A 72,089-nucleotide genomic window follows, 5' to 3' on the forward strand; every position below is an offset into this window, starting at 1 on the left:
TTCGGTTCGTACCCGGAAAAACCGGTTCCGACGGGTTTTTTTGGAAGGGTCAAACAAAAGTCAAACTAGCCGTTTTAATTTAAAAACTAACTATTACAAACATTATTAAAACATAAACGATACTAAACATAACAACTAAAACATAAAAAACAAAGTCCGTCGTTTTAATCCGGGAATACTTATTTTTGGGTTGTAGAGCCGGACGACTCTCCCACTTCCGTTTTTTTAGCTTCCAATCTTCTTTTCTCTCGACAATACTTATTCGTATGGTTTCGTAATGTCGAGTTGGACCCTGCTTTAAGAAACTTCGAGCAATATTTGCAACGTGCCAACTCATGTGGGTCGGTCATGAGACACAAATCGTAATGAACCCAAACATCGGGGCATCTTGTTGTTTCGATCATCATAACAACGTCATCATTGGTTGCCATTTGTTGTCGGTTTAAGGTTAATTGTGGTTTGGAGTGTGTTTTATAGTTTTGGAAGTGGTTTAACAAGTAAACAAACAAACCTTGCTATTCATAGTAAGAAAATAACCTATTTATAGTTAAAAAAACCGGTTCCAACGGTCAAAAACGGCTATATAGCCGTTGGAACCGGTTCCTAACGGCTCTAATTTTTAAATTTCAATAAAAACCGGTGGAACCGGTTTTTACGTAAAAACCGGTTCCGGTTCATACCCTACCCGGTTCTTAAAAGTTCGCATATCTGGGCATCGGTTTGGGTCGGGAACCGAACCGGTTCTTGATTGGAACCGGTGCCATTTTACAACCCGGTGTAAAAAAACCGGTTTGGAACCGGTTCGGGTTTTCCATTTGAACCCGATTTGTGCACCTCTACATGCAAATAGTGAGGTTAGCGCGACTAACCCTGAGTGGGGAAGTCAGTACCAATAGTACTATTCCATAATCTTAGGCTTAGTTCATAGTTAATGGTTATAGTATGAGTGTGGTCCAAGACCACCTGAGGGTTGTGTTCAGTCATGTTCACATAAAGATGTCAGGACCTGTTTTGGTGCACATAATTAGAAATATTCAGACAAGAATACACAAAATGAAATTTTGAAAACACCTAGAATGTGGCCGGTAGAATAAACCACAACCAGTAAACCATTTCCCATAAAACCATTGAAAATGCATACGTGGTCATGAAATCGTTTCCCATAAATATAGCCAAAATGTATGAAATCGTACCTAGGGGTGAGCAGAAAACCGAAAAAACTGAACCGAAACCGAAATAATCGAACTGAAAAAACCAAACCGAATTATTAACCGAAGGTTTTTTTTTGTTTTTTTGTAAAACTGAAATTTCAGTTTCGGTTCGGTTGCTCATTTCTAAAATACCGAAAAAACCGAACCGAACCGATATATTAACCGAACCGAACCTATTAACTGAACCAATTTATAACCAAACCGAACCGTATTGCTTTAGGACCCACTATAATATTTTAATTGTTTAGCCAACTTTGTGGTCCATAAGTCTTTGTTTTATATTACCAAGTGGGCCCATTTAACATACAATATTATTTGACTTAATCATTTTGAACTTAATAGTATTCAGTCGTCACTCTCAATTCTCACTCATACTTAAACATTAATACAATAATATGTGTTTATGTTATGATCGAAAACAAAACACCAAAAGGATCTATCGTTGTTGGTGATGAAGATTATGAAGATTAGGAAGATGATGAAGATTGGGAGTAAACGTTGAATATGAAGAAGATGAAAAATGAAGATTGGAACTAAACTTTTAGTGTTTTTTTATTAAGAACTTTGTTGAATTTATATTTTAGTACTCTTTCAAGTTTGTATTAGTTTGGTTACATGTAACAAATGATTTTCTTTGTGTTTTGAATCTAATATGCATTTTCATTTTTTTGAAACTTTTTTGCAATGTCCACACACACACACACACACACACACACACCCCCACACAAACCGAATATAACTTAAATGAAACCGAACCAAAATTGAAAAACTGAGAAACCGAAACTGTTAGTGCACGGTTTTGCATCTCAAGTATTTGTATTTATTGTTTTGTTTTGTCTTTATTATTATTATTATAATAGAAAAGTTATTATTATAGACTAGTTCGTTAAGGATGTTTAACGAAGTAGACATGTAAGTTAATGTTCCTCCCATTCGTTAAGGATGTTTAACGAATGGGATGTAGTTCGTTATGTTTCTTATTTATTCTGTAATGTAACGAAGTTGAGGCTAGTTCGTTACGGCATGTGTAACGAACTAGCTCCATCTTCTATATACAGGGGTGTTCTTTCCCCTTTTTACTAAAGTTTTGGAATTAACGTATTGAAACTCTGTCCGTTTTCTCTCTTGATCCAAACTTCATTTAAGTTATTACATAATACACGTAATACTAATAATAACATCTCATATATATATATATAAATATATATATATATATATATATAAATATATATATATATATATATATATATATATATATATATATATATATATACTCAATTAATATCTATTAAGGGTAATCAGTATGAACTAGATCCGTGTAATTGTATTAAGATCTTAGATTTTGAGATCTGCGGTCCTCTCAAGTGGTATTAGAGCTTTCGGTGTTCGAATTGCTCTTAATCTGGTGTTATAGACTGTTAATTAGAGTATTATAAATATCATTTTGTGTTTATTTATCTTAATTGTGAATTCGGTTGGATTAACACTTGAATTAGGTGTTAATGGATTGAATTGAGGTGGATCTGTGTTGAGTAAGGTATAAGGTGTGACATCTGCCCCGATCCGACCCGACCCAGGTACCCGTTTCTCCGATCCGATCTCTTTCTTTTATGATTTAATATTTATTTATACTTATATTTTACTTTTAATAATAATAATATATTTTCCTTCCCGCCTCTTCCTCTCTTTCTTTCCGCCGTCCCGTCCCTCTCCTTCTCTCTTTCCGCCTTCTTTTCCCTCTTGTCGCCGTCCCGCCCTTAAGCCTTGTTTCCCTCTTTTTCTTCTAACTCTTTGCTTGTCCTTTATTCCTTCCCGCCTAAGGTTGTCTGCGCAGCTCCACGCGCCAGACCCCTTACAAGGAATCCTGCGTGAAGACCACCTGTTTCAGCGATTCGCGAGACGAACTCTTCTCGCAGCGCGCTAAGAATTGTAATTCTTCTCGCAGCGCGCTAAGAACGGTAGTTCTTCCCGCGACGCGCTAAGGATTTGTAGCTCTTCTCGCAGCGCGCTAAGAATCGTAGTTCATCCCTCGACGCGCGAAGAATTATAGTTCTTCCCGCGGCGCGCTAGGAATTTTAGTTCCTCCCGCGGCGCGCTAAGAAATGTGATTCTTCCCGCGGCGCGCTTAGAAATGTAGTTCTTTCCGCGACGCGTTAAGGTTGGTTTCTGTCTGCCTTCGCGCTCGCGCTCTCTTGACCTTCTGTGTCTGCCTTCGCGCCTTAGCCTTCTCGCGCTAAACCCCTTTGAGTTTTCTTCTGTTTAATCTAGCCGTTGCTTTTGAGTTGTCTTATCTTTTGAGCTGTTGACCTAATCTGCTTTATGTCTGAAAAGTTACTTTCGGCGCAGCATGCGCACCAACCCCATTGGTTGGCAGATAAAGTGACTGACATTATCTTTTGAGATCTGTTTTTGCCATGCTTGACCAGTACCTTTATCTGACCCGCCCATACCTTTTTACTGTTAACCTGTCAGCTTTATCTTGCCTCTGCAGCTGCCATATCTTTCCATATCTTTTGCTTTTGGAATCTTTTGCTTTTTGAGATCTTTTCCCCTTTTTCTAGGGATTGTGTTCCCTAGGGTTTCTCTATAAATAATAGTATTATTTTCCTAACACTACACACACAAAACACTTAATCTCTCCTGTCCTCCTCCTTGCTCTCTCTGCCGCCTCCCTCTCTGCCTCCGTCTTCCTCCCTGTTCTGCCCTGTTTTCCGGTAATATATTATATATAATAACTTACTTATTAATTATGCTAACTTGTAATCAAGACTTAAAACCAATCATTAAAACAATAATCTTATTTATAGGTTAACTTGTGCTTGTTTAAAGTTGGTTCTTGCTTTATCTTACACCGCATCGTTTATCAAGTGAGTAATCTCGTACCTAATCCCTTTTTGCTTTTAATGTTTTGGGATGTTCATGTGTTCATACAAACTTAGAGTCTTAAACTTGTTTATGAACTTTAGTCGCGCAGTATCCCATGTGTTGAGGACGTAGAATTGGCTGTTTATTTGTATGTGTGGATCATTAACCGTCTTGTCGGTCTATTCCGCAGTTTTCATGGTACCATTAGATGAACACGGGAGAACTATCGTTTATGATTTTCTCTTTTGTTACACTTGCACAGTTAGTCTTGTTTGTGAGCTCAATTGTGAGCACTGGCAGTCTTGTCTCTTAGAGTTGGTCCCGATCTGATTACACCCTTGTTGAAACCCAGACATACACATGTTGCGCGCAGATTTATTGTTATCTATTATTATCTATTAAACTTGATTTCTCACCAACACGCAAGTGTTTGACGTTTATTTTAACACATGTTCAGGTTTGCAGTAGCTGTTTTGGAGCTTGTGGACACATAGGAAGTTTTCTTTATTTTGGACCTAGATTAAAATGTATCAAGACAAGTTATTGCTGTTCGAATATTATGATTTATAATATATATTAATTTATGTTGGTTTATTTATATCTTGTGTTTACCCTGCGCCTGCGCGAATGAATGTATTTATTAAATATTGACACCCAATAGTGTCACGAGTAATGAAACAATATGTGGCGCCCCGATGTATAATCCGCCTTTGGTCGGGGTGTTACAGATTGGTATCAGAGCTCGTTGACTTTAGGATAGGTGGTTAGACGTAACGGCCTAGAATACCTAAGAGTCCCCTCTCGCGCATGAGAGAAATCTCATGTTTGCGCGCTTATTGTTAATTACTCGTTATTTATGAGTATGCTCGCGCTTGCGCAGTATATGATTTTATGTTTTATTCCGCGATATTTCGATTTTTGTGAATTTCGATTTTTATTGATTTTACTTACATATTCGTTTGTTGGGATTGAAAATCCGAAAAGTCATGGTGATACATGAATAGTTGATTTTCAATTTCCATTTACGATTATGTTCTGAGGTTGGAGACTTGAAAAGTCATGGTGATACATGAATTGTCAACCTCCAATACTCATTTTCTTGTATGTTTTATATTGAGGATTGAAAAGTCATGGTGATACATGAATCGTCAATCTCCAATACTCGTTTGCTCGTATATTTTAAATTGGGAATTCGGAAAGTCATGGTGATACATGAATTGTCGATTCTTGATTCGAATTTGTTACCTTTATTAAGTCTGCATTTAGGGTCATTTATTTTACTTTAACTTTTGACAGTAACTGACTCCGTGAAACCAAGCTTTTCGAGGTTATACTTTGCGCTAAAACCAAGATATTAACTAAAATTAAAACTTTTATAGAATGCCTCCGCTATCAGCTCGCCATCTCAAGAAGAAAGAAGCCGCGCGCAGACGTTCGCTGCAACGTTCCCAGGAAATGGCCGCCGCAATAGCCCAAGCTTTGAGCCAAAACAATACCAACACCTCCAGCTATAACATTAAGTCCTTTAACGCGGGTAACCCTCCGAAGTTCACAGGTCTTGAAGGAGCCACCGTGATGCTCCAATGGCTCGAGAAGATTGAAAACACTTTCCTCCACACCCAATGCCCCTCAGACAGACGAACCCTGTATGCTTCCAGTGTCCTGGAATCTAGAGCGCTTACTTGGTGGAATGGAGTAGCTCATGCGCGTGGCGCAGAAGCTGCTTCTAGCATGCTCTGGGAGGAATTCAAGGAAATTCTGACGCGAGAATTCTGCCCTCCCAACGAAGTCAAGCGCCTGGAGGAGGAATTTTGGAATCTTAAGCAGTACAGTGGTGAAGCGCGCGAGTACGCGACGCGCTTCCACGAGCTAAGCTTACTGGTCCCTCACCTTGTTACCCCTTCCCGCCGAGCCATAGAGAAATTCCTTGGGGGTCTCCCCATGGAAATTCAAGATTCTGTATGGGCCAGAAACCCAGTAACCCTCTCTGACGCCATTGAGTTGGCCGCTGTGCTCAGCGACAACCATGTCAGAGCAGGAACCCTGTTCCTGCGGGGAGCTGAGAAAAACAAACCCACCAAGACTGCCCCTGAACCAACAGAAACCAAACCAGAACCCTCAAACCGTAACAACCTCAAGCGCAGGCGCAAGGCCTATGCGCTTACCAACCCGCCCATTGTCCAGCAACCCGCATACCAACCTCCAGTTTACACGCCTAACCCACTATCAGCCTACCCAACTCCCCCTGTAGTTCACAACTATGCCCTAACCAATCCAGCACTCCCTGCCCCACCAACTAAGAAACCTTACACAGGAAACCACCCCTTTTGCCCAACCTGTAGATTTCACCACCCAACCCAAACCCCGTGTCGACTTTGTAACCGATGTGGCCGTACTGGTCACACTGCTGAGAATTGTAGAGTCCTTCCCGCCAATCCAATTACGCCAACACCACCAGTCTACCCGCAGAACCCACAACCAACCTACCAAAACCCACGACCCAGATCATGCTTTAACTGCGGTGATCCCAGTCATTTCCGGAACGCGTGCCCGAGACTACAAGTGCAAATCACACAAGCGAATCCGGTGAACCAGATTTCGAACCAAGTAACGCGTGGACGAGCTTTTAACATAACCGCGCACCAAGCGCAAGCGAATAATGACGTAGTTAATGGTACATTTTTGCTTAACGGATTTTATGCTTCTGTACTTTTTGATACTGGCGCCGATCGAAGTTTTATCTCTCGCGCCTTCGAGCAGAAGCTTGCGCGACCGCGCAACGATTTAAAAGAAAATTTTTCAGTTGAATTGGCTAATGGTGAAACTGTTTTAATAAACTCAGTGATTAAAGATTGCACGCTTAACCTTAACGAAAACGATTTTCTAATCGACCTCATCCCTATGCCTCTTGGAAGCTTTGATGTTATCATTGGTATGGACTGGCTCACGCATAATCGCGCCGAAGTTATTTGCGCCAAGAAGATGATTCGCATACCTCGAGAAAATGGTGATCTTCATATCTACGGCGAGAAACCCTCCCGCGGTCTTAAGCTTATGTCTTGCGCCGAAGCCCAAAGACTCATGCGGAAGAAGTGTATTGCATTCTTAGCCCATGTGGTTAAACCCGATGAAGGAAAGAAGAAGCTTCGCGATATCCCTGTTGTGCGTGATTTTCCTGAAGTTTTTCCTGATGATCTTCCTGGTATCCCTCCCGCTCGTGAAGTCGAGTTCCGTATTGATCTTGTCCCTGGTGCTTCCCCCGTAGCTAAATCTCCTTATCGTCTTGCACCCGCTGAGATGCAAGAATTGGCAAGCCAACTTCAAGAGTTGACTGCTAAAGGATTCATTCGCCCTAGCTCTTCGCCCTGGGGTGCTCCGGTGTTGTTCGTTAAAAAGAAAGATGGATCGTTTCGCATGTGTATTGATTACCGCGAGTTGAACAAACTCACCATTAAAAACCGGTATCCTTTACCGCGTATTGACGACCTCTTTGATCAACTCCAAGGTGCCTCTTGTTTCTCGAAGATTGATCTCCGCTCTGGTTATCACTAGTTGCGCATCCGCGATGAAGATGTTCCGAAGACTGCTTTTCGAACTCGTTATGGCCATTTTGAATTCTTGGTCATGTCCTTCGGTTTAACCAACGCACCCGCCGTTTTCATGGATCTAATGAATCGGGTGTGTAGGCCTTTCTTGGATAAATTCGTGATTATGTTTATCGATGATGTTCTGGTGTATTCTAAGACCAAGGCCGAGCATGAGCAACATCTCCGATTGGTATTGCAAAAGCTTAGAGCTGAACAACTCTATGCTAAGCTTTCCAAGTGTGAATTTTGGTCTGATGAAGTACAGTTTCTTGGTCATGTTGTAAACAAGATGGGTATTCATGTCGACCCATCCAAGATTGAAGCAATCAAGAACTGGATTACGCCATCCTCTCCTTCTGAGATCCGTTCCTTTCTGGGCTTAGCTGGTTATTACCGGCGCTTCATTTCGAACTTCTCGAAGATCGCTTTGCCTTTAACAGCTCTAACGCACAAAGGTAAACAGTATATTTGGGGCTCGAAGCAAGAAGAAGCCTTTCTAACGCTCAAGCGTTTGTTGTGTGAAGCTCCTGTTCTTGCGCTACCTGAGGGTAATGATGATTTTGTCGTGTATTGCGATGCATCCAACCAAGGTCTCGGTTGTGTTCTTATGCAACGAGGCAAGGTTATCGCTTACGCATCAAGGCAACTTAAGGTTCATGAAAAGAATTATACAACTCACGACCTCGAACTTGGTGCAGTTGTTTTTGCCTTGAAGATCTGGAGACACTACCTTTATGGTACTAAGTGTATCCTCTACACTGACCATAAAAGCCTTCAGCATATCTTTGATCAGAAGGAACTTAACATGAGACAACGCCGATGGAACGAACTCATCAGCGATTACGATTGTGAGATCCGGTATCATCCTGGTAAGGCTAATGTGGTAGCCGATGCGCTCAGCCGAAAACCCTGCCAGCTTAACTGTATTTTGCCGCGCACGCAGCTTCACTTCGCGCCGATTCAAAGCAACCTCGAATCGCGTATTCGTGACGCGCAGCTCGCATCCATCAGTAATGGTAACCTTCGCGCCGAGTTAGCGTGTGGCGCGGAAGCACTCTTTGTCCCTAATCTGAGTGGAATTCTCTGCTATCTTAATCGCATCTGGATTCCCTTTGATGAGAATCTTCGCGCTGATATCCTGAGTGAAGCGCACAAATCTCGGTATTCTATTCATCCTGGCGCTGATAAGATGTACAAGGATTTGCGCATAACTTATTGGTGGCCCGGTATGAAGAAGGATATTGCTGTGTTCGTAGCTAAATGTCTGACTTGTTCTAAAGTGAAAGCTGAACACCAACGCCCATCTGGTTTGCTCGAACAACCAGAAATTCCTACGTGGAAATGGGAATGTGTAGCAATGGACTTTATTACCAAGTTACCTTTGACAGCAAGCAAACATGATAGCATTTGGGTAATAGTGGATCGATTGACTAAGTCTGCTCACTTCCTGCCCATTCGTGAAAACTACCGTGTTGAGCAACTCGCGCAGCTTTATGTCAAGGAAATTGTCTGCCGCCATGGTACTCCTTTGAGCATCATATCCGATCGCGATGGCCGTTTTATATCTCGCTTTTGGAAATCTCTCCAATCTGCGCTAGGAACTCGCTTGGACATGAGTACGGCATATCATCCTCAGACTGACGGACAGTCTGAGCGAACTATTCAAACTCTTGAGGATATGCTCCGATCTTGTGTTCTTGATTTTGGAGGTAATTGGGATTCGCACCTGCCTTTGATCGAGTTCTCTTATAATAACAGCTATCATTCCAGTATCGGTATGGCCCCATTTGAAGCACTTTACGGTCGTAAGTGCCGCTCCCCGATTTGTTGGAGCGAAGTGGGTGAAACTCAAATCACAGGACCCGAACTTGTTCAAGAGACAACCGATAAAATCGCCAAGATCCGTGATCATCTGCTGACTGCCAGAAGCCGACAGAAAAGTTACGCAGATCGTAGGCGAAAGCCTCTCGAATTTCAAGTTGGTGATCTTGTTCTCCTCAAAGTGTCGCCTTGGAAAGGTGTTGTCCGCTTTGGGAAGAAGGGTAAGCTTGCTCCTCGTTATGTTGGTCCATTCAAGATTCTCGCGCGAGTGGGAAAAGTTGCCTACAGACTAGACCTGCCGCCCGCGCTCAGTAATGTGCATCCAACGTTCCATGTATCCAATCTCAAGAAGTGTTTAGCTGACGAGAACCTTCACATTCCACTTGATGAAGTTCAAGTTGATGAATCTATGCATTTCGTTGAGAAGCCTGTTGAGATTATGGATCGCGAGGTAAAGCAAACCAAGCGCAGTCGTATCCCTATCGTGAAAGTTCGCTGGGAGTCCAAGCGCGGAGCCGAGTTTACATGGGAAAGGGAAGATCAAATGAAGATCAAGTACCCGCACCTGTTCTCTGCGCAACCTACTTCGAGATAAATTTCGGGACGAAATTTCTTAAAGTAGGGGAGACTGTGACATCTGCCCCGATCCGACCCGACCCAGGTACCCGTTTCTCCGATCCGATCTCTTTCTTTTATGATTTAATATTTATTTATACTTATATTTTACTTTTAATAATAATAATATATTTTCCTTCCCGCCTCTTCCTCTCTTTCTTTCCGCCGTCCCGTCCCTCTCCTTCTCTCTTTCCGCCTTCTTTTCCCTCTTGTCGCCGTCCCGCCCTTAAGCCTTGTTTCCCTCTTTTTCTTCTAACTCTTTGCTTGTCCTTTGTTCCTTCCCGCCTAAGGTTGTCTGCGCAGCTCCACGCGCCAGACCCCTTACAAGGAATCCTGCGTGAAGACCACCTGTTTCAGCGATTCGCGAGACGAACTCTTCTCGCAGCGCGCTAAGAATTGTAATTCTTCTCGCAGCGCGCTAAGAACGGTAGTTCTTCCCGCGACGCGCTAAGGATTTGTAGCTCTTCTCGCAGCGCGCTAAGAATCGTAGTTCATCCCTCGACGCGCGAAGAATTATAGTTCTTCCCGCGGCGCGCTAGGAATTTTAGTTCCTCCCGCGGCGCGCTAAGAAATGTGATTCTTCCCGCGGCGCGCTTAGAAATGTAGTTCTTTCCGCGACGCGTTAAGGTTGGTTTCTGTCTGCCTTCGCGCTCGCGCTCTCTTGACCTTCTGTGTCTGCCTTCGCGCCTTAGCCTTCTCGCGCTAAACCCCTTTGAGTTTTCTTCTGTTTAATCTAGCCGTTGCTTTTGAGTTGTCTTATCTTTTGAGCTGTTGACCTAATCTGCTTTATGTCTGAAAAGTTACTTTCGGCGCAGCATGCGCACCAACCCCATTGGTTGGCAGATAAAGTGACTGACATTATCTTTTGAGATCTGTTTTTGCCATGCTTGACCAGTACCTTTATCTGACCCGCCCATACCTTTTTACTGTTAACCTGTCAGCTTTATCTTGCCTCTGCAGCTGCCATATCTTTCCATATCTTTTGCTTTTGGAATCTTTTGCTTTTTGAGATCTTTTCCCCTTTTTCTAGGGATTGTGTTCCCTAGGGTTTCTCTATAAATAATAGTATTATTTTCCTAACACTACACACACAAAACACTTAATCTCTCCTGTCCTCCTCCTTGCTCTCTCTGCCGCCTCCCTCTCTGCCTCCGTCTTCCTCCCTGTTCTGCCCTGTTTTCCGGTAATATATTATATATAATAACTTACTTATTAATTATGCTAACTTGTAATCAAGACTTAAAACCAATCATTAAAACAATAATCTTATTTATAGGTTAACTTGTGCTTGTTTAAAGTTGGTTCTTGCTTTATCTTACACCGCATCGTTTATCAAGTGAGTAATCTCGTACCTAATCCCTTTTTGCTTTTAATGTTTTGGGATGTTCATGTGTTCATACAAACTTAGAGTCTTAAACTTGTTTATGAACTTTAGTCGCGCAGTATCCCATGTGTTGAGGACGTAGACTTGGCTGTTTATTTGTATGTGTGGATCATTAACCGTCTTGTCGGTCTATTCCGCAGTTTTCATGGTACCATTAGATGAACACGGGAGAACTATCGTTTATGATTTTCTCTTTTGTTACACTTGCACAGTTAGTCTTGTTTGTGAGCTCAATTGTGAGCACTGGCAGTCTTGTCTCTTAGAGTTGGTCCCGATCTGATTACACCCTTGTTGAAACCCAGACATACACATGTTGCGCGCAGATTTATTGTTATCTATTATTATCTATTAAACTTGATTTCTCACCAACACGCAAGTGTTTGACGTTTATTTTAACACATGTTCAGGTTTGCAGTAGCTGTTTTGGAGCTTGTGGACACATAGGAAGTTTTCTTTATTTTGGACCTAGATTAAAATGTATCAAGACAAGTTATTGCTGTTCGAATATTATGATTTATAATATATATTAATTTATGTTGGTTTATTTATATCTTGTGTTTACCCTGCGCCTGCGCGAATGAATGTATTTATTAAATATTGACACCCAATAGTGTCACGAGTAATGAAACAATATGTGGCGCCCCGATGTATAATCCGCCTTTGGTCGGGGTGTTACATAAGGAGTGTTTGATTGATTGGAATTGGGAATTGGATTGGATTGGATTGGATTGGCTTTGATTTTGGTTTGGATCTAAAAATTGTTCGAAATAGGGAATTGTATTTGGTTCAATTGGGTTTCGAATTTGTTGAATTAGTACACGAAATGTTAGGATTTGGTTTCTCGATGAGTTTACGAGTAGTTTGATTTATTATTTGAACGATTTGGTGGTATATCGAGTAAGTATTACGGATTTGTGTTGGTTTTTGTTCATCAAATTTCCAGATTTCTGGAAATTGAAGATGAAGATTTGAAAATATTCATACTTCGCTTGAAGATTCGTTAAAGTTTACAATTCGTTATTCAGTTCGTTATCGAATCTAATTCGTTTGATTTGATTTGTCAGACACGTGGTCTGATTCGTTAGCCTTGTATCTAATAAACTTGTGCCATGTGGAAAAGTTTGTCAGAGTTTGTTACAACCGTTTTTAACAACCTGATTCGCTAACTATAATTGATTCGTTATCAACTGTAGCTACTTCGTGCTCTTTGATTCGTCACCTTGAGTCATTGATTCGTTACTTCGATTCGTTAAACTGAATCATTTATTCGTTAATATTATTCGTGAGATTGATTCGTCAATTCGACCTGATTCATTTTGACCTGATTCATTAGTGATTCGTTCCCAATTCGTCACAAGCTAATTCGTGTGATACTGTTTCTTGTTCGTTACTCAGATAACATTCAATTCGTAAAATTGATTCGTTATTTTTAGTTTGTTAAAAGTATTGTTCTCAGTTCGTTATAAACATTGTTCATAGTTCGTTATACTTATTGTTCACAGTTCGTTAATCATGTTATCAAGATGGTTGGTTTCTATGCGTTAGCTTCTCAAAATGCACTCATGCAACAAATGTTACAATTAGATACTGAAATTGGATCTCATTCCAAGTGTCCTCGATTGATGAAATTTAGTGACTTTGCTATATGGGAACCTCGTTTTCGTGCTCATCTTGTTCTGTTCATCCTGATTGTTCCTATTGTCTTGATGAAGTTTATACTGTACCGATGATTGGAGATGAGACCATTGGTTTTACTCCTATAGCTATTTCACAATATTCTCAAGAGGAGAAAAAGGCATTGGAGATTGAAACAAAAACTTATTCAACTCTTACTATGGTTGTACCAGATAATATATTTCATCATGTGGGAAGTATCAAGATTTCTGCATCTTTGTTTCAACATATCATAATGAGAAGTATGGGTGACACTGAGGAAAGTAAAAAGATGATGTTAAAGTTTCAATTCAGAAACTTTAATCTACTCAAAGGTGAAACTGTTGAGGAAATGACTACTCGTTTCAATCATTTAATTGCTGAAATGGGCAAGTTAAAGATTGAACCATCTGAATCTAATAAGATTGATACAGTCAAAAATGTTTTTCCTAGTTCTTACTCAACATTTCTAATGGTGTTGAAAGAGAATAACTAAAAACAAGAATGAGGATTTGACTGAGTTTATGCAAAAAGTTGAAGCTCTAGAATATTATTTAAAGTGTCAAAAATAATCAAAAGATAATCCATCCTTTTATGGTGGTAGCATGCCTTTAAGCTCGACAGTTGCTCCAATCACTGCATTCCTTAGTCAAAATGCACATGAAATTCAACTACGACTTATAATGATCCACGTGCATGTTTCTTTACTTCTGGAGTTTCTGGATCTATTGGTAGTTCTGGAACCTCGGCTACTACAAATTCATTTACTCCACCACCGAATGTGAACATCAAAGAAGCCGAACAAAAATTTTTGTTTGTTTGTGCCTTTATGACTTCATATGAGAATTTGGTTGGTAGTAAAATTGCATCAAGGGGAATTGACTGATGAAGATTATGATCAAGTAGACCCTGATGATTTGGAACTTATGGATCTTAAGTGGAGCATGGCAATGATCGTGAGAAAAGTGAAGAAATTTATGCAAAGAACTGGTAAAGATTTACCTGCGTTAAACAAGAAGATTGGGTTTGATAAGCTGAAAGTCAAGTGTTATAAATGTCAAGAATTTGGTCATTTTGCGAAAGAGTGTGATAAACCGAAGAAATAATATAATGGACCTCGAAAGAGTGATAATGCTGATAAACCATTTGGTGGTAAACCATCTGCTTCGGGATCACAAGCCTTACTTTCCGCTGTTGATGGAACTGATTGGTCTCAACGTTTGTTATGCAATGAGAATCAAGCAAATTTGGCTATGTTTGAGACAAATGAAAGATTTCAAGATGCAAGTGGGAATGAACTATCATATGACATTGACACTGATTCAGGCTCTGATGATTCTTGTCGTATGCAGCCAACTACATTTGCATGCATGGCTAAGATCGATGAGGTTAGTCCTTCTTCTTCTAACTTTGTTAAATTGTCTGCTAATGTGCCTTGTGCTACTTGTGTGACAAACAAGCCTAAGTTTGAAACATTGAAAGCCCATAATGACAGTTTGGTAAAAATATTGCTTCACTTAATGTAACACCCCGCAACCGCAGCGGAAACGTAAACGGGATGCGACAGACACCTCTGATATCAACCACATTGTTTATAAAGAAAACCGAATGCATTAATATACTTCAAAATTACATTATCTCATCTTTCATTACCGTCTAGGTGATACATACATAATACAATACGGTTCATAATTCTATCTGTTATAATGTATCCTAACGTCCAGCACGCAAACCTTACACACATCAAGCACTTAGCACGTAATCAATCACTTTATCTTAGTTGTACCTGAAAAGCATGTGAGAAAACGGGTCAACTACGAATAGTTGGTGAGTTTCACAATTTTAGTAAACCATGATAAATCCATATCATAATATAATATTATCTGGGGACACTGTTAACCCATAAATACATTTAATAACCTCTGGGGACACTGTTAACCCAGAACTTCCAATAACCTCTGGGGACACTGTTAACCCAGAACACTTCCACTAACCTCTGGGGACACTGTTAACCCAGAAACTTCCAATAACCTCTGGGGACACTGTTAACCCAGAACACTGTTGCGGGGCCTTACAATATTAACAACTCAAACAATTACCATTTTAATACGTTACCGTACGATTCCCGTACAATAAACATTATATAAATACATTCATTTCCATGCGTTCAGCATGTACTTAATCATTTTGATAGAAACATGCTTTCCGCCCCGGGAAAATATTTAAAACAGTTCAATAAAAAGGGGCTCGTGAAACTCACCTTAGCACATGCAAGCAGGTAACAACAATCATTATCAATTAACACGTCCAATCTGTAATATGATCCCTACGATCGTTATTATACAATTATTGTTTATATAATCTTTAACCTTATCAGTCGGTACATCTGGGGACACTGTTAACCCAGTACTGTACCTGTTCCGGGGGCAATGTTAACCCAGAAATACTTCTCCGGACTCAGATTGTGATGTCGTTTAGAGTTCCATGGTCACAATTTCTATTAGTCGTTTTCTCGTTTTGCGTGCCTAGCACGAATATCCGTTTTATGTTTCAAAAATGAGTTTGGTCACACACGACCCGAAAATAGTGGTTGTCTGATAATTTGATTTAAAATGTGAAATTATAGCTCGGTTTAGACGTCCCGATTGGCCGCGAGACTCGTTTCCGTCTTTGGCGTACTGGAATCCGTTAAAATCGGTTAAAAATACCCAAATCATCCGACTTATTTTCGGATGATTCATTTTTACTTGTTTAACTCAATTATATGAAAATAGTCCATTTTTAAGGTTTTTATACACCAGTCAGCTCGCTTAAGCGAACTTCACCGGTTTACGCGTTTTAACTTTAAAAGTTTGATAATCAGCACGATTAATTATCCGTTTACTCTCGGATCTTGAAATTTTGCACAAATCACTTTTTAATAGTGGGGAATTTTATAAAAATATTTCCAGAATTAATTCTTATATTTAAAATTTATTTATCTATTTTTAAACACCATTTAAACACTAAATATGTCGTAAATACCAAACGACCTTAGAAAAATCCCAAATTTTTCCTGGATGTCCCCTGCCATCCACATAGTCCCCTGTAATTTTTCCAGAACCAAAAACTTCTTTTACATGCCCTTTTTCCAAAACCGAGCTAGAAATCCCTAGAACTCGTTTAACCGAAAAGCCTACTTAGACTTCTCCAACAAACCTCAAATTTTGTGTGTGATTTATACATGATATGAAAAGCTTATCTGCAATTTTTCAGAATTTTTCATGATATTTAACTATTTTTCACCATTTTTGGCCAAAACCGAGCATTAAACTCACCAAATATTCATCCTTTATCCAAAAATTACCAAAAATTCACAGAACTCATCTTTTCATGTGTTTAACACCTCTGTAAAATTTCATGACCTAACTCTAAAGCATCAACAATCTGTCCAAATTTCCCAAAACCGAACATAACCGAATATACCTTTCGTTTTCCGCCACTACAAGCTACAAACTCATCTTTCCGCCTTATCTACCACTAAATACAGAGCCTACAAACAACATACCACAATACCAAGCAAGTTACACTCACGATCAAGCCATTTCTTTCATGGTTACGGTTATGATACTAAAACAAAGATTTTAACCGTAAAAATTCGTTCTTGGCTCGTTTAACTCCTTTCTTGGACCAAGATCCCTTGTATAACTTGTATACATCACTTGATCATGCAAGAATCGGTTTTCATCTTTGATACCTCATTTTCTTGCAAATAAACTCAAGAAACGAAGACGAAAACGTACATAATTCGACTTTTTACCTCGGTTCTCTTGCTAAAATCTCGGTTTTTGAATCATCTTGTGGAGAGGAAGGATGGATAATATGGAATACTTGTGAAAAAAAGAATGAAAGAATGAAATGGGGATAGGGAATTCCGATCGGAATTGTTATTGGGGTGGGGTGGGACCCACAAGTTCATTTTTAGCCACTCATTAGGATATCCGCAATCCGGATAATGTTTTGGATAATCTGGTTCAGTTCGTTTCTCGGTTAAATGTTTAAGTCGGCTTAAAACGAGGCTAAAACGGTCTTTTTCGTCTTAAAAATGAAATTTATATTAAACCGATTTAAAAACTTAAACCATGACATTTATTAACTTAAAACGTCATATTAATAGTTATTACGCATCTTTTTCGGCTTGATCGATCGTCTCTTGCTCGGTTTGGTATTAAAGGTTTCGTTTAACGTACCGACATACTATTAAATCGAAATCCTTTATATGTGCTTTAATCCACTTATCCCGAAGCTTTAATACTTCGTAACATTATTAAATATCATATATCTCGTCTATAATTGAACCCTCGATTCATTCGGGTTTCAATAACTATCGATCGTTTGATCGCATATTCAATACGGTGAATTATATATTCACGTACAATCAATACAATGAACCATGTATTCTCGTATAATTACCATGGTAACTCTTGTACCCGACATTACATATGACGTAACTAAAGTCTACCGGTTAGGGTATGCCTGGTTTCGTCGGAATCGTTACACTTAAGGACACTTATAGACAATCATTAGAATCTCAAATGAGATCTAGGGAGAAAATCGATGCATTGTCTGTTAGTAAGCATGATCTTAAGGCTGAATTGTATGTAAAAACGACAATTAATGAGCAAAAATTTCAAGAAATATTGAAACATCATTCCAAGATAACTGAAGTTGATATTGAGGTTCTTGAGTTGGAAAAGAAACTGAGCAAATTTAGAAACTCATCATTTTTATTGAATGAAATTATTAAGGTGTCTGGTAAGTGTTAGTGCACGGTTTTGCGTTTCGAGTCTTTGTATTTATCGTTTCATTATTATAATGCAAACGTTATTTATATTATTGTCTAGTTCATTATTATATATCTAGTTCGTTAAGGTTGTTTAACGAACTAGACGTTTAAGTTATCAGTCTTCCTAATTCGTTAAGGATGTTTAACGAACTGGAGACTTAGTTCGTTATGTTTATTATTCTTTGTAATATAATGAAGTTGAAGCCTAGTTTGTTACGAAATGTGTAACGAACTAGACCCCTCTTCTATATATAGAGGTGTTCATCTTCTGTTTAATGTAAGTATTGATTTAACGTATTGAACCTCTGCCAAATTGTTCTCTCGATCAATCCTTCATATATTTAACATATTACAACTAATACTAATACACATAACATATCTATACATATAATCTATAACCTAAAAGAGTAATCTATCAACTAGATCCGTATTACTCATATATGGATCTTAGATCTGAGATCCTAGGCCTTCTCAAAAAGATTCAAATAAAGGTATTGATTTTGTTGAAATACCACCACCGTTTTAAAACGATTACACAGCAAATCCTTTTGCTGGAAAAGAAGAGAATGTGGTGACTGAACCGATTGTTGACATAAAATCTGAAATTGCTAAAAATGACAATGTGACTGTTCAATCATCAACACAAAAACCTCTTATTCAAAGCACAAAGGTCTTCATTGAAGATAATGTTGAGAAAGTAGTTGTTGAGGACGTATCTGAACCAGAAATTGTACACAAAAATCAGGACATTCCACGTTCGAACCACATTTTATATGAGCCTCATGAATTTGAGGAAGCTGTGTATGGTTCAAATACAACTCAAGTGAAAAAGGAAACACATGTTAAGGTTAAAGCAAAGAAATCTGAAAAACCAAAGATTTCGGATGAGGATTTGTTTCGTTCCATCAATCCTGTTGCAAGTAAACCTTTTACAGGCCGTGTGTTTAAGTTGAAAGGTTTGGACACCATGTTCACTGAGAAAGACATTTCGATTAGTATTATCAAACCAGAATTGATCGAAAGTGTCTTTCACAATGAAACTTCCAAGATACAAGATCTTGATCGTCAGTTTAATTGTGCCAAAACATCGAACACATCAGACCCATTGATTAAAGCTAAGCAACTGTTAAAAACTGCTAAGAAAGTTCATTTTGTGAAATCAAATGGAACTGACACATTGCAAAGTTTTTCAAACTGCTCTAATCTTGATATCTACATGAAAAAGATATCTGTGTTGTCTGATGATTTGGCAAAAAGTTTTACTAAAAATGTGAGTCATCAACCTTCCGTGTCATCAGTTTTTACTAAATCTCAACATGATCGTGTGGACATGAGAAGTCTCTTTCTTTGTGGTCAACAAGGTCATGTGGTAAGAAATTGTGGACAGAAGAAGTCTCAGAATCTTCATCCATTTATCAAGGACCAATCAAAACTGATTCCTGTGATAAAGGAGATTTTGAAACGACCTTTGTCGTGTGATGATGAAACTCACATAATGTTTTTTAATGTGAATCCATGGAAAGTAATTCATGTGAATGAAACATCTGTTCATGTAAAACCAAAGTATGTTCCAACCGAACCAATTTGTAAGAACGTGAATTCTAATGTCGTCCAAGCTGCCCATCTAAGATGAAAGTCTAAAAGACCTGTAACTTATTCCCAAGTTGCTGAACAACAATTGAATTCTGTTAAGTTTGATTCTTCTCATGAAACTCAAAAAGTGCCCAAGACTGAGGCAAGGGCTGCCTTTTTGAACTAATCACTTTCAATTTGTGTGTAGGGTACATCCAAGACCAAGTCTGGTGAAAACTGGATAATGGACAGTGGATGTTCTCTTTATATTACTGGAAATCTTGACCTCTAAACAAATGTTAGAAATATTCAAGGAGGGTATGTTGCTTTTGCTGGAAATTCTAGGGGTATGATAACACAAGAGGGTGAAGTTTCAAATGGGCATATCACGTTTGAGAAGGTCAACTACTGTGACAAAGTTGATCATAATTTATTAAGCGTGTCGCAAATTTGTGACAAGAAGTACACGAATGTATTCACTAATAAAGAATGCATTATCCTAAAACCGGGATATGTCATTCCTGAAGATATGGTTTTCATGCGATTACCTCGATCGAATGATATATATGTCTTAAATATGAGTTCTAAGGTATCTACATCAATTGAAACATTTTTTGTCTCTAAAGCAACTGAGAAGGATTCAATTCTATGGCATCGTAGGATGGGTCATATTCATTTTCGAAAGATGAATTATTTAATGGCTAATGACTTGGCCGAAGGTGTATCTTTGAAACATTTTAAATTATCTGACCACTGTGTTGCTTGCAAGAAAGGCAAACAAAAGAAAAAGTCACACCCTTCTAAGTTATTCAATTGCATTGATACACCATTAGAACGACTTCATATGGACCTGTTTGGTCCAGTGAATCGTGCTAGTATCGCTGGGAATTGGTATTGTCTTGTAGTTACTGATGACTATTCAAGATATTCATGGGTTTTATTTATGAGTTCGAAAGACCAAACACCTGTTCTAGTTCAAAATTTAATCACTAAGATCGAATTACTAAACAAGCCAAAAGTGAGGAGAATTCGAAGTGATAATGGTACTGAATTCAAAAACACTGTATTGGATTTCTTTAGTATTCAAAAAGGAATTCATCGAGAATACAGTGCCCCATATGTACCACAACAGAATGGTATTGCTGAGAGGAAAAATAGAACTTTGATTGAAGCAGCTAGAACAATGCTTGCAGATTCTAAGCTTCCCGTTCAATTCTGGAACGAGGTTGTGAATACTGCTTGTTATACACTTAATCGAGTTTTGACTTTTAAGATGCTTAAGTAAACAAGTTATGAAATCTTAAACAACAGAAAACCTAATTTAAAGTACTTGGAACCATTTGGGTGTCCATGTACAATGTTGAAAAGAGACTCGGGTAAATTTGAAGAAAAAGCTATTGAAGGCTAATTTTTAGGTTATGCATCTCCTAAGAAAAGAGTTTTTAATTTTACTTAAGGTTGTGTGGAGGAATGGTATCATGTTGACTGTAAAAATTATACCACTCCGCCTCAAGATAAGGACCTGACTGGATGTTTGACTATGAGAGTCTATTAAACTCTTTTACTCCAATAGTTGATCAACCAGATGAAGACTTGGTGCGTGCATATTTTGAAGATCAGTTTTTACCACCAAGAGCTTCTAGTCCTATTTATCAAGATGCCACACAAGATGATCTACTGGTTGTTTCTAATATAATCTCCATATCATCTGATGATGGTAATTTTGATGATTCTTCTTCAGCTCCTCTTCCCGAAACATATGAGATTGGTGAATCATCTCATGATGCTGAAGAAAATCTCACTAATTTATCTGAAACAGTTGTTGTGCCTGAAAATCCGACTCTTCTGATTAATTCTTATCGTCCACAAGAAAACATCATTGGTGATCTTGATGTAGGTGTGCAAACACGTCATGAGATTGCTTCTTCTGGTGATGATCATATTTTATGTGTTTATGCTTCTATGCACACTTCGGGAGTGATAAATTTGGCTAAGTACACTTTTTTTCTTTCTTAAGTTGAACCGTCTAGTGTTCGTATTGTTTAATTGATGTATCGACGCGGCTAGATCCTTGGTAGGTCTTCACAGAAACCAATCGGTTTGTAAATTTGAAAAACCGAATTTTCGGTTTCGGTAACGGTTTCACCCAAAAACCGAACCATACTGAACCGTGCTCAGCCCTAAATGTACTCTTGAAAATGATATAGACATAGCCATAATGTATGAAAATGTTCATTTGAAAACAATAGAAATATGACCATAATGTATGAAAATGTACTCTTTAAAACGATATAGACATGACCATAATATATATATATATATATATATATATATATATATATATATATCACTGAAAACCATTATTTATCAATTTATTTTTGTGTTAAAACCATTATTTTCATTCGGAGCTCATGGTCACAAGTGAAAGTTTTCATTATGAAAACCATTATTTATCAATTTATTTTTTGTGTTAAACCCTCATTAATGAAAATGATGATGATAAGCACGATAACCAAAACGAGTAGCGATGATCCTTCGTAGACTAGCTAAATCTACGAATTAATATGCCAACCCATGAGTCTATAACCAAGCCTAAAACTGTCAACAATTTTCCCAACACCATGCCATCATGGTAAAACGTTAGATTATACTACACCCACACGACCATGCAGATAGTGTGGTTAGTGCTACTAACCCTGAGTGGGGAGGTTGGTCCCGATAGTACCATTCAATAATCCTCAGCTAAGTCGTTAGTTAATGGTTATAGTATGAGAGTGGCCCAACACCACCTGAGGGTTGCGTTCATTCATGTTCACATGAAGAACGGATGTCATATCACCTTACTTGTGTTCGGGCATGTTACAAAAATACGTTCGTGTATGTTTTCAGTTGAGTTTTGGTATGTTTCTCCCCCATGTTTATAAAACATTAAAAGCGTAAAAGGAGCCATGAAACTCACCTTTGAGTTTCCAAGTGTAATAGCTAGCGAATAACAAAAATAAGCATGGTACTTCTCCTAACTGTGACCTAATCAATTACGGTTACTTATAATCCCATAATGAAATATCAACTTTTAAGTTGATCTTGTATGAAGTCCACCCCAAAAGTTAGACATGTTGGTGTATGGGTTATATATTAATGTCAATCCTAATGAACCATTGGTGATATGTTATGTGATTTATCGTTCATTCAAGTTCCGGATCAATACGTATATAATAGTACTTTATTTAACATATCACTACAAGTATATAAGTTCACGTGAAAGCTTTACGTAAGGGTTTTGTAAATTAGGGTTCGCGTATGTCATTTTATGCGAACATAGGCTCTTAGCCGATTTAGTGATGTTTAGGGTCTAAAGTGACATTTTTTTCAATACAAAAAAATATTGTTTGTACTTTAATTTTTTATCACAAGTGCACATGCGTCTATATTTTGTAACAATATTTTTGTAAAGCCATTTTGGGGTATCAAATTAAGTCCATATCCGTGAGACTAATTGGTTTTGAAAACTTATTGAATGAAATTAATTCTAGAATCAAGAATCACCTAAGTTTGTTGAGTAGTGGTCGAGTTATAGCCTTGTCAGGGTTATAAAATCTAACAACCATAGTTCATTGAGTCTGTGCTTATCAACACACCTTTATATGTTATCCTAGGTGTATACAAGCTTTACCCTTTGGTCAATAGTCATGAACATGATTATTCTTTTTTTTTTAACATATTTTAAGCCTTGTGTTATAGAATCTAACATATTTATTTGTTGATTACAAGTCATAGATTCATCGTTTTGCACATGTTATGTTTATATCATGGGTAATATGTTATAGTTTACAAAACTAAGTCACTATTTTATGAATAAATTTCATGATAGGATTATGTTTTACAAGATTATATTTTTTTAAAGATTATTAACATGATTAGGGTTTTAGTTACATGATTTGTTTAAATAAAACAAATATTTAGTGGCTAGTTTATGTTCATACATCTTTTAACCAACAATTTGAGGTAGTTCTTTATACAAGCTTAACTTATATTTTTAAGCTAGGAATAAGGAAGTTTTGTGTGTAGAACTCACCTAGAAAAAGGTTAGAGAAGGTAATAATAAGGAGAAAAGAGAATATCCTTGAGCTTCTATCACCAACTTAGCTCCCTTGAACTTGAATCACCATATCTAGCATGTATAGGCTTGTTGTTCTTGAGGTTTTGAGCTTGTATCTTGAACAATACTTGAAACATGGAGGATGCATGAAGTGAGGATGAAGATGGACGGTTATGGGATGTGTGGAGAGAGTTTTTGGTGACTTGGAACTTTAAGAGTGGAGTAATAAGTTTGTCGGGGCGTTAGTATGTAAGGAACACACTTGTTGGGAGTGGTTGGATTGGAGACAGCACACAAAGTGGGCCCTTGTGGGTTTTCATGGCTAAATGGGTGGGAAAGGGGGAGGTTTGGTTTTAGTTTAGTTAAGGTTATGTTAATTTAGTTGGTGTGTTATAACTTATGTAGGATGAGATAAATATCTTGTGTAATAATATATAAGTAGTTAACTAGTATATGTTTTATGTGTACCACATAGATTATAAACACTCATTATATAAGCTTGTCCATGTATAGATAGCATTTCAACATATGTTCATGCACTTACGATCGTATGAGCCATTTGTTATGTGTTTTGACGTTATTATGAGTGTTTCTTATTGTTGTTTTTGTATCTCTTGAACTATGTTTTGGATTCCCATACTTGATCACCAACTCTCGTATTAATCGAGTAGTTTGCGTATATAAACCGGTAATTCCCTAAATTACCTAACATATAATAGTGATATAAATGGGCTTGTTAGACATTATATGGTCAAACACACATAATATTACATAGTATGACATCATAAATAAAAACATGTTGAAGGCGTGTATGGATATTAATCGGACAATGTCTTTTGTCACATTCACCTCATTTTAAGAGAATTTCGACCCAAAATTCAGCTGACATTAGTTGTTTTATTAAGTCATTAATATGACTCTATTGGAGAGCGTTGTTTAAGGTATCTATGGAGATTGATATGCGGATAGGATGTCTCGTGATAAACCATCGCATTCTCGGATTTGAGGCAAAGGTTTCCTTACCTTGAAATTTTGCGGGTACATTATAGTGAATGTATATTACAGATCATGGTGAAAAGTTTGAGATTCCGTATTAGTACAAGGAAGATGTGCTTTCTTGTATCCTTTTTAACCCAAGAAGGAAGACACCAATAAAGGTAGCCGAACAAGTAAGACAGCTGATCCATCCGTCATCCAAGGTGAGTTTTTATGCTCATGAATACTATGACTTGTGAGGTTGACACGTATAAGATAGGGAACTAGCTGGATCGAACCATGATAGAATATGATATAGGCCCTAGCCCTTCTCTATGTATAGATCAGAGATTATGCGATGAGAGTATGTTCATAGGGTCCGATCTAATGAGGTGTGGACAAACGGATTTGTTAGGGTATTTGTGCCATCTATTATATGGATTGAAGAGTATGATTAAGCGATTGTTGTTGACTTCTTTTATCACTCTCAATAGTCCAATCATTCCATCGAAGGGGATATGCCATAACTGGATTGAGTGGAGTTTTACCAAGGTTCCAAGAGACTTAGAGTTGGTATAATGAGAAAAACGTAAAAAAAAATGATTGGTTAGATGAAGACTCATATATCTTAGTCATATATTGGCACGCAAAATATTCATTACATGAAATAGGAAAGCTTGCTGATTACGACTCACGGTAATTGTTTAATCTCTGATTTTTAGGATTCTCAAATTTGGGGGTGCTCTATATTTTTGGTGACGGGTATTTTTTGATGAAATATATTTGTAATCGTGGAAGGATGGGATGCATCTAACCCTGGCAAGGATGAAATGCGAAGAACATGAGTTCCATTGCTACTAGTCCTTTTCCCGTCGTCTTAGCAAATTAACCCGACTTTCAGGCAGACTAGTCTGAAGGTCTACGTACCATTCTTCAAGTGTATACGGATTAATAGTCAAGACATAGTTAAGGATTTCTCAAGAGTAATTTGTTAGGTGCCTACTTTCAGAGGTCTTACTAACGGCTCTCGGTGTTTAGAGTACAGATCTAGTCAACATGTGATGGAAGTATGAAATGGTTGAAAGTATGTTATGCTGTAAATGAATATTAGGCTTAATGCTATGCTATGCCTTAACTATCGAACAAAAATGTCACAATATTAGTGAGAACCTTTGGGAAACATAGTACTTATGCACACATGTGACTACAACGAACTTTATTGATGTCGGAGTACGAAAAGGTCCTGCGTTTTTGTATTGAATATAGATTCATGTCTAGTTATTAGGTAATGATCGAGAAGTTTGGCTTTAGTCTCGCATTAGAATCTGAATTGTAGGATTTATATCCTGAAAATCTTGAGTTAATTAACTATCTAATGCTAAACTAGAAATGGAGGGTAATCCCCACATATGATGTGGTTTCCTTTTAGTACGGTTGAGTTTGTCTATAATGAAAAGATAACATTTATCGTTTGCATGTTAGGTCAAGAAAATTGGTAAGGAAATATTGGAATATTCTCAATCTCCTAAAAAAAATCTAAGTATAGAACTCTAGAAAACTCAAGCACTCTGAGCAGGATATCTTATGCGAGTAAAATTAGCTTCTTGAAGTTTTGTAAGTGTTAAGCTTCGAGCAAGCTGCACTTCGTTGAGCAAAGTTGTTCTTATATCAAGTAGGATTTGCATCCGAGCAAACACTTGATCATTCAAGCTTAAACCAAGTTCACGAGTAATCTGGTGGGTCGAGTAAGGATATAATAAGGAAGGATCTCAAGTATGCTTGAAGGGAGTTATTGGAAAATATACTAAGCGTTACTCCGAGCATAGTTCAATCTCGAGCAAGCAATATTACCTGAGTATACTTAGTTTGTTCAAATAAGACTAAGTCAAAGATTGAAGAGATCCGAACAAGAACTAGTTTGCTTGTGGGATATGTCCGAGCAAAGATTGAGTATATTAAGAAGATTGAACTCCGAGCACACTCAAGTATTACCATACATGCTCGAAACACGAATATGTTTAATCGAAGCCCTATTTTGACACTTGTAAGTATTTTTAGTATGTTATGTAATGATTAGGGTTTCTAAAAGGAATTCCAGGGTGCGTATAAAATGAATTATACGTCTCATTGATGGGACACGCCTCTTATACACATTTTGATAACTTTACTGGTTATTCTCCGACCTAGCAGCCGCCCCTGACATTCCAAATCCGAAACTCTAAGTTTCCGTTGTATCTTTATGATCATTAATATAACGGAGATCTTTTGAGCTATCATGTGTCTGTCATATGTGTTATTACTACTATTAACAACCTTATACTTATGGCTGATTCCGCCGGCCATTCTTAGAGGTCTTCAACATTATTATGTTTCGTGATTCTTGTCCGATTATCCTATTTGTGTCTTAAAATTCGGTCATGAAAAGTGGTATCAGAGTTGGTTAGTGATGTAGATGTCGTGCTCTAATAAAAAACAAGTATTTATGGAACTTAAGTACCTATAATTAGTACGGGTAAGTAGGGAAGTCTCCACAGGAAATCAGTGGAAAGTGCATGTTTGACTAATGACTTTAAAAGATTAATTAAGTAAGCGGACAAACAATGTCAAGCAGTTTAGAAAGATGTTTTGAATATTGCACGACTATTTTTATGATTTGTAAACAATTTTAGAAACGAGTGACCACTTCAAGTTCAGGTAACGTGATAACAAACTAGTTATGGATTATTTTATTTTTATTGCAGAGCAATTGCTAGACCTAGTAGTTTGGTTGTGATGACAAACGAAACGCTATCCAAATTTTTGACACAACTGAACGCGATCGACCCAATTACCAGTTTTATTCTATGAAACCAATTATTATGCAATGACTAACTTTTATCGGATCATTGACACAAGAACCTAGTTCTAAATGTTTATGAACACAACCAAATAGTTGATGCAAGAATTGATAAACAAAAACACAAACTGTTTAAACTATCAACCAATAAAGCAAAGCAAGATAAAATTATAAAGTTAATCAAGATCTGAAACAATTAAGAACATAGAAACCGATCAGAACAAGTTTACACAAAACCCTACACATGAAGTAGTCATGAGAGGGTTAGAATTGCATCTTCATGAACACCATAATCATCCAAGAATTATCGAGAGAAAGGCTTTTTGTGTGCGTCCCAAAAAAACCTATCATCCGTCCCTTCCAAACCTCCTTCTAATTCCCTCTTATTCGAATCCTCTTGTTTAATTGGCAACCGAAATCCCTGAATCCTCTAGTGGGCTGCCCTCCAATTAATAACAAGCCCAAGTATAGTTAATTATTTAAAACTAAACCAAGTTAGACATAATTATGTTGTCATGGCCACTCTAATTTTATTTTCGTTTATTAATTCGATACACCACACCACGATCCACTTTTAATTCTTTCTTGGCTTCTAAAAAACTAAGCACTTATAACTCTTCTTCTTCCAGTTGACCGAGCTGACTTCCCATTAATACTAGAACGTCGTATGCATTTTAGTTGAATTGATGAGAACCTATTATGCCACTCCCACAATTAAAATCACAACATATTACTCATTCTTTTATTCTTATGTATAACTTTAAACAAACTTGAACTATTAATTCTTTTATTATATTATTATTTTTTAGTTTCAAGTTGGATTAAGCTCCGAACACTAACAATCATAAAAGATCTTAAAGTAATCGTGTCCGAAATATATAAATAACTAAAACACACAACAAAAGACACTAAAAATGTATCCGTTTACCCGCTATTCACATTCCCACACTTATCGTTTGCTTGCGCTCAAGAGAACTATCATGAAACACATACACCTAGATCGATGGTTCATCAATATCATCATTAATACTAGTAAGGTCTAAGGTGATGTGTTGTAAAACACACTTAATTTTTCGTACCTTTTTATCATCTTTTAATGGCTTAATCATATAATAAATAATGTTTTTAACTCGTTTTAACTTGATCTTACAAAGTTTATTAATTTTTGTAGGTGACGAGTTTTAAAAGAGAAAAGGATCAGGTTTTTTTAAGACATAAGAGGCATTTATGATCAAGTTAACAAGACCAAAGCTCAAGGCTCAACCCTAGCCCACAAGAAGAAAACCTATCATGTATAATATTTAATATATTATAAACAAAAAAAAATTAGCAAGCACCCACCATACTATTCCGATCGGCAATCGGTTTTAAAGAGAAAACAATTTCCAACAATCTTGGAAGCTTTGTCAAGAGGTGGACGACTAGTAAGGGTTATATATTTTTGTTTGTGTTTGCTTTAAGGAGACAAGGGAGTTTGTTGTTTGTGTGGCTGGAAACAATTCACACGACAGCTACAATAAACAAGTATTATATACAGATTAAACCAAAACTTCCCTTGTGAAGTCCGATCCGAAATTTCAGCAGCAAGAAAAAAAAGGAAAACAAGGTTGTTATAAGCTATTGGCAGCCAAGGAGAAGAAGAGGATCGTTAAGGACAACTTGGGACAACAGCTAGGGTCGTTTATTAATCTCTAACCTCAGCCCCAAACAATAGTAAACATTCATAAACTTTGTGTCCTCGTTAGTGTTTATAACTCTTTTGTTTTTGAATTTTAAACTTGAATTCTTTTGCAATTGAGTTAGGGTTTGAGTTGTTATTGATTATCATTTATGGTTGAATGATTTTAATGATGTTTGTGATGATTAATATGGTGTTTAATTGAGTTATACCTGCTGTCCAAAAGTTATGATAGGCTAAACTTGTTAGTTCTACCTAGGTTAGATGATTATTGTTAGGTTTTAGTGAGTTTTATGGATTGTTTGATCATCATGACATGAATTTCTATTGATAGTTTGGTTTAATATTGAATTAAGTTGTGTTTAGTGGCTGTGAGTTTTCTAATTATACTCATAAACCTATTTCTTCGATTGGTTGAATTAGTTTTGATTGATTGTAGCTTGTTTGATTCTTTAATATGTGTTTAGAGTTTGATTGCGGTAGATATCACCGTAGGGTTTTTTTGTGTGTGTATTGTTATAATTAAGCGGGTGAACACCTTCTTAGAGACCGAGAGGCGATAGGAAGTAAAGTCGTCTAACTGCTTTTGCTTGTTAGGATTAGGATCGCGCGAGAGTGGGTTCGGTTCTTGTCGGGTTTGGGTTTGGGTTTGTGAGCGATTAGTTGGTCTAGTTTAAGTGAAACCAAATTGTTCCACTATCCTTTGTTGCGTAGTATTCGTTTCCATTAGGGTCGTGTCTCGGTGAGTCCGAGAGGAGAGTCGGCATTAGAACACCTTAGCATTCATTTCCCGGTTTATTCTTAAAATCAATTAAGTGTAAGTTAGAGTTTGTTGGTGACACCAAGAGGTGATCAAGCTTTCTTGAGCGAATCTTAGTTGTGTCATCCTTAGATACCGGTGTCATGAGATCATTCAATCCATTAGCTTGTTAGACCTTCAATATGATTCTTACCTAGGTAGACGTTTTCTCCATTGTTATAGTCGTTAAGTTTCGTCAAGCGTTTTCAATAAGTTAAGTTTATTAATTTAGTTAAAGTAAATTAGGTCAAGTAGTTTAATTATTTAAAATCAATTTAAAAAAAATAATATTCTTAAGAAGGTCTTGTCTAGGGTTTAGTAATCATAAGCGTTTCACGTGTCCTTGTGTTCGATACTCGGACTTCTTAGGTCTATACTACTTTTGATCGGTACACTTTCCGGTTATGTGTGAAGTCATTAGGAGTTTGCGTTTCATTAGGTTTTAGTTGTGAGTTCCTTAGAAAGAGCATTCATTAGACAAACATCAAGTTTTTGGCGCCGTTGCCAGGGACACGGTTTGAGGCATATTGAGAACGACTCGAGTTAGGACCTACCTTGTTTGCTACTTGTTTATCTTTTGCTTTGTTTAAATACTTTAGCTAATTTTAGTTTCTTTTGTTTATGTTAATAGTTTTATGCGACGTACTCGATCTCTAGGACCGCCTGAATCTGAGGGATTTTACGAACCATAGAGAGAGTTTCGTGAGAGAAGTCGTACCAGACCGTCTTCCAGTTCTTCTACGTCTGTTGGTAATACATCCTATTCTTCTACATTTTCTAAATCCGTCATTAAGGATATGATTATGGGCGACGCACCACAGAGGAGGATAGTTGTAGACCGGGCCCGCCAGGTTGATGCGGGCGCGAGATCCAGCATTGCTCCACCAGCGATCGCAGTTACGACGAATTGGCAGATTCCATCTAACATTCTAAACACCATCTCTCATTCTGCTCAATTTCACGGATTCCTCCATGAAAACCCGCGTTCTCATCTCACTCGCATTGCACGTATTTGCGACATTTTCATATTGCCGGCATATTCGAAGACGGCATCCGCGTCTTTTCATTCTCACCGTTGTTCATCCGATTTTGTGGCTTGAGTCCCTCCCACAGGGATCCATTGCTACTCGGGTCGCCATGCAGACCCAATTTCTTGAGAAATACGATCCTCTGGCTAAGGCTGCTCGTTTGCGTAACCAGATTCATTCTTTCCAGATGGAGGACACTGAGAGTTTCTACGAGGCATGAGAGAGGTTCAAAAATCTGCTTGCTTTATGTCCGAACCATGGCCTATAAGACTGGGCAGTTGTTAAGAAGTTCTATAACGGAGTGACATACGCGACACCGAGTATGCTAGATGAGTGCATTGCTTCATTTAACGGGTTCGCCATGAGTGAATACCAGCGACCACTAGCTAAGAGCACCAATACCTTCGACTCCTTATCGCGCGGTATACATTCGGTTGACACGAACACCGCACTCGCGGCACAGGTTGAGGCATTGGCGAAGGATATGAAGGACCTGCGGGTGAAGAGTAAGTTGTGCGAGATCTGTAGAGTTGGGCATGACACTGTTCAGTGCCCCATAGGTTTCCAGGAGGAGGTGGTAGACTTTGTTAATAATCCGAACCGAAATAAAAATTCTTTCAGTTCTTACAATTCGGGGGGAGAGGTAATCATAATTCCAACTGGGGGAACGGATCAATCCGGTTTCCAGCAGCGTCAGAGTCTATTTCAGGATTTCGATGAGGGAGCGAGTAGCGGGAAGAAGAAGCCCACGTTAGAGGAGATGATAGCGCAACAGACACAGATGATGTCACAGCTTATGACTCGAGAGACTCCCGTCACCAAGAGACTCAAGAGAAATTTCGGGAGCATGAGTCATTCATGAGGAATCAGGGGGCATCCATTTAGAATCTCGAGCGTCAGATGGGGGAGATTGCGAGTCGATTAAATGAGAGGTCGCCAGGTACACTTCCGAGTAACATTGAGCAAAATTCGAAGATATTCGCGAAGGCTGTGACGACGAGGAGCGGTGCAGGGGCACATAGTGAGCCCGTGAATTAGGAGCCTGTAGTCGATGGAGAGGAGCATGTGGATGAGGAGATTTAGTTGGAGTCTCCACGGGCAAGGTGCATCAGAAGCGAAGCCTAGGAAGTACAACATAGGCCAAGGACCAACAGTTACCCGGCACACCAGCGAGAGTCTAGAAAACTAGACTTCCATATCCCAGGAGACTCCCCAGGGATATAGACGAGGATCAGAAAACCAAATTTCTTGATCTTTTGAAGAAACTTCAACTTAACATCCCATTCCGTGAGGATATGCAGAGTTCCTTAAGGATATTCTTTCAAATAAGGAGAAGTTAGCTGAGGTATCTTCCATCCCTTTGAGTGCTAGTTGCTCTGTAGTCTTGCAGAGAAAGTTACCAGGGAAGATGTCCGATCCTAGGAGTTTCACGATTCCCTGCATCTTGAGTGATGATACGGTAGTTTATGCATTGGCGGATCTTGATGCCAGTATTAATCTCATGCCATATTCCGTGTATCACAAGTTGGGTTTAGGCGAACCGAGACCTACCCGGATGAGTATCCATCTTGCTGATCGTTCTTTGAAATACCCCCGAGGGGTGGTCGAGAACATGCTTATTCGTGTTGACAAGTTCATCTTCCCGGTGGACTTTGTCATCTTGTTCATGAACGATGATGATAGAGTCCCACTTATCTTAGGCCGACCATTCCTTGCCACTGCACAGGCGTTGATCGATGTCTGCAAAGGTAAGTTGATTTTGAGAGTTGGGGATGACAACGTCGCCTTTGACGTTTGACAGTCACTGAAACACCCCAAGTCTGCTGATGACTCCTTATACTTCATCTATACCATCATGGAAAATTTTGGGGAGTTTTTCAGCGAGATCTATGGAGGATCTACCTCCGACACCCAGATTCTCGATAGAGAGATTTAGGAAATTAAGATGGTAGCCATGACCGATCAGTTCTTGGATAACGACACTGAGTCACATGGCCCTGAATCTGGCGTGTCTGCTGAGATCGTACGAGACGATCCGATGGACCAACCATCCGTCAAGAGTCCTCCTTCTTCCTTAGATCTTAAGGATTTGCATCCCCATCTTGAGTATGCGTTTTTAGATGAAGAGAGGAAGCTGCAGGTTATTATTGCATCTGCTATGACGGAGATCGAGAAGGAGAAGTTGTTGAGGGTGCTACGAGAGCACAAAGAGGCGATTGCATGGAAGATTATCGACATTAAGGGTATCAACCCTTCGTTTTGTACTCATAAAATCCTCATGAAGGATAATTTCAAAACTGTCATTCAGCCACAAAGGCAGCTTAATCCGAAAATGCAAGAGGTTGTGAAGAAGGAGATCATTAAACTCCTTGATGCGGGGATCATTTTCCCCATTTCTGATAGTGCTTGGGTTAGTCCAGTTCAAGTGGTTCCTAAAAAGCGTGGCATGACTGTCGTCACCAATGAGAGGAACGAGCTCATTCCCACTAGGACTGTGAGTGGATGGAGAGTCTACATCGACTACCGTAGACTAAATGATGCCACCAGGAAAGACCATCTTCCCTTACCCTTCATTGATCAGATGCTGAAGCGTTTGGCTGGTCAGCGGTACTACTTTTTCTTAGATGGTTTCTCCGGGTACTTCTAGGTACCCATAGCTCCCGATGACCAGGAGAAAACCACTTTTACCTGTCCTTACGGAACGTTTTCCTACAAACGTATGCCGTTCAGACCGTGTAACGCTCCAGCCACATTCCAGAGATGTATGGTGGCCATTTTCCATGATATGATAGAGGACTCCATGGAGGTGTTCATAGACGATTTTTCTGTATTTGGGAGTTCCTTCGATCATTGTTTGTCTAATATGGAGAGGATGATGCCCCGATGCGTTGACACCAACCTAGTTCTTAACTGGGAGAAGTGTAATTTCATGGTTCGCGAGTGCATTGTTCTGAGGCATCGGATTTGGAGTGCGGGGATAGAGGTTGACCGAGCAAAGGTCGAGACAATTTCTAATTTTCCCCAGCCCACTTCTTTGAGATCCATCCAGAGTTTTCTAGGTCATGCCGGGTTCTACCGCCAGTTCATTAAATATTTTCCTAAAATCGTGAGACCCATGACCAAAATTCTAGAGAAGGATGCTCCATTCGTTTTCTAAGCAATTTATCAAGGCGTTTGATCTTTTGAAAGACAAACTTGTTAACGCCCCGATCATGATTGCTCCCGACTGGTCTTTACCATTTGAGTTGATGGTAAAGACCAAAATTCTAGAGAAGGATGCTCCATTCGTTTTTCTGAGCAATTTATCAAGGCGTTTGATCTTTTGAAAGACAAACTTGTTAACGCCCCGATCATGATTGCTCCCGACTGGTCTTTACCATTTCTTGACTGGTCTTTACCATGATTGCTCCCGACTGGTCTTTCCCCAGCCCACTTCTTTGAGATCCATCCAGAGTTTTCCAGGTCATGCTGGGTTCTACCGCCAGTTCATTAAAGATTTTCCTAAAATCGTGAGACCCATGACCAAAATTCTAGAGAAGGATGCTCCATTCGTTTTTCGGAGCAATTTATCAAGGCATTTGATCTTTTGAAAGACAAACTTGTTAACGCCCCGATCATGATTGCTCCCGACTGGTCTTTACCATTTGAGTTGATGTGTGACGCAAGCGACTTCGCAGTCAGAGCGGTTCTTGGACAAAGGAAGGATAAACACCTCCATCCGATTTACTACGCTAGCCGCACCTTAAATGGCGCACAAGAGAGTTATTCCCCCACCGAGAAAGTGATTTTATCTGTAGTGTTTGCTTTCTATAAATTTAGGTCCAATCTAGTTATGTCCAACACGATTGTGTACACGGACCATACTGCTATACGATATCTCTTCAGCAAGCAGGATGCTAAGCCTCGTCTTATCCGATGGAGGCTATTGCTTCAAGAGTTTGATATTGAGAACCACGATAAAAAGGGGGCCTAGAATGTGGCGACCGATCATCTTTCGCGTCTTGAGAGAGCAGGTTAGGAGATTCGAGGGTCAGGATCGATGACCATATTCCGACAGAGATTCTCATGTTTGTTTTGGCACAAGAGGAGGGTTTTCCATGGTTCGCTGGCTTCACGAACTATCTAGCTGACGGGTACCTCCCGAAGATGCCTTACCAGCAAAAGAAGAAATTCTTTACAAATGTTAAGTTTTACCTATGGGACGGCCCATATCTTTTCCGTATCGGTGTTGATCAGCTTATTAAGAGGTGTGTAGATGCTAAGAAGAGATGGAAGATTCTGAGCCATTGTTATGTAGGACCGACATGAGGTCATCACGGTACGAGTTCGACGGCAAAGAAGGTGTTTGATTCTGGATTCTATTGGCATTCGATTTTCAAAGATGCCCATGCGTTCGTTAAAAGCTGTGATCGATGCCAACGTGTCGGGAATATCTCATCCAGGAATGAGATGCCCCAAAATGCGATTCAGGTTTGCGAGGTTTTTGATATTTGGGGTATTGATTTTATGGGCCCGTTACCGTCGTTTAGAAGGAACAAGTACATACTTGTGGCACTTGATTACGCCTCAAAGTGGGTCGAGGCCAGAGCCTTACCCACTAATGACGCCCGAGTCGTAGTGAGATTTCTGAAAAATCTTTTCTCTCGTATTGGAGTCCCGAAGGCCTTAATCAGTGATCAAGATACTCATTTCTGCAAGGACCATATGGAGAAGGCATTGAAGCGCTATGGGGTCACCCACGGCTTGCCACCGCCTACAACCCACACACTAGTGGCCAGGTGGAAGTGAGTAACCGGGTAATCAAACGTATTCTTGAGAAAACGATTGATTCGAATCGTCGGGATTGGTCCTACAAATTGGATGACGCTTTGTGGGCCTTCCGTACAGCCTACAAGACTCCGACCGGTTCCACGCCCGTTTCTGATGATTTATGGGAAAGCCTGCCATCTTCTTGTTGAGTTGGAGCACCGTGCTTCATGGGCCCTTCAGAGGGTTACTCTTGATTTCTCTGCCGCAGAGGACACTCGTTTCCACCAGTTGCACGATTTAGAGGAGCTCCGAGATCACGCGTATGCACAGTCATTTAGGTTTAAGGAGCGGACGAATGAACTGCATGATAGAAAGCTGAAGGGTAATAAGCATTTCCAGTGTGGGGATATGGTTTTATTGTATAACTCCCGGTTGAGGTTATTCCCAGGAAAGTTGACATCTCGATAGTCGGGACCGTTTACGGTCACTGAGGTATTCGCGTATGGCACTATTTAAATACAAGATCAGAGCGGGAAGTTTAAGGTGAATGGTCATAGTTTGAAGCATTACATTGGCGAGCCGATAGCTGATCAGACAGTCGAGGTGTTATACCTTGGCTCATTCACCGAGGAAAGGACGTGTTGGATGCATCACTCGGGAGACAGCTCGAGTTGTATAGTGTGTATTTTGATTTTCTTTATTATCTGTCTTATTTATTTTATTTTTTGTTAAATAAAGAAAAAAAAATAAAAAAATTAAAAAAATAAAAAAAAAACACAAAAAATATGTTTATTTCTTATGTTTTTGTTTTCTGTTTTGTACGCCGCTACATGCGAGCGAGTTTGATTTATTGCATGTATTATTATGCGCATGGTAGCTCTGATGACGTCGTGAAACTGGTTCTCCCGAGGTTGCGGCCGCGAATGAAATGCTATACGGTCGCTCGATTCATACACAGCTGGGGAAGATTCTGCATATAAACCAAGGGAGTAACCAATTCTCTGTTTTACTTTTATATATTTTAAGTTTTATTTTTATTTTATTTATTTTCCTTGTTCTCATTGAGGACTATTTCGTTCTAAGTGTGGGGATGAGAATTTATTTCACTTAGTTGTATTAAAAAAATATTTATAACATTTTTGCACTCTTTCACTGAGAATTATGTCGGTTACTCAGTTTTGACGAACATATTCTTGTATATGTTTGGTCCTGTTATCTACTTGCAGACATACAGGATAGCCATTTACCTGAAAATTGAAAGTGACTGGGGCGACTGTTGTGTGTTTGTTCTTTCGCTGAAAATTATGTCGGCTACTTAAGTTCGAGGGACATATACTAGTATATGTTTGGTCCTGTTATCTACATGTAGGCATACGAGATAGCCATTGACCCGAGAACTGAAAGTGGCTGGGGCGACTGAATTTGATGAAAATAAATAAATAAAAATTGAAAAAAAATTAAGAAAAATGTCCCTTGAAAATTGTCTTTCTTCTACGTTAAGCAGGAAATGATATTATTACCATTGTGTTAACAAACTCTCGAAACTTTTGACATATAATATAATAATAAAAGAAGAGATGGTTTGCATATCTGATTTGGGATGTGTCGGTAGGCCCAACTAGCTTTGATAGTCCTCTTTAGTAGATTATATATATATATAGTAATTTGAAAAACGGTGAAATTGAATTTCGATGCTTAGGCAGAAATACCATAATCTAAAAACTTTGAGATGGTAAGACTTAGATGCATTCAAACTAGCACACCACCACATGTCCATCTTTTTATGAGCTTAGAAATAGTTATATACTTTAGGGTGATATAAAAAAAAGATGAAAAAGAAAAAAAAACGAAAAAAAAGTATGTCTTGAAAGTGTATTATGAATAGTTGTTCCAGAAAGCAAATGATCGTGAGAAAGTTATGTATTGTAAAATTTCGAAGAAGCATTCTCAAAGGTAGTAAAAGAGGCTAAAGATGCACATACTAGACGAGACTTAGATTTTACGTGTTACCAAGGGGATAGTGACTCTGAGGATACACTATTGGGGCTCGAAGGTTCTTAGTCAATAAATATCAAATTAGGAATCTATAGAACAAAGTCCAATAATATTTAGGAATAGCTCGTACGACCTCCATAGGACCATTCATCAATCAAATTTCACCGAGTGCATCTAATTAGTACCATCAACGAGTCTTTGGCTAATGGTGATTTGTCGAACCGGTTTGCTTCAACTCTAGTTTTTCTAGCTCTCTTTGTCTGGGATGGGGTAGGTGTAGCCTTGATTTTTGGACTTAAAATGCTTAATGCAATTGGGGGCTTGATTGGTTAGTGGCTACGTTTAAGTGGACAATAATACCGGCAATCGCGGTCAATATGTCGAGCTTTTTCATATGCTTTAGTAATGTTAAATAATCTGGGAGTTTGTTGTTTTTCACTTGGCTATGATCCTGTGTAGATTTCATTTTTAGGGACGAAAAAGTCTTAAGTGTGGGGATGTTTGATGTGTTGTAAAACACACTTATTTTTCTGTACCTTTTTATCATCCTTTAATGGCTTAATTATATAATAAATAATGTTTTTAACTTGATCTTACAAAGTTTATTATTTTGTGTTGGTGACGAGTTTTAAAAGAGAAAAGGATCGGGTTTTTGAAGAAATAAGAGGCATTTATGATAAAGTTAATAAGACCAAAGTTCAAGGCCCGACCCCAATCCCACAAGAAGAAAGCCTATCATGTATAATATATAACATATTATAAACTAAAAAAACCCTAAGCAAGTACCCACCATACTATTCCGATCAACAGTAGGTTTTAAAGAGGAAACAATTTCCAACAACCTTGGAAGCTTGGTCAAGAGGTGGACGGCTAGTAAGGGTTATATATTTTTGTTTGTGTTTGCTTTAAGGAGACAAGGGAGTTTGTTGTTTGTGTGGCTGGATACAATTCACACGGCATTTCAACAAACAAGTATTATATAAAACTTAAACGAAAACTTCCCTTGTGAAGTCCGATCGGGAATTTCAGCAGCAAGAAAAAAAAAGGAAAACAAGGTTGTTCTAAGCTATTGGCAGCCAAGGAGAAGAAGAGGATCGTTAAGGACAACTTGGGACAACAGCTAGGGTCTTTTATTAATCATTAATCTCATCCCCAAACAATAGTAAACATTCATAAACTTTGTGTCCTCGTTAGTTTTTATAACTCTTTTGTTTTTGAACTTTAAACTTGAATTCTTTTGCAATTGAGTTAGGGTTTGAGTTGTTATTGATTATCATTGATTGTTGAATGATTTTAATGTTGTTTGTGATGATTAATATGGTGTTTACATTGAGTTATACCCGCTGTCCAAAAGTCACGATACTCGGACTTCTTAGGTCTATACTACTTTTGATCGATACACTTGCCGGTTGTGTGTGGAGTCAATAGGAGTTTCCGTTTTATTTTATTAAAGCTTAGTTGTGAGTTCCTTAAAAAGAGAATTCATTAGACACACATCATAAGGTTATACCCAATTACCAAGAATGGTACTTTCGAGATTGATAGCCCACCAAATAGTTTAGTAATGCATGCAAAAACTATGGAACCACCCAAAAAGTTTACACTGTTTCCGGTTAAGGCACACATGTTCACCCCCCCCCCCCCATAATATAATATCTCTCCTCTCGGCTTAATATTTGGACCAACAAAAAGTGTGCTAGTATCTCTCATCCCTCTATACCGAGTATGAACACAAAGTAATAAGCTTGCGAGCCGGCCATATTTCCACCCATTAACCACCGGTTGCATAAAGAGTAGGACTAAGGGTTTTGTTGTGGCTTAGGTTCGGGTATGAATAGGATTTATTTAGTGACTTATGGTGGATGAAACCCAATTTATTCAAATGACTAAACAAATAAACCAACTTATTGACTTTTATTTACAACCAATACTTACTTGGCATTGACTGTTTTTGAGATTTTCTTTGATTTTTCACTTTTTTTAATTCATTCTTTGATCTCATTTTTTTTTATTTCCTCAATTTTTTCAAATACTAACATCAATATATGCAAAAAGTAACCCGAGACATGCGTACATTGTGTACTATGCTCGACAAACAACTTAAATACAACTCTAACATACCAGGTTTCATCTACAGGGTTAAAATAATAAAAGACCAAGGCTAACACGGCTTGTAATATAGTATTACAAATAAAAGGGAAAAGGCACAAACTTGGCTCCTAGGGGATAATGTAGGGTAGGGAGTATTATTTTATTTTTTATGTAAAGACCATTATATGTGGGTTTCTACAATCATATTTCTCCATACATGTGGTGGTATTAAGATCTCGACATGCATGTGACAAACAAGTTCTAGATATTACGAAATACTTGTTGCACTCTTTGTAGAACTCATATGACATGTGTATATATCTATATGTTAGTATGTGTATTATAAACAAGGTAAATCTCACACACGCACGAAAGGAAATGGGTAGACGATATGAAACATGTGTACCTGTCCCCATGACTCGTTATCCCCATCTAAACCGTCCATTTTAATTTCCCTTTTTGAAAAACATTTGATAAGAAGACTTTTGAGAAGCTTAAAAACTGACCATGACTAAAGACCTCTACTTGGCATTAATAATAGTAATTAACAAGTAACAATTCCGGCTTTTGCAAACAATCAAGGTATTCTAATGTAACGCCCTGGAATTTGACTGGTAGACAAAAATCAAGGAATCATCGGAAACTATACACTTTGGGGTTCCGGACGATAAGTTCGGAACCCATATCATTGGAGAAATCTGCTTTTATCATTTGAAATGTTTATTTTATAAAACGACATTTACGCCTGGAAAATATTAATTTTTATGCTTTTGAAAAATAAAATGTTCTTATTTAAAAAAAAAAAAAAAAAAAAAAAAAAAAAAAAAGATTTTAAATAATTATTCGGAAAATGGTTTATAAAAGTTTTGCTGAAAAAGTTTTAGTTTGTTTAAAAACTTATGAACTCGACTAGTCTTGACCCGTCGGTAGCCTAAACCCGAACCCGAGTCACCCGAGTATTTAAGCGGAAAATCAAGTATTCTTACACCATCTCTTTCATTTCCACCAACACTTCCCACCCAAACACTCCCATTTCTAGAGAGAGAGTAGTGAGAGAAAGTCATCCAATCTAAGATTCGAGTCCACCAATCTGTTTATCGTTGTTGTCGGTAAGATCTTCTTGAAAATCATACGTTTTTACAACCAAAACCCGCCCCGAATCGAGCAAAAACTCCGACCTTTGTGTCAAGTGTGTTCTTGGTCAAAAACCGTCATTTTTGGTGTCAAAATGCAAGCTTTTGTGTTTAAAAGTACTAGGAATCGATACCCCTTTCAATCCCGAGCATTTCCATGTCAAAAACTTCGATTTTGGGTCAAAAATCTGGAAAATCTGGAAAACCCGTGGGTATCTCCGTCGCCCAGCTTGAAGGAGTCGGATCAGACTCATTCGATCGAACCAGTCGATCGAATCAGTCCAGTCGATCGAACCAGTCGATCGAATCAGTTCATTCGATCGAATGTGTCGATCGAACCAGTCCAGTCGACCGAATAGGAAAGCAACCGAATGGTCTCCAACTCATTCGACCGAATGAGTGTCTATTCGATCGAATGTGTTTCTATTCGATCGAATGTGTGTCTATTCGATCGAATGTGTTTCTATTCGATCGAATGTGTTCCTATTCGATCGAATCAGGTCAGAACCAAGCTGTTTCGTCTTTAAAACCTAGTTTTTGCTCGAGATCGTGTAAGGCTTACACTCTTAGACTTAAACTGCGTTGTTAACTTATTATGTCCTTGTCTAGACTTAGAGGATCGACGTTTGACAGCACCCGACCGCCCTAGCAACCACACCTAGTCAACAAGGTGAGTTCATAGCCCCCATTTTTCTTTTAAAGCCTTTCAAATCATTGGGGGTGAAAACATGGTAAATGTACACGTTTTGACAAAACACATTTATTCAAACATTACTTATCATAAACACTTGACAAATCTTTTGCAAACAATGAACATTGGGAAAACAAGTAATCATGGCAGGTTACGCGTACCTTAACTTTCTCGGAAGTTGTGTATGCATAATCAAATATTCAGGAGTAAATATGGGAATCACTCAGCGTTTAGGGAACATTGGACGTTTGGAAATCAAAGTCATGTACCCGCTATACTTTATCATGAAAACACATTATTCATTGGTCAGTCTTGTGATCGTGTGAACAGTGGCAATATAGGTCACAATAGTGCATAGGTTTGATCTCCAAGTGGTCGATTGGTAGACAGGCCGTCACTAGATGTGGGATTCTAAAGTGATCGATTTAGAATACACGTGACCTATGGGGTTCTTAAGTGTTCGATTAAGAATCCGAAGGATCTCTTAAGTGTTCGATTAAGGATCCGAAGGATCTCCTAAGTGATCGATTAGGAATCCAAGAGATACTAAAGTACGCTTTAGAATTCTCTCATGGTACCCAAAGTGATCGATTTGGGTTACCATCAAGGAAATCAAGTAGCATAGTGTGGTCTTGTGTGGGGTCGATGTCAGGTCTTGTGTGATCATTATGCATCATTATCATTTTTCATCATGGCATGGTTACATATGATTCTTGGGTATCTTATACATATATCCTTGATACCGTTCCTCCTGCATGCATGGAAACAATAATTGGAATCTTTATACGAAACTCTTGCAGATTCAGTTGAGATGATAAGCATACCAAGCATAGTAGGATAAGTTGTAGGAGTGGTGGGTTAGCCGATGGTACACCCTATATATAAACCCCTACAACTTAGCCTAGTATGCTTGTGTAGGGCTTATCACTACAGTATTAGTTAACCTATGAATTCACTCATCTACTTTTTTGTAGTTGACGTTTTATTACATGTTTTCAGGAAATGAAGCAGGAAGTAGCTAATAGCTGATAGAGGCCTTAGAGAGATGAAGGCTAGGCTAGGAGTTGTTTGGAAACTTGATATTTTGTATTAAAACAATTTGTTTCATGTTACCTGGATGATGTAATATTTGACAGTTTGGTTATGTTTATGCATTTAGACTTTTATACTATTGTGCTCAATCAATCACGACCTAGTCGCCACGCCTCGGTTTTCCGCCATTACGACCGGGGTGTGACAGATTGGTATCAGAGCCAATGGTTATAGGGAATTAGGAAACCGACCTAGACTATAACCTAGGACCCTTAACTCTAGATAATTCATGCATCACTATCACACGCCCACACTTATGTGCTTGCTATGTGCTTATGTGCTGCATCTTTAATTGTGTCTATCGTAGCGATGTATTCTTTGGCTATTCCTTATCCTGTTATTCTTATTCCCGGTATCATTCTTGCGCGTTCTTTTTCTTTTTCTGAATGCCTCCTCGTCGCTCGTCCGTTAATGCTGACCCTGCTGACCTCGCTGCCATCATAGCGCAGCAAATTGCAGCAGTTCTTCCGGGTCTGGTTAACAACCTAAGGCAAGGAGGAACCTCGGGTGCGCCACAAGCCCCAGAACCGAATCCTACTCTTCAGGCCGACAGGCTCTATAAGGCTTTTACTAACACTGGGCCTACGAGCTTTAATGGATCCGAGGGAGCTGCTGGTCTTCTCCAGTGGTTCGAGAAAGTCGAAGCTTCATTCAGCATGTGCTCTTGCCCGGATGAACTCAGGGTCAAATTCGCGGCGAGTATGTTCCACAAACGGGCTCTCACGTGGTGGAATATCGAGATTAGAACCAGGGGGCGAGACGCGGTCTTAGCCTTGCCCTGGGCCGAGTTTGTTGAGCTAGTCACGCAGGAGTTCGTTCCGAGAACCGAACTCCAGAAATTGGAGGCTGAGTTTAGGGCGCACACGATGAAGGGCGCCGATCACATGAAGTACACGGAGAGATTTCATGAACTCTCCCTATTGGTGCCCCACATGGTTACCCCAGCTTCACGCGCTGTCGAGCAATACATCAGCGGTCTTCCGGACTCTATGAGGGGCATTGCGGTTGCAGTTGACCCCACTACACTTAAGGCAGTGATCGATCTCACTGCCCGTTTGACCAGGGAACAGCTCAGGTCCGGTGTTTTGCATCAGGATAAGGGCAAATCTTCCGATGGGAAAGCGAAAAAGGGGAACAATAGGAAGCGGAAAGCGACCTACTTAACTGCGATCACTGGTGCTACGCCTATCAACTCCATGGCCCCCGTTTCAGCCGCAACAGTTCAGGGAAGACCGAGAAAGGAATATACTGGGCCGCATCCCAAGTGCAACTTATGTTCTTATCATCACCCAACAAGTGAGTTGTGCCGCAAGTGCACAAATTGTGGACGATTCGGACACCTGGTGGAGCGCTGCAGGAGTCCTGGCAACCAATTGGCTGTGGGGAATGCTAACCCTCAGCCTAACCCTGCTCGAGGCTGCTTCGAGTGTGGCGCGATGGACCATTACAGAAATCGATGCCCTCGCGTCACCAACGTTCCTCCGGCTCGCGGGAGGGCCTTCACCATTGGAGCTGCCGAAGCACGCCAAAACCCCGATGTTATTACTGGTACGTTTACTCTTAACAACAATTGGGTGTCTGTCCTATTTGATACAGGAGCTGATAGGAGTTTTGTCTCTTGCGAATTGGTTCCTTTGCTGAAATTAAAAATTTCCGAGTTGGAACCTGCCTTGGTTGTTGAACTTGCTAGTGGAGAGTCCACACAAGTGAGGTCTGTCATTCGATATTGCACCCTTACTCTTGTCACCACATCGTTCAGTATTGACTTTATACCTTTTCGTCTTGGAAGCTTCGATCTAGTTGTGGGAATGGACTGGCTGTCTAGCAATCGCGCGGAAGTAATCTGCGCCGAGAAACTTATTCGTATCCCTCTGTCTTCTGGTGAAATTCTAACCATTCAAGGGGATAGGTCGGGTGGATGCCTAAGAATCGTTTCTTGCTTAAAAGCCAGTCGGTACCTTCAAAAGAAGTATCCCGCATTTCTAGCCCGTGTTACTCTCAAGGAATCCAAAGTCAAGAGACTGCAGGACTTCCCTGTCGTGCGTGAATTTTCTGATGTTTTTCCCTATGAGCTGCCTGGACTTCCTCCTAGCAGGCAGGTGGAATTTCGTATCGATCTTATTCCTGGTGCTCTCCCTGTTGCTAAGTCTCCTTATCGTCTAGCTCCGCTGGAACTTCAAGAATTATCGAATCAGCTTCAAGAACTTCTTGGCAAGGGATTCATTCGCCCTAGCTCGTCTCCATGGGGAGCCCCAGTACTCTTCGTCAAAAAGAAGGATGGGACTTTCCGTATGTGCATTGACTATCGGGAGCTTAATAAACTGACCATCAAAAAAACCGGTACCCGTTACCGAGAATTGATGATCTCTTAGATCAGCTTCAGGGTGCTACGTTTTTCTCTAAGATCGATCTGCGTTCTGGTTACCATCAATTGCGTGTTCTGGAAGAGGATATCCCGAAAACTGCGTTCCGAACTCGTTACGGTCATTACGAGTTCATGGTTATGCCTTTTGGAATGACCAATGCCCCCGCCATTTTCATGGATCTGATGAATCGCGTTTGCCGTCCATATCTCGACCAGTTTGTCATTGTTTTCATAGACGATATTCTCATTTATTCTCGTTCGAGGACCGATCATGAGCTTCATCTCAGGCTTATTTTGGAGCTTCTCAGGAAGGAACAACTATATGCCAAGTTCTCCAAGTGCGAATTTTGGCTAAAGGAAATTCAATTCTTGGGACATGTTATCAATGTCGACGGCATACACGTCGACCCTGCCAAGGTAGAAGCCATCAGAAATTGGGTAGCGCCTAAAACACCTACCGAAATCCGTTCATTTCTTGGATTGGCTGGTTACTACCGCCGATTTATCTCAAACTTCTCCAGGATTGCCTTGCCTTTGACCACTCTGACTCAGAAGGGAGAACCCTTCGTGTGGGGACGAGATCAAGAGGAAGCCTTCCAAACTCTGAAGAATAAACTTTGCCGTGCACCGATTCTATCGCTTCCGGAAGGTGACGATGACTTTACCGTTTATTGCGATGCTTCAAATCAAGGCCTCGGTTGCGTTTTAATGCAACGAGGGAAGGTCATCGCTTACGCTTCTCGACAACTCAAGGTGCACGAAATGAACTACGCCACGCATGACCTCGAGTTGGGTGCTGTGGTGTTTGCCTTAAAAATCTGGAGACACTACCTGTACGGCACGAAGTGTGTCATCTATACCGACCACAAGAGCTTACAGCACATCCTCCATCAGAAAGAGTTGAACATGAGGCAGCGACGCTGGGTCGAACTTCTCAGCGATTACGATTGTGAAATCCGCTACCACCCGGGAAAGGCTAATGTGGTGGCTGACGCATTGAGTCGTAAAGAAAGGACCCAACTGCACTCTATTCGAATTCAATCCAATCTTCCCTCCTTAATTCGCGAAGCTCAGAATCAGGCGCTTGTGAATGGAGATCTCAAGGGCGTTTTGTCGTGTGGAGCCGAACAGAAATTCGAAACCAAGTTGGACGGCATCCTCTATTTTTCTTGATCGAGCATGGATCCCAAACTCTGAGCCTCTTCGAACGCTTATTCTAAGTGAAGCCCACAAGTCCAGATACTCGATTCATCCCGGCAGCAGCAAAATGTATCAAGATCTTAAACCTCATTATTGGTGGCCCGGGATGAAGAAAGACATCGCTTTATACGTGATGAGATGTTTGACTTGTTCGCGAGTCAAGACAGAGCATCGAAGGCCGTCTGGGCTGCTTCAGCAACCTATTATTCCTCAGTGGAAGTGGGAAGAGTTAGCTATGGATTTCATCACCAAGCTACCGCGGACGCCTAGCGGTCATGACTCAATTTGGGTTATTGTGGACATTCTAACTAAATCCGCTCACTTTATCCCGGTTCGTGAGGACTACACTACGGAAAAGTTGGCGCGGATATACATTCGTGAGATCGTTTCCCGTCATGGTGTGCCTAAGGGCATTACGTCTGATCGCGACAGCAGTTTTTCTTCCAGGTTCTGGAAATCTTTGCAAAAGGCCTTTGGGACAAGTGTGAAGCTTAGCTCTTCCTATCATCCAGAAACTGATGGGCAGAGCGAGAGGACCATACAAACCCTAGAGGACATGTTGAGAGCTTGTATCCTTGAATTCGGTAATAGTTGGGAAGCTCATCTGCCGCTGGCAGAATTTTCTTACAACAATAGTTACCACTCTTCTATTAAATGCGCGCCGTTTGAAGCTCTTTACGGTCGCAAGTGTCGCTCACCCTTGTGTTGGTCCGAGACCGGGGATTCACAGATCATCGGCCCGGAACTAATACAGGAAACAACCGATCTAATCGCTATCATTCAACAGCGACTCAAAGACGCCCGTTGTCGGCATAAGTACTACGCAGACAAACGACGCAAGCCACTCGAGTTTCAAGTTGGTGACCGTGTTCTGCTGAAAGTTTCCCCCTGGAAGGGCGTAGTCCGTTTCGGGAAGAAGGGAAAGTTCACTCCTAGGTATGTTGGACCATTCAAAATCCTTGAAAGGATCGGACCAGTTGCCTATCGTCTTGAGCTGCCGCCGGAACTCGGTAGAGTTCACAATGTTTTTCATGTTTCGCAGTTAAAGAAGTGTCTTGTTGACGAGGCCCTTCTCATTCCCGTCGACGAGGTTCGAATTAACGACAATCTGCTTTTTGTTGAAGAACCCGTCGAAATCTTGGATCGCGAGGTCAAGAAGACCAAGCGTAGCCGCATACCGCTTGTGAATGTTCGATGGAATAACAAACGCGGACCCGAGTTTACATGGGAACGCGAAGATCAAATGAAGGAGAAATACCCTCATCTGTTCTCTTAGTCTCTATTCTTGTAATCTATTGTCTAGAAGTCAATATAACATTTGCAGCATGTATCAAATAATTGTGTTATTCAATGAATATCGTGTAGCCTTATTATGCTTATAAGTATTCTTTTATTTGCATCCACAAATTTGGCTACTCAGGGCTCATGCTGGGAGCACAAGTCATATCTACTCAATCATATGAATTTTGGGGAAATTTATACATTATTTAAGCCAAAAATTTGTCATTCATTCTTGCATTCATGGAGCATGGTTGTGTGTATGTGTGTGGTGTCGTGTCAAATTTTCTAGCCGCACACAATAGAGCTTATACATTGATACAAGGTGAGCTCGTAATTATAGTCCGGAATATAATTACATCAAGGTCACAGGTGTATACGTGTATAAGCAATATGCTATTGTGTAACTAGAAGTCGTGAACTCAAGGTTCGTGTAGAGAAATATTCGACAAAGGTTGAAGAAGTGGTGGGTTAGCCGCTGGTACACCCTATATATAAACCTCTTCGGCACGAGTTGAATATGTCTGAAGCGAAACCTGGAATTAGGGACTTATAGTTAGCGTGGCAGCTGTGAGACATTGAATTCAAGAATTACCGAGGGTAATATTCGCGGAAGATTGAAGGAGTGGTGGGTTAGCCGCTGGTACACCCTATATATAAACCCCTTCAATCCGAAATGAATATGTCTGATGTAAAGCTTGAGGATGATGCCTTGTAGTGGAAAATAGTGTGTCGTCCTGTGTGTCATTGATCTAATAGGAGTCGAAGGAAACACCCAAGTAAGGTTGAAGGAGTGGTGGGTTAGCCGCTGGTACACCCTATATATAAGCCCCTTCGGCTTGATTTGGGTGGTGCCTGAGACGAATATTAGAAGTGGTGGCGCATAGTGGTCATCATGGGATCATGTAATCTTAATCATCGATGCATCAAGTATACTAAAAAGCTAAATTTCGGGACGAAATTCCCCTAAGTTGGGGAGGATGTAACGCCCTGGAATTTGACTGGTAGACAAAAATCAAGGAATCATCGGAAACTATACACTTTGGGGTTCCGGACGATAAGTTCGGAACCCATATCATTGGAGAAATCTGCTTTTATCATTTGAAATGTTTATTTTATAAAACGACATTTACGCCTGGAAAATATTAATTTTTATGCTTTTGAAAAATAAAATGTTCTTATTTAAAAAAAAAAAAAAAAAAAAAAAAAAAAAAAAAGATTTTAAATAATTATTCGGAAAATGGTTTATAAAAGTTTTGCTGAAAAAGTTTTAGTTTGTTTAAAAACTTATGAACTCGACTAGTCTTGACCCGTCGGTAGCCTAAACCCGAACCCGAGTCACCCGAGTATTTAAGCGGAAAATCAAGTATTCTTACACCATCTCTTTCATTTCCACCAACACTTCCCACCCAAACACTCCCATTTCTAGAGAGAGAGTAGTGAGAGAAAGTCATCCAATCTAAGATTCGAGTCCACCAATCTGTTTATCGTTGTTGTCGGTAAGATCTTCTTGAAAATCATACGTTTTTACAACCAAAACCCGCCCCGAATCGAGCAAAAACTCCGACCTTTGTGTCAAGTGTGTTCTTGGTCAAAAACCGTCATTTTTGGTGTCAAAATGCAAGCTTTTGTGTTTAAAAGTACTAGGAATCGATACCCCTTTCAATCCCGAGCATTTCCATGTCAAAAACTTCGATTTTGGGTCAAAAATCTGGAAAATCTGGAAAACCCGTGGGTATCTCCGTCGCCCAGCTTGAAGGAGTCGGATCAGACTCATTCGATCGAACCAGTCGATCGAATCAGTCCAGTCGATCGAACCAGTCGATCGAATCAGTTCATTCGATCGAATGTGTCGATCGAACCAGTCCAGTCGACCGAATAGGAAAGCAACCGAATGGTCTCCAACTCATTCGACCGAATGAGTGTCTATTCGATCGAATGTGTTTCTATTCGATCGAATGTGTGTCTATTCGATCGAATGTGTTTCTATTCGATCGAATGTGTTCCTATTCGATCGAATCAGGTCAGAACCAAGCTGTTTCGTCTTTAAAACCTAGTTTTTGCTCGAGATCGTGTAAGGCTTACACTCTTAGACTTAAACTGCGTTGTTAACTTATTATGTCCTTGTCTAGACTTAGAGGATCGACGTTTGACAGCACCCGACCGCCCTAGCAACCACACCTAGTCAACAAGGTGAGTTCATAGCCCCCATTTTTCTTTTAAAGCCTTTCAAATCATTGGGGGTGAAAACATGGTAAATGTACACGTTTTGACAAAACACATTTATTCAAACATTACTTATCATAAACACTTGACAAATCTTTTGCAAACAATGAACATTGGGAAAACAAGTAATCATGGCAGGTTACGCGTACCTTAACTTTCTCGGAAGTTGTGTATGCATAATCAAATATTCAGGAGTAAATATGGGAATCACTCAGCGTTTAGGGAACATTGGACGTTTGGAAATCAAAGTCATGTACCCGTTATACTTTATCATGAAAACACATTATTCATTGGTCAGTCTTGTGATCGTGTGAACAGTGGCAATATAGGTCACAATAGTGCATAGGTTTGATCTCCAAGTGGTCGATTGGTAGACAGGCCGTCACTAGATGTGGGATTCTAAAGTGATCGATTTAGAATACACGTGACCTATGGGGTTCTTAAGTGTTCGATTAAGAATCCGAAGGATCTCTTAAGTGTTCGATTAAGGATCCGAAGGATCTCCTAAGTGATCGATTAGGAATCCAAGAGATACTAAAGTACGCTTTAGAATTCTCTCATGGTACCCAAAGTGATCGATTTGGGTTACCATCAAGGAAATCAAGTAGCATAGTGTGGTCTTGTGTGGGGTCGATGTCAGGTCTTGTGTGATCATTATGCATCATTATCATTTTTCATCATGGCATGGTTACATATGATTCTTGGGTATCTTATACATATATCCTTGATACCGTTCCTCCTGCATGCATGGAAACAATAATTGGAATCTTTATACGAAACTCTTGCAGATTCAGTTGAGATGATAAGCATACCAAGCATAGTAGGATAAGTTGTAGGAGTGGTGGGTTAGCCGATGGTACACCCTATATATAAACCCCTACAACTTAGCCTAGTATGCTTGTGTAGGGCTTATCACTACAGTATTAGTTAACCTATGAATTCACTCATCTACTTTTTTGTAGTTGACGTTTTATTACATGTTTTCAGGAAATGAAGCAGGAAGTAGCTAATAGCTGATAGAGGCCTTAGAGAGATGAAGGCTAGGCTAGGAGTTGTTTGGAAACTTGATATTTTGTATTAAAACAATTTGTTTCATGTTACCTGGATGATGTAATATTTGACAGTTTGGTTATGTTTATGCATTTAGACTTTTATACTATTGTGCTCAATCAATCACGACCTAGTCGCCACGCCTCGGTTTTCCGCCATTACGACCGGGGTGTGACATCTAAGACAAATATTTTTAGTTTCTCCCCATCCCCACACTTGAGGTTAACACTGTCATCAATGTTTAAAACTATAACTTTAAAAGGAACATCACTGAGGACAGGGTTAATATTGACTAATTATATATTTTAAAACCCGGTCGAATGTGATGGTCAAATCAAATTATACAATTACACTTCGAACACACAAACTAGCAAAACAAAGTAAATTATGAAAACGAAATCACCTGATATAGGAAACTAATGTGCACTAGTGCTGGCCTAGGCGAACCTATCTCCTAGACTCACCAACAATATCCGCAAACTCTCTAACATGTAGAATAACGCTTCTCACAACAATCCGCAAACTCTCTAACTTGTTGTGTGCTGTAACATCATACTTTTGATAATAAAAAATAAAAGAATTTTGTTTACTTAACGGAGCGCTATTATATAGTTAAGTTAAATAATAATAATAATAGTAGTAGTAGTAATAACAATAGAGTGTGAGCTCGGACAATAAAAGATGTTAGTGCACGATTTTGTCGTCTCGAGTCTTTATAACTTATCGGTTGTAATTCATTATTTATACAATGTTAAGGGTATTTATGGAAAATTGTTGGTTCGTTATGTATCGGCTAATTCGCTAAGAATGTTTAATGAATTAGCCAGTTCGTTATATGCAAAGTCCATTCGTTAAGGATATTTAATGAATGGAATGTAATTCGTTATGTTTATTCCCATTCGTTGTGAAATGTTGACGAATGGGGGCATAACGAATCACTGATTCGTTATGCTTTCTATGTTTGTTTTGTAAGTAATGAACTAGGAGCTAATTCATTACGGGATGTGTAACGAATTGGTCTCCATCGTCTATTTAAGGGTTGTTCATGCCCTCATAATTTAAGTTTTTAGATAATTGTTATTGAACCTCTATCCGAATTCTCTCTCGCTCAATTCGTCCTTAATGTATTACTAATATACCAATTACAATTACAATTATACTATATTTATAATTAAGAACACATCATAAACTAAATCCTAAGGTATTAGATCTAATCCGATTATCTATATTGATTAGATCTATATGATTAATACGTATTTACAAGTGGTATCAGAGCTATTGGACATTAGATTGCTCTTAATTAAGTGTTATTTATATGAATTTGAAGCTTATTGATTAAGTTTCTGGTTCATTTATGGTTCATTGAAATTTTTTTTGAATTTTGGTTTAAATTTGGCTATTATGGATTGAGTTTGATTTGGATTGTGTTCGGTACAATTTGAGGAAAGTGTGAGTGATTTGAATTATCAATTGGTAGTGGTTTGAGTTGATTTTGGATTGGATCTGGAATGTACGGAACAGGGGAATGGTTATGTGGTAATCAGTGTTGGTTAGATTGATTACTGTATACGGGATAAGTGCGGTTGAGTTAGCAGATTGTTTACGAGTATAGTGAGCTTTGATTTGGCTAACTTGGTATTGAGTCGAGGTTGTACTACACATTTTAAGGTAAGGTTTTGATGGATATTGAATCTGGAAATTTTCCAGATTTCTGGAAATTTCTTAGAAGATTTGAAGGTTTGAAGATAGCTCTAATTCATTATAGCTAATTCGTCAACCTTGTGTCTTGATTCGCTATAAGTCCTTAACAGATTTGTGCCACATGGCAAGTTTGTTACAACTGAATAAAAACTTCGTTTGTCATTCACTGTAGTCACTTCGTTATCTACAGTAGCTGATTTGTGCTTACTATAGCCAATTCGTGTTCACTACTTCGTTACTTTGTCATCACTGATTCGTTATCAATTCATCTATTGATTCCTTCAATGATTCGTTACTTATTCGTCCATGATTCGTCATCTTAATTCGTCATCTTAATTCGTCAACGATTCGTCATTGATTCGTTATACTGATTCGTCAGGGATTCTCTAGTGACGTGTCTTTGATTCGTTACTCATTCGTTAGATTTAATTTTTTACTAGTCCGTCACAATACTTTTCCTGATTCGTCATTCAAACTCCACTTGGTTCACTAAGTTACTGTTCTCAATTCTTTATCCTTACTTCACTCAGTTCGTTAAGTTCAATGTTCCTGGTTCATTACTAAAGTTTTAGTTATAACCCTCAAGTTTGGATTTTTATTAAATTTAAACTTTTCATTTAAAATGGCTGGTTTTTATGTGTTGGCATCTCAAAATGTACTTGTGCAACAAATGTTACATCTCGATGTGGAAATTGGATCTCATTCGAAATGTCCAAGTCTGATGAAATTCAATGATTTTGTCAAATGGGAACCACGTTTTCGAGCACGTCATGGTTCTGTACATCCAGACTGTTCTCATTGTCTTGATGAAGTTTATATAGTTCCAATGCTTTTTCTCAATACTCACAAGAGGAATATAAAGCGTTAGAGATTGGACCAAAGCTTACTCTACTATGACAATAGCACTACCCAATAACATATTTTATCAAGTTGGAAGTATTAAGATATGTGTTTCATTGTTCCAACATATTAAGATGAGAAGCATGGGAAGTACAGAAGAAAGCAAGAAAGTGATGTTGAAGTTTCAATTTCGAAACATTAACTTATTAAAAGGTGAAACTGTTGAAGATATGCTCACTCGTTGTAACCATTTGATAGCAGAAATGTTCAGATTGAAGATGAAACCCACTGAATCTGACAAAATTGATACGGTGATGAATGCTTTCAGTAGTTCCTATTAAACATTTCTCATGATTTTGAAAGAAAACAACTATTTCAAGAATGAAGATCTAACTGCTTCATAATTTATGCAAAAAGTGGAAGCAAGAGAATATCATTTGAAGTGTCAGAAGTTGTCAAAAGAAATTCAAGATCCATCTTTTTATGAAGTACACCTTTAAGCAGCACTACAGCTCCAATAACTGCATTTCTCACTCAAAATGCAAATGTGGGATCATCAACTTATAGTGACCCAAATGTATGCGTTATGGAATCTGGATACACTGGGACATCTGGTGGGTCTTCTTCTACAAACAACTTCACTCCACCACCAAACGTGAACATGAAAGAAGTTGAGCAGAACTTTTCGTTTTTGTGTGCTTTTATGACATCGTACGAGAATCTGGTGGGTAGCAAGTTTGCCACAACTGAGTTAACTGATGAAGATTATGATCAAATAGATCCTGATGAATTCATGGGCGGCTCGGGCATAGTGCAACGTGGGCGACCGGCTGAGGCACTTATTTTCGGGGGCACAATTTTATATATATATATATATGTTTTTATGAAAAATAAATACGTATATTTAATGTTTTTCCATAATTATAAAATAACTAGTTTGGTCTAGTGGTAAAGGGGAATGAGTTCCAATCAAAAGGTTGCAAGTTATAGTCTCACTTGAGACATTTTTTAGTTTATTTTTATACGCAAAGTTTTTTACACAACCTAAATTATAACCAAGTAAGCCTATTTAAATATTTAATGTTTAAACCAAACAAAAAAAACAATTTACATAAGGCCTAAATGTTTTTTTGCTTATAATATTTCTTTACTCGTTAGAGTTTATGAGCCTTTTTATATCGGCTCGGCCGAGGCATATAAATTCTCGGAGATGGCCCTACTGATGATTTGGAACTTATGGATCTTAAGTGGAACATGGCAATGATTGTGAGAAAAGTGAAGAAATTCATGCAAAGAACTGATAAAGATCTACCAGCTTTGAACAAGAAAGTTGGGTTTGATAAGTTGAAAGTCAAGTGCATTAACTGTCAAGAATTTGGTCATTTTGCAAAAGAGTGTGATAAGCCAAAGAAAGAGTATAATGGACCGTGAAGTCATGATAGAAGTACTGTGAAAAAGGATAATGTAACACCTCAAAATATTACATTAATCGAGTCAAGTATGAAACATGAAAAGTCTGAAACGCGTAACTAGGAAAATATTCAACCTAGTTAGTATTTAAGTTAATAATGGTGAACTATTCATATATTTCAAAAAGTTTTAAGATAGATAACTTATTAATCATGAGGGGTTGAAGTTATCAAGTTGGAAAGTAGAAACATTAAAAGAGAAAATAAATAAAAACACACATACTTGGTGTGTGTGTGTGGGTGTCGATCATCAGCGAGAAAGAACAGGAGAGGAGAAATCTTGTTCTTCAAATTCATCAAATTGAAAGGCAAATTGGATGATAAAAACCTTGCTTGTGAGTAAGGTTGTGCTCATCTCAACTTAGTAAACGTAACGTATGTTCAAATATCTTCAATTGTGAATAACCTCAAGATTGGGAGAAAACTAGTTATGTTGAATAACCTAAAATTGAGCATGTATATGTGTTAGAATCACCACATATAACTTGAATTAGGAATGATTTCAAGTAAAATTGGTATTTAGAGATGAAACCCACATGTAGGGAGTAGGTGGTGATATGGGTGAAGAACTCATGTCCAATCCTTGTATAAATTATGATTAGCCTAGCTTTAAATGTTGCATTTATTGCTAGACTAAATGAAATTGTGTGTTTTAAACTTGTTGATGATGTTGAATAATAGAATTTGGATGAGGAACAAGGTGATTTATGTTTAGAAAAATTATATTTAAGGCTAGGTTTTTGACCGCACAACAAGTGTTTGATGAAATACACGCATGAAACTTGAATTGTGCAATATAGTATGAAATTCGTCACTTTTGATATATTTAAATAGTTAATTTGCAGAGCGCGTATCTCACTTGTCGTTAAGAGTTATAGGACAAGCCTTATATCGTTGGAAAGGTCTATGTGTCTATTTCAATTCATATTTGATCATGAAAGTCTATATAGGATCCGAAGTTGTCCAAAACAGTAGACCAAAGTGACTAGTCAAGATATAAAACATGCTGACCGGGAATATTTATGCTTCTGTCCTGATTTTGTAAAATTCATATAAAATTATAGCAAAATAGTTATAGGGTGTTCTTTATATTCTTAAAAAGGTATTTGAGTCCCCTACGATACGTCTTTGAAAATGTTAAATCATTTCGGATGTTACATGGGTCAAAATGGCTAATTACAGCAGAGATATATGAAATCGCTGCACATTAATAAAGATATTAGTAATCGAGTAAACACATAAGATTGCATCTACTTGCACTAGGATGATGCATTGATTGTATAGAACTAATAAAACTTCATGTGACATACTTAAAGTGTCTAAAGGACTTGCAAATGGTTTGTATGAGTATTTACACCATTGTATGTGATGATAGGAAAATATACATACCTATGAGCAGTTTGACTTTTAAAAGTGAAACTAACCAAAAAAACTAGTGTATTAATAAATCGGTATGTATGAGTCCATAGGATTTTGTGGTCATGTTATACAATGACTAACCCGACAAACTTGTGGAAATTGGACAAAGTTTGATCTTGTCAACCTAGGTGGAAGATTGGATTAAAGGGGTCAAACAAGCTAATGGGGTGCACGGGAGTTCTAGTTAGCCAAGAATGGTAAGTGACTTTGTTCACTTTAATTTATAAGCTAAAGTTTCTTGTCAAATTGTAATATTGTTTAAATGACTAACAAAAGATTGAAATGTTAAGAAAACTAAAGAATGGTAGTTTTGGGGGTATTAAGGTACAACCCGGGTTTGGGTTGTAATCTTTAATGTTCGAGACTTGGTTCAAATTGGCCCAAAAGGGTCAAATGAGAACTGAAAACTAATAATCCTAGTATATGGGACAAGGATTTTAATAGTTATCGGGTGTGGTTAATAGACCAAGTCATAAACGGGTACTATGGGTAAATTGGTGTTAAATCACTATGTTGGTAATAAACCGTTGTAAGAATAAGATATAAAAAAAAGAGTGACCCGGGAAGGGTATATGCGTGAACAGTTCATACGTGTCATATGGTGAAACTAGCACCATTTGAAGTTGACATATAATGCTTGACATGTTTATAATTGTCCTATAGGTAAGCATGATGGTAATAGAATGCGTTGTCGAGTTCTCTCAAAGGAGTTACAAGGAATTGGTAACGGGTCACAAATTTGACCCTACCAGGTACGTGAATTAAATCATGATATCGGTAAATGTTAAAAATGACCAAAATGCCTGCCGGGCAATGGTATGTGTGCAGTTGATATTACCTTGTCGTCTGAGGCATAAAGAGTCAAACGACAAGGTTAGTGTAAACACTGACTTAAAAATGAATAATGGGTTCGTGAAGATTAGGTTTACGAACCATGAAGTTACCGGCTACAATATGGTAGTAGTGGAAAAAGGGTAACGGGTTAACTGGGAAATGGGTGTAAATGGGGTGCTGGTGTTCGTGCTTGTTGGGTTAAATCTGTAATTTTAAAAGCATTTAGCTCTTACGATTAATCGGAATAAGTAAATTGTTGTATAAATGACTCATGGATTCGTAGAGGCTAGGATTTTGTGCATGAACGTGCGAATCCTAATTTTTCGTTGTAAATACAAAAATGACAAATATAAAAGGACAAAAGGGGGGATATACTAAGTGAGAACACTTAGACCCTCTTAATGTTTTAAAAGAAAAATTGCATAAAGACAATGATAGTGAAAGTATTAATGAATGGTTTAAGTATACTTGTGTTTATTACAAGTAGATATAAAGTATGCGTTGTTATGGAGAATTTCCATGAAAGGTTATAACTTAATTGAAGGACATGGATTGGTGGTCAAGCTATTGAAGAAATGAACAAAACCGAACCGAACAAGCTTCCGCTATAATAATTCCTTTTAGAAGACAAAGTATAATATAGTCTTCGTATCATATAAATATAAAATTTATAAAATTTTTATTACTAGTTATGTATGTCGTGTCATGTTATCACGTCATCCGAAAAAGTTTAATTAGACCTGGTTTTTAAGTCCTAAGGAGCGTATGTTTATGCATGCTGACAACCCTTCAGGCGGTAAATCTTCTGTTTCGGGATCATACGCTTTGTGTTTTGCTGCTGATGGGACTGATTGGACTCAAAGTTTGTTGTGCAACGATAATCAAGCTAACTTGGCAATGTTCGAGATGAATGACAGATTTCAAGATGCAAGTGGGAATGAGCTGTCATCTGACAATGAAACGGAATCAGATTCTGATGATTAGTGTCATATGCAACCAACTTCTTTTCCTTGCATGGCAAAGATTGACGAAGTTAGTTCTTCTTTCTCTTATTCTGTTAAATTATCTGCAACTATGCCTTGTGTTGATTGTGATAGTATTTAGCCTAGGTTAGAATTGCTAAAAGATCATAATGATATTTTGGTAAAAGATATTGTTTCAATTAAGGATACATATAGCCAATCACTCGAATAACAAATGAGATCTAGGGAGAAAATAAAAGCATTTTCTGTTAGTAATCATGACTTGAAAGCTGAATTGTCTGTCAAAATGACAATTACTGATCAACAATTTCAAGAGATTTTGAAACATTGAACTAAGATAACCGAACTTGAGAATGAGGTTCTTGATTCGAAAAGTAAGTTGGGCAAGTTTTGAAATTCTTCGTTTTTGTTAAATGAAATTATTGAAGTGACTGGTAAGAAAAAAGTTTCGAAGAACACTATAGGTTTTGTTGAAGTACCACCACCATTTCATAATAATTATACTGCAAATCCTGTTGTGGGAAAAGAGGAAACTGTTGTTAATGAACCTGTTGTTGATACAAAACTAAAAGTGGTTAAAAATGACAATTTGAATGCCCAATCTTCATCACAAAAACCTCATATTCAAAGCAACAAAGTCTTTGTTGAAAATGTTAAGAAGCTAATCATTGAGGATGTATTTGAATCTGATGTTGTACACAAAAACCAGGACATCCCACATTCGAATCACATTTTATGTGAACTTCATGAATTTGAGGAGGCTGTGTATGATTCGAATGCATCTCAAGTGAAAAAGGAGAAACTAGTTAAGGTTAAAGCCAAGAAATTAGAAAAACCAAAGATTTTTTATGAGGATTTGATGCGATTTATCAATCCTGTTGCTTCTAAACCATCTATTGGTCGAGTGGTTAAGTTGAAAGGAGTTAGCAAAGGTTTCACAAGAGAAAGACATTCCGCTTAATCTAATCAAGCCTGAATTGATTGAAAGCGTCTTTCAAAATGAAACTTCAAAGATACAAGATCTTGAACATAAGTTAGTGAACTCCAAAACGTCAAATCTAACGGATCCTTTGATAAAAGCTAAACAATTGTTAAAATCAGCTAAGAATGTGCATTTTTTAAATCAAATGGAACTGACACATTACAGAGCTTTTCAAACTGTTTGAATATTGATTTCTACATGAAAAGGAAATCTGTGACATTTGATGATTTGGACAAAGGTCCCATTGCTGGCGTTTTTCATCAACCTTAGGTTGCACAAGTTCCTGCTATACCACAACGTGATCGTGTTGACATGAGAATGTGTTTTTTCTGTGATGAACAAGGTCATGTAGTTAGGAATTGTGGACTAAAGAAATCACAAAATCTTCACTCATTTATCAAGGAACAATCTAAACCTGTTCCTGTAATTAAGGAGATTTTGAAAAGACCGATGTCTTTTGATGATGAAACCCATATCATGTTTTCTGATGTGAATCCTCGAAAGGTAGTTCATGTTAATGAAAATTCAAGTAGTTTAAAGCCCAAATTTGTTCCAACGGAACCTATTTGCAAAAATGTGAACACAAATGTTGTTCAAGCTGCATACTTAAGACGAAAGTCTAAACGACCTGTGACTTATTCAAAAGGCTAAACCACATTTGAATTCACTAAACAATTAAACTTGTGAAACTCAAGAGGTGCCCAAGACAGAGGCATGGGCTGCCTTTCTGAACTGATCATTTCTCATTCATGTGCAGAGTTCATCCAAGACTATTTCTGGTGAAAACTGGATAATGGATAGTGGATGCTCTCGTCATATTACCGGCAACATTAACCTCTTTACAAATGTCAAGAATATACAAGGAGGGTATGTAGCGTTTGCGGGTAATTCGGGTGGATTGATCACAAAAGAAGGAGATGTGTCAAATGGGAGTATCACATTTGAGAAGGTTAATTATTGTGATAAAGTTGATCAAAATTTGTTGAGTGTTTCACAAATTTGTGATAAGAAATACACAACCGTATTTAATTTTAAGGAGTGTATAATACTGAAACCAGGATATGTCATTCCAGAGGATATGGTAGTTATGAGATCTCCTCGTTCGAATGATATTTATGTGTTAAACATGACATCTAAGGTATCTACTTCTATCGAACGATTCTGTGGCGCAAAAGGATGGTTTATATTCATGTTAGGAAAGTGAATTATTTAATGGAAAATGATTTTGTTGATGGTGTTTCATTGAAACATTTTAAGTTAACTGATCACTGTGTTGCTTGTAAAAAGAGTAAGCAGAAGAAGAAGTCACACCCATTTAAATTAATCAATTCCATTGATACTCCACTGGAACGACTTCATATAGATTTGTTCGGTCCTATGAATCGTGCGAGTATTGTTGATGATTGGTATTGTCTCGTTGTCACTGATGACTATTCAAGATATTCTTGGGTTTTATTTATGAGTTCAAAAGATCAAACACCCATTCTGGTTCAAAATTTAATCACGAAGATCGAATCACTGTATAAACTGAAAGTTTACAGAGTTTAAGAACAATGTATTGCATTCCTTTTGTTTTCAGAAAGGAATCTATCGAGAATACAGTGCTCCTTATGTACATCAACATAATGGTGAGGCAGAAAGAAAGTATAGAACACTGATTGAAGCGGCTCGAACAATGCTTGCAGATTCTAAGCATCCTATTCAATTCTGGAACGAGGCTGTGAATGCTGCTTGCTACACGCTTAATCGTGTTTTAACTGTGAAGAAGCTTCAACAGACGAGCTATGAACTTCTGAACAAGAGAAAACCTAACTTAAGGTATTTGGAACCATTCGGGTGTCCTTGTACCATGTTGAAGAAACATTCGGGAAAATTTGAAGAAAAAGCAATTGAAGGTTATTTCTTAGGTTATGTATCACCCAAGAAACAAGTATTTAACTTTATTTCAGGATGTGTAGAGGAGTGGTACCATGTTGATTGTCAAAGATATATCACACCTCCCCAAGGTAAAGGACCTGATTGGATGTTCGATTATGAGAGTTTATTTAACTCATTCACTCAAATAGTCGATCAACCAGATGAAGACTTGGTGCGTGCTTATTTTGAAGATCAATTTTTACCTCCAATATCTTATGGTTCTAATTATCATGATGCATCACATGATGATCTTCCTGATGTTTCTGATATTATTTCTATCTCATCTGATGATGGTCATTTTGTTGATTCTTCCTTGGCTTCATTTCCTGAAACACATGAGATTGGTGAATTGTCTCATGATGCTGAGGAGAATCTAACTAATTTATCTGACAATGTTGTTATGCCTGAGCATCCAATTCTTTGGATTCATTCGTATCATCCACATGACAACATCATTGGTGATCTTGATGTTGGTGTGCAAACACGTCATCAAGTTGGTTCTAATGATTCTAACAAATTGTGTGCGTATGCTGATATGCATTCATCGGGAATCATGAATCTCGCGAAATACACTAGCTTCGTATCTCAAGTAGAACCGAAAAATGTTCGTATGGCTCTTGCTGATCCATCTTGGGTAGAAGAGATGCAATAAGAATTGCATCAATTTAATCGACTGGGTGTTTGGGATCTCATTGATAAACCGGTTAGAGTTAAGAAACCAATTCCGACAAAGTGGGTATTCAAGTGCAAGAAGGACGATCGAAGAGTGATCGTAAGCAACAAAGCACGACTAGTTGTTCAAGGTTTTCATCAGCAAGAAGGCATAGATTACACGGAAGTATATGCTCAAGTTGCACGATTGGAAGCTATACGAATATTCTTGGCCTATGCTGCTTACAAAAACATTAAGGTTTATCAAATGGATGTCAAAAGCGCGTTTCTTAATAGGAAATTAAATGAAGAGGTGTTTGTTCTGCAGCCTCCTGGTTTTAAAAATCCTAAATATCCAGACCGTGCTTACCGATTGAACAAGGCCCTGTATAGTCTATACCAATCCCCGAGAGCTTGGTACGGTACACTTGCTGACCATCTTACCAATAATGGATTCAAGTGAGGAACTATGGACCGCGCTCTATTTTATAAGAACGTTGGTGATGAGCTGCTCCTTGTACAAATATATGTCAATGACATTATATTTGGTTCAACAAATGACAAGATTTGTAAGGATTTTGAGAAGTCGATGCAGACGAAGTTTGAAATGAGCTCGATGGGGGAGATAAATTTCTTCTTAGGGTTGCAGGTTCATCAGTCGGATAAGGGAATCTTCATCATCAGATGAAATACGTGAACGATGTCTTGAGCCGATTCAAGATAACTGCCTGAAAAATCCTTTCGACACTTCTTCCCGTGGGTCACAATTTTTCACCGGGTGAATTGGAGGATACCTTAGATCTTACCCTTTATCGAGAAATGATTGGTTCATTAATGTTTTAACTGCTTCTCGTCCTGACATAATATTTGTAGTTTGTTTGTGTGCTAGGTACCAATTAAGTTGCTATTCACAGGTTCTATGGATCCAACAACATCTGCGCGACTAAGGTTTTAAGTTTCTTACTACTTCAATTTTAATTGATAACTCTGCTACTATAAGTATCACCAAAAATCCTTTTTACATTCGAAAACAAAAGATATTGAGATTCGATATCATTTTATTCGAGACTGTTTTGAAAAGAAATTAACTGATATTGAAAAGTTGCACACGGATTTTCAACGTGCTGACTTGTTTACCTAGACATTTGACAAAACTCGTTTTAAATTTTTGTTTGGTCTAAACGGTCTTAAAACACTTACTGATATCCTGAAACAAGGATAATTATTTTAATTTTCTTTTTGGTTTATTTTCTTTCATTTATTTTTATGTTTTGGGTTTTGGGGGTGATAATCTAGAAAATACAAAAATATTAGGTTTTCGTTTGTATAGAGAAAACCAAAAACATTAAAATTTTGATAAATACAAGAATATTATGATTTTTGTTTTGAAAATTGAAAAAGCAAAAAGATTGTGTTTTTTGTTTATATAGAAAAATCTGAAAAGACAAAAAGATTGTGTTATTATGTATGTACAGAGAAATCTAACAACATTATTGCTACTTTCGCTTAAAGTTATGACAATTACTCATTTTTGAAGGACATATACGTGTTTATGTTTGGCCCTGATATTTACTTGTAAATACTCGGGATAGCCATTTACCTGATAATGGAAAGTAATTGGGGCGACTGTTGTGCGTTTTTATTTAATTCTCTCGCTGAAAATTATGTCGGTTATTTAAGTTTGTGGAACATGCTTGCATGTTTTTTGTCCTGTTATCTACTTATAGATTGATAGGATAACCATCAAAAATGAGTTTTAAAGAGAAAAGAGAAAATGATAGTACATTGATCATCTTGTTCCATATCCAGAAAGAAATAAGCTTAAAATACTGAGTGCTTAATTGCATTGGTGCATTGAAGACGTTAGAGTAAAGTATGTGATATAAACATACAGAAACGCCAAACTGAAAGAGGTGTTAGTCTCCACCAAAAATCTCGGTAATGATAACATAAATGTAACAGCCTATCATACTCAAGCCTTATATATGTCTGATCACCAAAAATAAAAATAAAGCAAATAACAAGTATTCGGATTTTGGACATTGTGAGTCTTTATGCGGATTAATCATATGGGTATTCATATGCATTAATATTTCAAACGCTTTTAGAGCAAACCCAAAGTCATTCAACTTGATCATTGTTGTACATCGTACAAATTAAACTACTGACTTGATCAAAATCCATTGTTTGTCATACATTTGTTCATCCCTTGCGCGCGTCTTAATACCAATAAGAAATGGACCCCAGGGGATACAATGTATGTAAGCCTACAGATGAACTCGTGCATACTCACTCGCAGTAAAGGAAACCGGGTGCATTGCTCAAAAATATCTATAAATTCAAAATTTTGATCGACAGTATAATAGTTTAAGTCAAGTTGGGGTGATACGTAAATATCAAATTAAGCTTGAACCGAGAATAGAGGCTGACAGTTTATGATATTCTATGCTTTAATTGAACATTTAATCATATCATAAAAATGCTTGAAAGTTTGTTATAAGATTTAAGTGGACGACAATATCAATGACCGACTTAACGTTAGTCATAATAACGCTGAAATATAAAACTGCGATAGAAGGGCAATTTGGTCAATATGATTCCCTTCTTAAACTCACAAAAACATGTACTGCTTTAGTAAAACACTCAAAAATACAAAAATATTTTGTTTTCTAGGTTAGTTTACTTTTCGGATTTAAATGTAAATATTAGAAAAGTTTATGAAAAATACCAAAAAGATTTTCTTATTTTTACATATTATTTAATTCTTTTTAAGTTATTTTAAATTATGTGTCTTTGAGATTAAGACAAGTTAAGGTATTATAATTTACCATGTCGTGTAAGATTGATAAGGTAAAGTTCATCGGGACACGGGTTCCGAAGCATTTATTTATTTCTTTATTTAATTGGTTATTTATTTAAATTTGAAAAGGTTTTAAATTTTAATTTAATGTCCATTCGTTATCTGTCTGGATAACGAATGAGGGTCATGTTTGGTAACGAATTTCCCTAATTCGTTATATTTAATTCGCTTACGCCACTCCGTACAGGCAGGACGCGCCGAGGACCAAACGATTGACTGGTCATTTATCTAATCCAGCATATGAATGTCCTTATGATGATCGTTGGATCAACGATGACTTGGATTTTGAACGTGAAGAGGGTCCAGGTGGGAACGAATGTGGTGATGATGGAGATGATGGTGATGATGGTGGTCAAGGAGGTGACCAACGACGTGTTGATGTTGTGGCAACAAATTCTCATGATGCACAACATAAACGTAATGGCAAGGAACTAGTATATGATCAACCACCTAAACGTCGTGTAGTTCATGGATCCGGGGTTGAAAAAGGTACACGTGACCCTAGGTCGTCCACTTATCAACACCCAGCAGTGCCGCTTACTACTAGCATCCCGGAATTAACTTTGACGACTACGCTTACATCAGATTCGTGGCTTGGCATGATTCCTCAATCGATTTTATCATTGTTGCCAAGTCCTACTACTGCTACTTTGGTGATTTCTCCGACACCGAAGATGATGCCGACTAAACCTATGGACGTCTCCTTTATGAAACTCAGCTGTCCTCAGGGTCGTCTGATGGGTTATGTCTCTTATTGCCTAAAGGAGACTAAAGAGCTTCATGCGATTGTCACGACTCAGAGGGTGAAGATTAAAAAACAGGATGATCTCATCGGCTCACATGCAAAGATGATGAATTATGAAAGCTGAATAATGATGATGAAGATCCTGATGCTTCGGGTGCTGGAGGTAGTGAGCCGAAACAAGCTCACGGTTCATCCTCTGGTGCTGGAACAAGTGGTGGTGGTGACATGGATAAACAGTTGGTAGTTTTATCATGGCTCAACGAATGCACAACCAATCGAGTCGATCAAGGCCAACAATATGCTGTTTATGGAGAACGAGGGGGTGGTAAGAAGTATGGTCAATGCTGATGAAATTGAAGTGGGTCAATTCGTTGATCGGTCCCTAACACGTGAGAAGATTTCGTGTCTGCTGCGACTGAATGATGAAGAACTCGATGCTTTGGAAGCCGAGGATGATGTGGAGTGATGAGGAAGTCATACAGGATACGAAGATTCTTCATATGAATACGTCGTTTATTTACGAGGATGAAGAGATCAATGTTGAAGATGTGACAGCAGAGGAATACCCCGATCTATATCAATGAATGTTGATCAAGGTGTTCCAACTTTTATAGAAGAAAATGTTAAAGCTGCTGAAGACCATTTGGAAAAGATATCAAAGAATAAAGGCAAGACGTTTGCGTGGAAACCTGATCCGTCAGTAGCTGATATTCAGTGTTACTTTGAATACAAGAACAAGAAAGCTCGTTAGATTATTGAGGCGTAGAGGTATGTTGATAGAGAACAGGAACTGGACGCTATCGCACGTGCCAAAGCTAATCAGGAGACTACATTCAAAGCCGTGTCAACAGTGAAAGGTGACATTGTGTCTTGGTTATATGATTCTGATTTGAAGGTTTGTATTGTAAATTGGGAGAATGACGTGCAGTATTATCAGAACATTACTGACGTTCTCTCAGTACCGCGTTAGGATGTCCGTACCCTTGCGAGTCGACCTTTCATCAACATTTTCTCTTCGAAGTAAACCATGGTTTCAACTTCTTTAAGCCACAAGTTCCAATCCGTAAACATATTGACGAGATTGATCGTCGTACGGGTTGGAGGAAACTCGTGCTTAAGGTAAAACAACCGAAAAGGATGAAACATGTATCGGTGAAGACGTTCCCACAGAATCTTCACCTATCGTTTGATCGATGGTACTACGATAATCGTATCGGCGAGGCCGTCATTGTGCTGGGCAAAGGCTTGAAGACTAACTTTATTAGAGTTTTCGACCCGATGTGGCTCGTTAACTTATCCGAAACAGACAATGACGTGTTGTTCGTGAACAAGATTTTGATAGAGCTCCATGAAGACTACAACCGAGCTATGCAATTCCAGCGTGTTGTACGAGTGTGTCACAAGTACGAGATTCATATTTGTCGTGATTGGCAGACAAAGCGCTAAAGTGATTAAAGACAAAAGAGCTCAAGGCGAGGGGGTGTTTGTTAATGCACGATTTTGTCGTCTCGAGTCTTGTATCTTATCGGTTGTAATTCATTATTATTATTACTATTATTATTATTATTATTATTATTATTATTATTATAATGTTAAGGGTATTTATGGAAAATAGTTAGTTTGTTATGTATAAGCTAATTCGTTAAGGATATTTAACGAATTTGCCAGTTCGTTATATGTAAAGTCGATTCGTTAAGGATGTTTAACGAATGGACTGTAATTCATTATGTTTATTCCCATTCCTTATGGAATGTTGACGAATGGGGGCATAACGATTCACTGATTCGTTATGCTTTCTATACTTGTTTTGTAAGTTAACGAACTAAGAGCCAACTTTTTACGGGATGTGTAACGAATTGGTCTCCATCAACTATTTAAGGGCTGTTCATGCCCTCATAATTTAAGTTTTGAGTTAATTTTTATTGAACCTCTGTCCGAATTCTCTCTCGCTCAATTCTTCCTTAACGTATTACTATATACCTATTACAATTACTATTATAATATATCTGTAATTAAGAACATATCATAAACTAGTTCCTAAGGTATTAGATCTAATCCGATTATATATATTGATTAGATCTATACGATTAATACGTATTTACAAAATATGGGATGGTGATGTGCCTTAGGTCCTTGGGCTTAGGGTTACTTAAACACCCATAAACCTCCCTAAACCCTATACCCTCATTTCCACCTTTGCCTCCACACACTAAAAAACGCACACAAACAAAACCATATTTAAATCGACTTCTTGAGAAAATCGCTTCGTTTGGAGGAAAAACGAATTTAATCGAATCGAAATGAAACAAATCGAATCGAACCGAAACTCTATTCGATTAGAATGAAAACCCAATTCGATTAGAATGAAACTTGACTTAAATGATACTCGATTCTTTGAAATATGCATTTTCTGATGAGTTTTTAATGAAGCCTATTAATCTAAGCCAAGGCTTTGCCCAAAAGACACTGCTAGGGGTTGACGCCCCTAAAACCCTGCTGCCAGGTGTTAGGACATGAAATGTCACATGTATGTCCCCAGTTCTATCAGGTTGGTTCAACATGAAACCAACGATCGTGAAACCAAGTTAACGTACTGAAAAATGTCAAACGAATCTGATTCGATCGAATCAGTGACTGATTCGATCGAACCAGATCTCATTCGATCGAACCAGATCTCATTCGATCGAATGAGTATCTCATTCGACCGAATGAGTCTTCGGTATATAAACGTTACTTGGGAAATTTCACATGAGGATAACAGAATACACACTCACGAACCAGCAGCCTACAGAAACTCTCTCGACTGTTCTTCGTGTTCTTGGTCGTTTCCTCCAATCCTAGGCGTCAAACCCCTTTAGGAATCGTACCTACGTGCCCGTTGATCACCACCGAATCACCGTGTTAGAGGATTCCGCACTCTAACACGTTGCCCCGTGAATCGTTGGGAAACCGAGTCCCGAATCGGTCCTACAAAGTGGCATCAGAGCTTAAGGTTCTTGATTCACGAAAGATTCGTGGTGATATTCGTGTTTTTCTCGTGAATATCATATATTTTGCTTGAAAAAATTTCGAAATCAAGTGTTTTTGTTCTTGGTGTTCATTGTGTTCTTATCAAAAACTCATAAAAGTCATATATTTTGGTTTTTGATCTCAAGATTTGGTGTTAAAATTCCGGGTTTTAACAAGAACATTCATCGTGTTCTTCGTTTTTTTTAACGTTTGATCCATTTTTGTTTGGTTGGTTATTTGTTTAAGTGTTAATACACTTAAAAGAGTCATTTTTTGCTTCCAAATCAACTAGGATTCGTGTTATTGAATTTACAACCGAAAATCTGGTCAAATCTTCTAAGTTTGGAAATTCCATAAATCCCGATCGAACAAGTCGTAATTTTGGAACTCATTCGATCGAATAAGCATCTTATTCGATCGAACCAATTTGAATTTTGACCGAATCAGTTTTTCCCGCCGTGATCTGCGCCAAGTCCATTCGATCGAATCAGTTCATCCTTTCGATCGAACCTGATTCCAGTCGATCGAACAAGTCTCAGATTCAATCCACCCATTCGATCTCTTTCTTAGTCGACTGCCAGAACCCTTTCGATCGAACCGGACATCCATTCGATCGAACCTGTCACCTCATTCGATCGAACTAGATCGTATTCGATCGGATAAGCTTCTGAAGACCAGAACAGTGAATCAGTCAGTCATTCGATTGAATCAACACACATTCGATCGAATAAAGAATACATTCGATCGAATCAGTTACTTTCGATTAAAAGATCAAAGATTGAAGCAAAGAAGCAAACATGTCTGCCAGTTCAAGTACAAACAAAAGGATCCAATCGATCCTTGAGAGTGATTCAGAATCTGGAAGCTTCAACAAGCCTCCAAAGTTGATGGCACTCAATGAGTTTACTACCTGGAAGACAAGATTCCAGATTCATATCACAGGTGTGAATCCTGGACTATGGGAAGCGGTTCAGACAACGTGGGTGCATCCTACAAACGATGATGGTGAAAGCCTGAGCTACTTTAGGCTGTCAGAAGAACAAAAGATAGCCTTTGATGCTGAAAAGAAAGCCTTCTCCTTACTGTCTCAAGCTCTCTCCAACGATCTCTTCCATCAGTTTAACCAGTTCACAACAGCATCAACACTTTGGAACGCACTGGTTGAACGATGCGAAGGATCTGAGTCACTTAAAGAAATTCACGCACGGGAGCTAAAGCGTGAATTTGATTTGTTTGGTCCAGAATCCGGAGAAGACATTGAATCGTTGCTGTCAAGGTTCTATCATCTTATGTCAGAGCTAAAGTCCTATAATGTCAAAACAACAGGGACTGAAAAGGTTAGATGTCTCGCTCAAGGACTCCCAACAAGCTGGAACACCTTCCTGACTGTGATGAGAAGAAGTCATCAATTGGAGACGATTCTTCTTTCTGACTTTATTAAAGAAATCAGACAGGAAGACGCTGAATTAAGAGCATCCTCCAGGAAACCCAGAGCAACATCTGACAAGTCACTGTACATGTCAAAATCACCAATGTCAGATTCAAATGACCATGCTCCAATGAAGACTGCGTTTGTCTCCTCAATGTCAAATCAATCTAAGGAGACCGAAACGAGATCTTCTGCACCACCAACATCAAATTCCGGACATTCAAGTTCTAACTCCGGACCCAAGTCAACTGAAAAGGCAACGTTAAACACTGAAGGCTTGGGAAAGGTAACGGTGGAAGTTGCCAAAGAACATATGGCAACGTTAGGCACAATAATTGAATCATACAGTTTAATGGTGGCTGGTAAACTTGGCAACAGTCATCTGGACAGCGATGACTATGAACTGCTAGATGAAGACGATATGGAACGCATCGACATAATTTGGGCACTTGGCAGCGCGTTCCGTAGGGCTAGAAAGTGGGCTAAGAAAACAGGCCAAGCTCTTTCAATCAACAATAAATCCAAGTTTGGATTTGATAAAACAAAAGTTAAATTCTACAACTGTGGCGAACTTGGTCATTTTGCCAAGGAGTGCTCTAAACCAAAGAGGGAAGGTCACCAATATCCCTTCCGAACTACTTCAACTTCATCTATTCCTGCCGCAGCCGCTGCAAATGTCAACAATGAGAGACAACTGGTCCCTCATAATCAAACAACAGCGAACAACGCCAACATCAACAATGAAGCTGCTCTTGCTGTTCAAGGTGATGAAGGCGAGTCCTGGAACTTCAGCATTAACATGGCTGACATCAACATTGTGAATCAAGACTCAGAATCTGGGTCTGATGATTCCTCAACTGATGAAGAATACATTGTCGAGGAGCTAGCTACTGAAGTAAATGAAGGAGAGCATGAAGCTGAGGTGTCATCAGTGGAGATTATGGAGGATCAAGAAAAAGAGTCAAATGTTCCTCAATCATCTCCAAGTTCAACAATTCCTGCAGAAGCTGCTACTGTTGAAGAAGTCAACAAGGTACTGTCAAAAGCAAAGTCTGCATCTTTTCTGGAAAGAGCAGGGAATCTTTACTTTGTGTTCATGGCAGAGACGTCAAATGATGCCAAGGTAAGTTCTAACCCTACTACTCCCAAACCAGAAAATACCAAATGTTTAAAATGTGAAATGTCTGAACAAGAAATTCATTCTCTGAAAGAGAGAATTGAAGATCTCAAGGCTTATAAACAAGCAGCCTCAAGATCTTTAATTGAACTGACTGACGCTCTTGCACAAAACAAGGCTTGGAAGCAGAAAGAGTCCGCTTTTAAAGAAAAAAGTTGATAGCCTTAAGCGTCAGAACAAGGAATTGGAGATATGTGTTCTAAATCTACAAGATTCTATAAATTTTCATATCAATAAAAATAATGTCTTGAAAAAGGAAATGGAGAACACAAAAGCTGATCTTGAATCATTGACTTTCATATTAAAAAGTTACTCCAATTCCTCTTATTTGCTAGAACACATTATCCCGGAGTTCCGGTGCAAAAAGGAAAGAGGTGTGGGATATCACAATGTCCCACCCCCAGTGCTGAACCAATTTGTGAGCACACCAGGAGCTGTGCCAGACGATGACTCAAATGTTAAAACACCCGAGGACACAAACCAAATTTCAAAGTCCAAGGGTAAAGAAGTCATTGACCCGGCTCCTGAGAACAAACCAAATGTTGTTGCCACAGACTTAGGTTCCACAACTAAGTCAGGCCCATCCACATCTAAATCAAAGGCAACAACAAGTAATTCTCAGAAGAACAAGTTTAATCATAAATCTGAGAAAGTGCATGTGGAACATGGTACCCAGTTTGTCAGAGAGGGTAACTTTAATGAAAAACATAATTTTCCAAAACCCCCTCCCAGACAAACTTCACCCCAAAATGTCAAATCAAAGGGGTACTATGGTAACAAACAACAACAAAGTTATTACTCTCCATCACGTCAAAGGGGGAGAAATTACTGTTTCTCATGTGGAGAGGTTGGCCATATAGCAAGATTCTGTTACAAGTACACGGATCCTAGATATGTCAAGTCAACTCCTATGAGGCGACCGACCGTTGACATTCAAAGTCAAACTCGGTCTCACACACCGCGGTCGGTTTTCTCCTAGGAAACCTCAGTCAACCTCACCACACAGATCACCGAATCCATCAAGCCCAAGTGTTTCCACTTCAACAAGTGAAAGTCAGTCTTCAACCAGTTATGTCAAACATGTTGAGAAGAAGACTGACAGTGGGAAACAAAAGAAAAACAACACTGTTGATAACAATGTCAAACCAGAAAACAGTGTTAATGAGGGTAAATGGATTGAATTGTTAATTCGTGATGATAATGGAAAACCCAAGACCATAAAGGCTTGGGTTTCCAATGATATTTAAACCTTTTG

The sequence above is a fragment of the Bidens hawaiensis genome, unplaced genomic scaffold, assembly GCF_021521415.1.
Source record: "Bidens hawaiensis isolate Kalapana, Puna unplaced genomic scaffold, B.hawaiensis_p1.1 tig00021248_1, whole genome shotgun sequence".
Classification (NCBI taxonomy): domain Eukaryota; kingdom Viridiplantae; phylum Streptophyta; class Magnoliopsida; order Asterales; family Asteraceae; genus Bidens; species Bidens hawaiensis.